This window comes from Pelodiscus sinensis, chromosome 2 (genome assembly GCF_049634645.1).
Source record: "Pelodiscus sinensis isolate JC-2024 chromosome 2, ASM4963464v1, whole genome shotgun sequence".
In the NCBI taxonomy this organism is placed as follows: domain Eukaryota; kingdom Metazoa; phylum Chordata; order Testudines; family Trionychidae; genus Pelodiscus; species Pelodiscus sinensis.
Genome location: NC_134712.1, coordinates 247,973,339 through 248,044,214, shown reverse-complemented (window position 1 = coordinate 248,044,214; position 70,876 = coordinate 247,973,339). Strand labels below are relative to the sequence as shown.

The 70,876-nt window shown below is 50.2% G+C and overlaps 1 protein-coding gene across 1 annotated transcript; it reads left to right on the top strand.

Moving 5' to 3' along the window:
• The first annotated feature begins 11,659 nt into the window (after nt 1-11,659).
• VILL (villin like) lies at nt 11,660-70,075 on the top strand. Its single transcript, XM_006120573.3, has 20 exons — nt 11,660-11,817; nt 27,082-27,163; nt 33,007-33,081; nt 37,606-37,802; nt 40,937-41,045; nt 43,919-44,029; nt 45,835-46,034; nt 46,152-46,230; nt 49,355-49,453; nt 51,028-51,181; nt 54,962-55,062; nt 55,502-55,639; nt 57,116-57,274; nt 58,107-58,286; nt 58,897-59,042; nt 59,751-59,895; nt 62,788-62,976; nt 63,824-63,892; nt 64,947-65,198; nt 68,837-70,075. Exons 2-20 carry the CDS (start codon nt 27,095-27,097, stop codon nt 68,948-68,950), a joined length of 2,586 nt encoding a protein of 861 aa, XP_006120635.2. The 5' UTR covers nt 11,660-11,817; nt 27,082-27,094; the 3' UTR covers nt 68,951-70,075.
• Nucleotides 70,076-70,876: the final 801 nt, after the last annotated feature.

The window sequence follows — 70,876 nt, the reverse complement described above, 5'->3', positions numbered from 1 at the left end:
TCCCAAGCAGGATTTCCATGTGGAAGATGGTGGCGCTCAGTTAGGCAGACCTATGTATTCGCTGCTGCTTGTTTTTTAAGATGTTTTCTCTGTAAGGCTTTTGTTGTGAAGGCGCATTGCTGTGCTGTAGGAAAGCTGGTTAACCCTGTCATTGCGCCCGAGAGAACGGGACCGCGGGTGCTGAATTCACGTCAGTCCTGCAGAGGCAATCGCGGTGAATTTCAGCCCAAATCTAGAGGGAGAGGGTTGCAGGACTTCTCCCCTCCGTGGTGGCTCGAGGCCTGAGCCCTCAGATGAAGGCCTTCAAGAAGGCCACAAAGGGATTCGAGGTGCATTGACTTCAGGAACGGTGACTGGTCTGTCCAGGCCATGTGGCACTCAGTAACAACAGTGAACTTCTTGGGGTATTCTGCTGTTTGCCTAGGCCAGGTTATGTTACATCAGCTACTGAACAATGACTAGTGCTAATCAGGAGTTGGGCCATTGCTGTGAAATGTATTCTCTCTGAGGCAGCTTCCCTTTTCAATGGCAGCATCGGGATGTGCTGGCGCTCTGTGTCCGTGCCATGCTTAGGCTGTGCCAGGGCTGAGCCCCGGCACCCCTGAGTTTGCTGCATCAGTTATGAAAACAAAACAATTCCTTGCGCCCCAGCTTCTAATTGCTTGAGTCCGGCCCCTCTCCCGTTACAAACGAAGCAGTGTCCACAGGCAGTCACTGGGTTTTTAAGGCTGCAATGAGAGATGAGCCCCTCCTGCAGCTTGAGGGTTTGTGAAACTCCTCCGTGGTTTTGGGGGGTTGCAAAAGTAGGACAAGTCCGTGAACATGTTACTGAACCGAACCGCAGACCCATTAACTTCACGGATGAAATATTTCTCTAGCCCGGGAAAGCTGCTGTGTCTGTTGAGGATAAACAATCAGCCCATTCTGGGTGTCCGGGAAAGCTATACATAAAATATAAACCACACCCCTGCCTCCTTCAGAGAGGAAGGCAGGTCTGGTGGTTAAGGCAGTGTCTTGGTGCTTCGGAGATTTGTCTTCAGCTCTTGCTACAGATTTCCCATGTGAATTTGGGCAGGCTGTGCAATCTTAGTGCCATCTATCACACGGGGAAGAGAATACTTCCTTTCCCCACCTTTTTGTCTTACCTGTTAAAATTGTAAACCCTTCAGGGCAGGGACCCTCTGTGCCTCGTTGGGATTTCTCAACCCTGGCATATTATTACTAATAACACCCGCGCTGTGTAGTTTGGCCTTTCTAGAATGCTACGGTACCACCCGAACAAAGCTGCTTGTTTACAAACCTCATCTAGCTGAGTTCCAGTCCGGCAGCCCCATTCTGCCCAGCTCTGCCTTCTCAGACAAGGTGTCCTTCGCATCCTGTTCTGAAATGGCGTGAGTGGTGGCGCTGAGCAGGGTCTAATGCGAGGCTGGGTAGGATGCTGCCTGGGGGCCAGCTTTGATCTGGCTGGCAGACGGCATCCGGTCTCTTTATAGCCTGCTGCCTGAGCCACCAAATTTCCAGGTGGTGGCTCAGGCAGCAGGGTCCTCTTTAAATGGCTCATGGTCGCGGTGTGACCTGGCAGAGGCTGGAGCCGTGAGCCTTTTAAACAGCCGCAGTAACCCCCAGCAGCTGCCAAGCAACATGGTAGCAGCAGGGCCAGAAGTTGTGAGCCCTTTACTGTGTTTTTCATTCAAAGCCTCCAGCCCCCCATACCACATAGCAAAATTCATTACGTGCCCCCCCCCCTGAAAAAATGATTGCCCAACCCTGGTCTAAAGACTTTAGCGGGGGCTGCCTGTCAGTTTCAGCGTGTAATATACAATCAGTTTGAAGCAGAGGGTTTGCATGAAAGACCCCATGTAATAACCAGTCCGTCATCCAGATTAACACATTGGGGCTCCCTGGGATCAGAATGTTCTTCCACCTCCTCATCAAATGCAAATAATCCGTGATGGGCTGTCGTGCATCGTGATGGTGCCAGGCATTCTGGAGTGAAGTTCCTGCATCTGACCCAGTCCTGCAATTCCAGCCAGCTCCAGGGTAGTGCCAGGTCAGGTTAGGGCATGAGCCTTTTGTGTGCTAGGGGAGACTTGGTGAGCACAGCATGCTGAGCTGGTTTTGTCCAGCCTGGCAACCAGAACGCGCCATACGGCTGCAGAATGTAGCAAACACCTGTCAGAAGGACGGACGCTCTGCAAGCCAACGCCAATCCCGCACCCCGTCCAACTAGTGCATCTGGTCCTGCATATGGAATGCTTCTTCCTCATCCCAAAATTCTAGACACTGACGTCTAGTGGTTGCTGCCTCAAGAGTCATGTGGCTGGTCCTACAATCCCATCTCACTCCCGCCAAGCTCTTCATGCCCTAGAGGCCCACGGGCATCGGTACCTCACCGGAGCGCCTCACCAGGGTCCAACCATGATGGAGAATTCTAGCTGTCTTGTAGCAAACACGCACTTTCTACCTGTGCTGACTCATAGGAGGGCTCTCGTCGGTGTTCCTTGTAAGCAGGGTGCGTGGGCAGCCACCCAGGATGGATTCAAATGCTGCCCAGCTGAGTAGCAGAGTGAATACAGTGCCCACTGTCGGGAGGATGTGTTTCTACTGGTGGTGCACATCTGCGCATACCTCCGTGCACAGAGCAAAACTTATTCCACATATGGATGGAAAAAATTTGAGGGAACATTGGCTCTCGTCTGCAGTGAATGGACTGTCCACACCTTGATTTCCGTATTAGGAAAGGATTCCCAGCCCCCATTCACTCCCAATGGAGCAGAGAAGAGACCATGTATCTGATGGTGGCTTTCACGTAAGAAAAACTGGGGTAAAAGTCTCTTTAGTTTTCGTGCCAGCAAGCTTGGGAGCCCACATTGCCAGTGTGTTTTGTTGCATAGAAAACCAGAACTGGATTCTTTACGAATGCTGCATTAGGGCAGGAGAACAATCTGTTTGCTCCCTATCCCTGCTACTATCTGATTGTAGTGCTAGTGAGTAAACAGTGAGCGAGCAGCACAATAGCAGGGATCCACACCCACAGTGCATGTAGCCTGACCCATTTTCCTGAGGCACGCAGCTGATGAGTGTAAGAATAGCACATGCAGCTACGTTAATTAGGGAGAAATTCATAAAGATCACGGCAACCATCATGATTCAGGACAACTGGGGTCAGGAAGAAATTTCCCCTTTGTGGGACAGTGTTGAAAAATTGGCTGTGTTACTGCATGAGGGTTGGGTTTGCTTCTAAAGTGTCTGGCATTGGCCACCATTGGATACATTAGATTCATTAGGATTCATTAGGCTAGATGGATGGTTGGCGAGCTCTGGTATGGCAATTTCTATGACACTGTGTGATTGTAGCCTATCAGATCCTTCATGGCATGTTAGTCACGAAAGAAGTTGCTCTGTTCTACCTACAATGTAACAATGAGCATGAATCTTGCTAAATTTTAGCTGCTGTTTAAGGTGCTTGCATGGCCCCATCAGCATAGGATCTCACCATTTTTAATGTACTTATTCACAGCACCTTTATGAGGCAGGGCAAAGCTATTATCCCCATTTTACTGAGGGGGAACTAAGGTATAGAGAGGCTAAGTGATTTGCCAAAGGTCACACGGGAAACCTGTGGTGGAGCTGGAACATGAACCAGGTCTCCCAAGTCCCAGGCTAATTCCCTAATCACAGAGCCATCCTGCCTCTCCTCTCTCTGAAGGTTTGGGTCTGTGGGGGGGGGGGGGGGGTTGTTTTTTTGTTTTGTTTTTTCTCCCCTCAGTGGTCTTAAAAGGGAAAGTTTCCCAATGAAATGTCTTTATTCCTTTCGGCTGTGTCTACATTGGCACCCCTTTCCGGAAAAGGGATGCTAATGAGACCAGTCGGAATTGCAAATGCCGTGGGGGATTTAAATATCCCCCGCGGCATTTGCATGAACATGGCTGCCGCTTTTTTCCGGCTCGGGATTTTGCCGGAGAAAAGCGCCAGTCTAGACGGGATCTTGCGGAAAATAAGCCCTTTTCCGGAAGATCCCTTAGCCCTTGAAAGTAGGATTAAGGGATCTTCCGGAAAAGGGCTTATTTTCCGCAAGATCCCGTCTAGACTGGCGCTTTTCTCCGGCAAAACCCTGAGCCGGAAAAAAACGGCAGCCATGTTCATGCAAATGCCGCGGGGAATATTTAAATCCCCCGCGGCATTTGCAATTCCGAGTGGTCTCATTAGCATCCCTTTTCCGGAAAGGGGTGCCAATGTAGACACAGCCTTCTAGTTTGGACATTGGCGTGAAACCAGAATTCTTTCCATCTCTCCTTTGTCCCGTTGGCCCTGCAGTTGCTGTCTGTTTACAGTGTGCTATGGCTCCCACGTTCTTCTAGATGAATGTCCCTTATTGTGTATTTGGGAATCATTTTCTGTGGCAAGCTGAAACTCGGAAAGCACAATAGACGTTTGTAGTGGACAAGACCCTCTCAAGCAGAATTTCATCTCCTGCAGCATGAAGACTGATAACTTTGAAGACCTAGCCAGGGATGGAACTGAATGGAGTTAAATCTCAGGCTATGTCTAGACTACGCGGAAGATTCGAAAGCTCTTCTTCCAATATCACTTTGTAAAGAAGAGCTTTCGAAAGTGAAAGTAATCAGGATGCGGCTTTTTGGCAGCCCCCTCCCCTTTTTCGAAAAGCTGCGTAAACCTCATTTTTTGTGGAAGAGAGACCTTTCAAAAAAAGGGTGGGAGGATTGCCGAAAAAGCCGTGTCCCGACGACTTTCACTTTCGAAAGCTCCACTTTAGAAAGTGAGATTGGAAGAAGATATGCAAATTCATGCAATATTTGCATATCCTCTTTCGAATCTTCCATGTAGTCTAGACAAGCCCTCAGAGGAGTAGCCGTGTTAGTCTGTGTCCACTAGATCAACAAGGAGTTCTGTGGCACCTGAAAGGCTAAGCGATTTATTTGGGCACAAGCTTTCGTGGGCAAAAACCCACTTGGTCAGACGCCTCTGATGCTGGTGTCAACATACCTTGACTCCAGTTTCCCCCGCCAACCCCACAGTGAGAGGCCATTGGGAGCAAATGATCCCGTCTGCTTCTCTTATTCCTTGCAGGAACAGAAGTACCGGCTGCTGATGAGGGCATGCTCTGAGTTTGATTCATCAGGTCTTAACTAGGCCAATTAAATCAAACTCTGGAAGATCGATCTTCCCAGGAATATAGACCTGGCCTGTATCTAGAAAAATGAGGAGTCCTGTGGCACCTTAGAGACTAATATATTTATTAGGGCATAAGCTTTCATAGATCTTATGCCCCAATACATCTGTTTATCTCTAAGGTGCCACAGGATTCCTCATTGTCTGAGGGTGATACACGTGAAAAACTGATTTGAAAAAAGGGCCAAGCATCAAGCCTGCACGTTCCTATGCAACAGCTGTTTGCAGTCTTGCTCCTCGCTGATCAGACTCTGCCACCACAATGATGGGGATGCTCTAATGCCTGGCAGTACAGGACAAGCTCGGGAACGGATCCTTCGGCTTTCAGTGGACGCTTTGCATGGGAGCAAAGAACTTGACTCCTTAGCGAAGCCCTGACCATAGCACAGGGCCAGTCTCTGTAGTAAAATGCACTCCTGTCCCTCCCCAGGGCACTGCACTCAACTAGGAGTTTCAGCCTCAGTTATCCATTAGATCGTATCAAATACACCGTTACAAGCTTTGCAAGCCCTCCTGTGCTGTTGCTTCCCCTTCCCACTGACGGGCCTTCAAGGGGAGGGAGTCTGATTTCAATAGCAATTGTGTAGGGTAGCGTCAGCTGTGTTCTTAGTGGGTTTTCTGCACTCAAGCCTGTGCCAGTAAGTTCCAGTAATATTTGAAGGTTCAGATTCAAGCACAGACAGTTCCTCCCCTTTGCAGGACTCTGGAAAATGCAGAGTGGTCTGCTAGGGAGTCAATGAATGAATCGGGCTTAGGCATGTCTGATAGGGACACCCAGCTGGCCTCCTTCGTCTCCTCTCAAGGCTCTGAGGTCAGCTCAGTTTCAGAGGCAACATCTGCACGATGAGTGAGTGCTAGCGACTGCAGCAGGAGACTGAGTCGGGAACCTAGCACTCAACTGCGAACTCCCAAGGCAACTTCAACAGGACTGAATTATTAAAAACTTGACCCTCTCAGTTTTTAGATGCCAAGGAGGCTGATTTTTAGAGCACCTGCTTCTCCCCCACACATTAGCAGATCTGCAGATCAAGCTTGCAGTTTCTCACACTTGGACACCCGACAACTAAGGCACCCAAAATCCAAGTCTGTTCCTAACTACTATTCACCGCTGGGCTTCAGCTCGGGTGGAGCTCTTCCTTCCTTCGCCAGGCATGAGGAAACACAGTTAATATTTGCTAAAGAACTTTGAGTTCCTTGCAAGGAAAGATGCCCCATGAGGCAAAGTATTAATGATTAGCCTGTGCTAGCATCAGCCCTGGTGCACGGTACAACTGCAAACCGCTGTGCAGCGGGCGGGGAGAGAGGCAGCTTTTACACTACAGGATCCTCTGACTGAGTGTTGTGAGCTGCTCAAGCAATGAGATTACGTCTGGGTAGCGAGGAGTCCAGGCAATGGCGCATTCCTCCCCTAGCTGTGTGAGCCTTACTCCTTCCAAGGCAGCTACGTTTTATGTTAACCATTACCAGGAACACAATTGCCCACCAGAGGCAGCTGCATACCAGCCAGTCATCCATTCACACACAAGACCTGAGAACTCCAGGACAGCAGCTGTTTCCAGAGGGGTTCCCACCTGACAAGCTGTATAAACGTGACCAGAGAGCAAAGTAACTTCCACTGTGCCCTGTGGGCCAAGTCCGAACTCCAGCAAATCTCACCTCGCATGGAGATTCACTTCCCTCCAGCTCAGGGTTGAGTTCATCCCGGCTTGAGTTCTGACATGCACAGAAGTCATAGAATCCTAGGGCTGGAAGAGACCTCAGGAGGTCATTGAGTCCAGCCCCCTACCCAAAGCAGGACCAACCCCAACTCCATCATCCCAGCCAGGGCTTTGTCAAACTGGGACTTACAAACCTCTAGGGATGGAGATTCCACCTCCTCCCTAGGGAACCCATCCCAGTGCTTCCCCACCCTCCTAGGGACATAGTTTTTCCTAACATCCCACCTAGACATCCCTCAGTCCATCAGGGACTCATTCCTTACTTGGTTTGCCTGGGGATTGTTCCCCTGGGAGTTTTGACTCAGAACGGACAGAGTTTGAACTAAGACACTCAAGATTTGGCCTTAAACCACTTCTCCCTCAATACAGCTTCACATCAGAAACCATTCTTTAATATAGAACATAGGTCTGGTCAAAATGTGTCCACCAAACTTGTTGTTGGATGGGAAAATGTGGGGGCTTGACCCAGTTAAATGTCACACAAGAAGTGTCTTTTCTATGGAAAAAGTTTGAAGGTTCATTTAAAACAATCCCGAAGCTGAAATATCTTGGCCAAAAATGGACGTGTCTTATTTCGGCTGCCGCACTGCGATGCCTTGAGGGAGCTGTAGTTCAGTTTCCTCCTCCTCTGTGGTCCAGTTGCTCCAGCCAGACTTTATCTCCCATGCTGCACCACAGAGCCCTCCAGGATGCAGCTACACAGAACCTGCTCTCACAATAAGGGGGAGACCACAATGCATCATGGGAGATGAAATCTTCCTCAGGAGCCCAGGCTTTTGAAGAGAAAGGGAGCACGAGGCACCAGGATAGTATTTCAGAATCAAAATGTCAGGTTTAGCTTGTCTGCCAAAAAGTGACATTTTTTCCATGGGCAATAGAGGTGTGTTTAAATTTGCAGTGGGGAAAGCACATTTTCAGATCAGCATTAATGCTAAAGAGCATGCTGGCCCATGCATACGGTTCCCAGCTGAGCTGTGGAGGGCAGAGGCAGGGGTGGCCCTAGACTAGCTGCCAGCAACTGGTGCCCTAGGCGAACCATGCAATCGGCACCCCCCAACCCCAAGGGCAGATATAGGCTGAGGTTTTTGGTAAACTGGGAAACATTTTGCCCCTATTTTCCATTTAGTTTTTTAAGCATATTTATTTATACAGGCATAATTATTCAGTTTGTCCATCCAACCACTGTTTCTGAGATCAGATTAAAATAGATACACGAAATTTTCAGAATAGATTTGTACGTGACAGCGAGACGATATTTCAGTACGATTTCAAATAAAAATGCGTTACAAATGTTAATTGTAATTTTTATTATTACAAATCCAAAATAGTCTATTTTGCTAATCTTCTTTAACTGCCATTACCACCACATCGCTGGGGAGAGGGGAGCTGGGGACAGAGTTCTGCGGCTGGGAAGAGGGGAGAGGGAACAGGGTGGTGCCAGTGGGGGGAGAGAGTCCCCTGCACCCACCCACCTCCTCCCAGGATTCCCACCCCCACCCCTGAGGGAAGCCAGTGTGTGCCTCTTCTGGGGCTGACCCCTCCCTCCCCATGGCGCGGGGAACCTCCTCACGCCGCCTCTCCCGGGGCCGACCCTCTCTTCCCCCCCCACAGCATGGAGAAACCCCCACATGCCGCCTCTCCCTGGGCCGACCCTCCCCCCCCCCAGCATGGGGAAACCCCCTCTCACTGCCTGTCCCAGGGCTGACTCCCCCCCCCTCCCGCGGTGCAGGGGAAGCCGGCACGTGCCTCCCCCGGGGCCAACTCCCCACACTCCTCCACGGCCAACTCACCCCTCCTGCAGCACAGGGAAGCCTCCTTCTGGGGCCAATCCCAGGAGAGGGAAGTGGCAGGGAATTTGGTGCCCCATTTAACTTGGCGCCCTAGGCAGCTGCAGAGTTTGCCTGTAGGCACAGGCCGCCCCTTGGCAGAGGGATAAGTCGCTCTTTTAGTGCTGGACCTGATGAGATTGGGCCTGGTTTTCACATGGGCTGAGCATCTGCAATGACCATTCAGCATCACTCTACCTCAGCCCGTTAGTCTCACCCAGGACGTTACGAAGACTGGGAAGCAGAGAGAAATCCAAACCCCTCCCTACTGAGACAGACCCCCCCCCCCTCCTCCCCCCGTGCTTTATGAAATCAACTCATGGACATAAATTTATGGAACTCAAAGGTGCTTTGAGCAAATTATTTTGTGTAACCCATCTATCTTCATGTCATGATCCGCTGGTTCTATTGATCTTTCTTTGATGCATGCATCACTTGGGTGTGTAAAATTAGACATATGGGGAGTGCGGAATACTTGGTGGGTTTCAAATGTGTGAATGAGAGACATGGAGGATGTTACCTTTTAAAGTCTTGATGAGCAACTGTTAAATTATCTCTCTTGTCCTTCGGTCTGAGCAGTGGTTGGTAGGGAGGGGCCGCAGTTCTTTAACAAAAAGAATAGGAAAGCAGGGGCCTTGGTCTTCTGGCTGGGCTGCACCTGAAGGAAGAAGCCGAATACCCTAGGGTGGGGGAAGACAGCCCTGGCTTGGAGGGGCAGCTGGAAAACAGGTTTGAGGGCGAGTTTGAGTACGTTTTTCCTGAGATGTCAGAGTAGAATTAGCCAAGCGTTTTTGTTTCTGCTGATTTGTAACCTACTTTGCTCTACTTGTTCTCACTTATTACCACTTAAATCCTACTGCTTGTATGTAATAAAATCATTTTTATTTTCTGTCAAACCCAGTGTAAATAATTGTTACCTGGGGGGAGGGAGAGGGGGGCAACCAGTGTACACATTCCCCCTTTCATTGTTAAAGGTGCCTTACCTAATTCTTTTGGGTCTGATCCTATTCGGGGGTGGTATCCCAGGAAGCTGGGCCCTAAATTGCCCTCTCCTTGGACCTGAAGAGGTTCAGTGTCTGTACTGCTTCTCCGTGGGGCAGGGATCTCAGCTCGGGGCCTTGGCTGGGGGAGACCAGTGGAGCTGGCCCAACAAGACTGGGCAGTGAGAAGCCCCAGAGAGCTAGAAGGCGAGTGGCAGCAGCCATGTCAGCACCCCGGGAAGCACCCCTGAGGGGTCATCTATGACTGCCCCCCATCACACCTACCTTCCATGATCCCCTGTGGTGACAGGCCGTGCTCGCCTGCCCGTCATGCTACAGAGCCTGGTCTTGTCCAAAGGGATGGAGCTAAACTGTGTCCTGAAGCCATACAGCAGCCGTGCGTTGGGCTCGCTCCCAGCTAGTTGCCCAAGAATAAACGATGTTCTAACAGGAGTGGGGGCGGAGTCCTCTTCCGCCGTGGCACTGTTCCTAGAAGGGGCAGGTTTCTCTGCACAGACAAGCTTGCCGGGGGGTTGGTTGGTTTGGTTTTTTGCTTCTCACTTGTGCGTGGGCCCCGACTGACTGGTTTTTCTGAAAAAAAAAACCTTAAAAAACAATAAATAGTCTGGTAGCACTTTAAAGACTAACAAAACGTAGATGGGATCATGAGCTTTCGTGGGCACAACCTACTTCTTCGGATGACTGAAGTGTTAGAAGTTCAGAACCAAGAATAAATAAGGAAAGGAAGAGGGGTAGGGAAGGACATTGGGTAGATAAGTTTCAAAGGGATAGCCAAGCCAGTCTGTACAGGAAAAACTTAAAAAACAACAGTCTATTAGCACCTTAAAGACTAAATAGTTACAAGAGGCTGATAAGAACCATTACTTTGCACTAGGAAAGGAAGAGTACTAACACCAGATTCTACACAGACATCAAGAACAACTGGCACCTGCATCGGTTGGTTGGTTGATAATGTGCGAGCCATCGGATATTGTGATTTAGACCATTTGCATAAGAGTTAAACTTGAGAATGAAGTGGAGTTTCAATCCTTCTCTGTGTATTTGGCTTGTGGAATTGCTCTGAAACAAAACAGCAACTTGTAGATCCCTTAATGAGTGTCCAGAGACGCTAAAGCAGGGGTTCTTAACCTTTTTACCTTCACATCTCCCCTGAAAGTGAACTTCATGTTCACACACCCCGGGAGCCATTTTGTGCACAGCCCCGCCCCCTCACCCGACAAGAAGCTAAGGGGCGTGGCTAGGACTATAAGAACTCTGCCAGGGAGGTCAGTCAGGGCCTAGCCTCTGAAGGAGACAGAGACCTGTCCAGAGCTCCTGGCTGACAAGACAGACCTGGCCCGGGCCTCCCACAGCCACCTTCCCTCAGGCCAGCAAAGGCTTCCCTGCGATAAATTTTCTGTGAGGCACCTCACACCTCTCCTGTATGCCCGTCACACCTCCCCTGGGGAAGCACACCTCACTGGTTAAGAACCCCTGGGTTAAAGTGTTCCCCAGCAGGTTTTTGTATGTTCCCTTTTCGGATATCTGAGTTGTGTCCGTTAATTCTTTCCCATAGGGACTGTCCAGTTTGTCCAATATCTATTGCAGTGGGGCATTGCTGGCATTGGATGGCATAGATCACATTACTGGATGGGCAGTTAAATGAGCCTCTGATTTTTCTGAATCAGTGGCCCGCAACCCAAAAAAAGATTCCCCACCCCTAAGCTAGAACAGGGAGGTCTTGGGGGGTGGCATTAATGCCCCTTGAATTTGTCACGTGGTTATTTTACACTAATCTACCACCCTGTGTCCGCAGAGCCCCGAAGGAAGCTCTCGCAGGTGGACACTAAGGTCTCCCTGGGTAGCCCCACTCTCTGTGTCTGACACTTAGCAAGCCTCATTGAAGAGAAAGGGTGTGATCTCTCAGTAGGAGGTTCCATGCAGTTAAATACAGTATTAAATTACTGATTTCTGCAGTTCCCTTGCTGACGGAGGTGGCGGAGCAGCAAACAAAAGTGCTTGAAACTAGTTTGCTGAACAGGAGAGAACCCTGAGTGTGGGGTTAGCTGGCAAGGCGGAGACTTTACACCGTGTAGCAAGGTAAGCGTCTTTTTTAATCCTTTTAATTTCATTTCTAAGTGTTGCATGAGTACGCTTGCTGGGTGCCAGAAGAAAGCTCAGTGAATTGCCTGTCAGCTGCATTGAAATGGGGCTAGATCCTCAGCCCATGTCAACCAGGACAGCTCCAGTTATACAACCAAAGGGTCTGGACTGAGATTTTCATGTGAATGCAAACTTTCGTTCTCCGATTTCTGAGAATGTGGCAGAGCTACTTCTCAGCAACTCTGCACTGAGGAAGAATATGACATTCCATTCTTTGTTGCCACAGAACTGCTTTTCCTTTCATGCAACACCTAATTGACCGGTTTGTTTGTTTAACACTCCTCGTTTGACTTTCTGCGGGATTGCTTTAAAGTTGAATTTTTAGTCCCGCTGATCCACTGGAGGTGGAGGGGAAGTGATCGGGGGTCCTGAATGGAATCAATCAATCGAGAGGCTAAAAGTCTGATTCCAACGCAGTTTGCTGCTTCAAAGCAAGTGAAGCCTCGGTGGTATATAATGTGTTTGCGCTGGTTACTTCCCAAGTTCGCCTTGTTTGTTTGAGAGCCAAATGGCACTCAGGAGAATTGGTTTGTAATGGAGTTTCACTTTAGGCTTATTTGCTGGTATTTTTCTTAGGCACGTCTCCTAGGGACATGAAAAAGAGGAAGTGAAGGAGATACCATACACGTTAGCTTCCGTGGGAGAGTGGCATTCATTAAGGAATATACTGGCAAAAGATGCAAGCAAGTCCTACGGTAGCTGAAGCAAACGTGCCTTTCCATGACTTGCTGCAGGCACTGGGCAAAGCTAGGTGTGGCTCAGGCATTTCAAGGGAAGTGGCAGGAGACGGCTCCTAGGAGCAGCCTCCTTCCTAGTGTTCATTGGGGGGTTTTCAAGGCCTTCTCCTGTGGGAGCCACTGCAGGGTGGATGCTTCTTGTTTTCAAAGACCATGAGCTGCACCAGAGAGCCCAATCCAGCTGGAGAAATCATTGACGGTGTTTCCATGGCCTGGCAGCAGGCAAAAGGCAGGTGCGCTTGTTTTGACTGAACAAACAAGCTGCCTCTCTTCCCCTCCCTGCCCCTTCCTCCCTCCAGCACTGACGTCGGTCTCATGACATTATTTGCTAAGGAGGACTTTGTGGCAACTGTTGCTAAGGCTTCCCAAATGGGAACGGTGGCCTCATGCCATGCTTTGAGGCAAAGCCACTGTGTTTGCTTTGAGACGCACACCTGAGGCGCAAAGAAAGCCGCACACCAGCCAGGGTACCCATGTACGCACCTCTCCCTCACCCTCAGCCACAGAAGAACACATACCTCACACTCCTGCCCCCCCCCCACCCCCCGCTCGCATCCACCTAACGCCTCCCAGGGGGTGGGGTTAATGGCCTTGAGGAAAAACACGCCAGCGATTTTTCACGGCTCAGAGCCACTTCTTGTTTCACTAATGTCATTGCTTCCCTGGCCTGGATGTGACTGTTCACGCCAAGTTCCTTCCAAACAACTTCCCTTCCTGAGATTTGTGCCTTGCATTATCCTAAGGCTGCTCTTGCTCTTGTTCTCCTGGTTCAGCACTTGGCCACACTTCTCTGTTGCTCTCTGCCTACCTCAGAGAGACTTGATCTAGAGCAGTGATCCTCAACACGGTGCCCATGGGTGCCATTTCTGTGCGCCCACTGAGTGATTGGGGCCAGCCCCACCCTGGTGCACGGTGCGGGGCGGCGCCAGCCCTCGGGTGTGTGGCGCGGGGCGGCGCCGGCCCCAGCACATGAGTGGCCGTGCCCCCGGGTGCCCGGCAGCCCCAAAAGGATGGGGACCACTGATCTAGAGGATGCTCAATTGTATCCTTGAGGGCCAGCCATCCTGGGCCTGTGGTGTGGAATTTGCTGTTCAGTGTTTCAGACCCACCCCCAACCAAAAAACCGCTCCTTTGGTTTGTCATGAGCATGAAGTCTAGGCCTCTGGCTAGCTTGTATTTAAAGCAGCTCTTATGAGAACAACTAGACATGATAGAACACATCCTGCCCTAGAAGCTGGATTCTTCTTTCGGGAAGCTTTGTTAGTGTAACTCACACACCACACTTAGGCCTTGTCTTCACACCACAGAAGATCGAAGCTGCTGCAATTGATCTTCTGGAGTTTGATTTAGCGAGTCTAGTTAAGACTCGCTAAATCAAACTCAGAGGTCACCGCCAGTGCTCCTGCTCTTGCCAGGAGTAAGAGAAGCCTACGGGAGCATTTGCTGCCATAGGCCTCCCACTGTGGGAATGGCAGGGAAACTTGAATCGAGGAATGTTGACTCCAGCTATGTATGCTAAGTAGCTGGAGTTGTGTACTGTAAGCCAAGTTTCCGGGTCTTATGTAGACCTGGCCTTAGAGATGAATGGGTCTCTTCTACAGCTCTAGATAAGAGTCACCTGGTTCAGGCTCATGCATTTAGCTTCAGGGGTGGTTCAAGCCTGCCCAAACTGGGGTTTGTGGGTGTTACATTTTGGGGGAGCTCATCTGAGTCAGTGTCCTGCGCAAGCACATCTGGAGTGATTCACTAAGTTGGGAGAACAAATGGGTTGATATTTTGAGGAAATTGCTATTAGTACAACAGGTTTGTTGGACCCAGGCTCAGCAGCCCGTACCTTGGGGTCTGCGACTTCAGCACATGACTGGGCAAAAGCACTACAGCAAGCACTGGAAAAGGTTGTGTTCTCTCATGCTAGGTCAAACTCCAGCAGAAGCTGAAGTTATTCACTGGGGGTCCCATCTCAATACCTGGGGAAAAGGAGTTTGAACCCTGGTTAGAACATACATTAGCTAGACGTTTGAGGGACTATGTGATGTAAAGGTTTCATCAGCATGTAAATAAAATACATACAGGCATATATAGACACGCATGTATCAACATTAAAATTCAGTCTTTGCTATGCAGTGGAATTGGAGATAGAAGAACCCAGGGCTATGTCTACACTGGCACCCTTTTCCAGAAATGCTTAAAACAGAACAGTTTTCCGTTATAAGTATTTCCGGAAAAAGTGCGTCTACATTGGAAGGATGCTTTTCCGGAAAAGCACTTTTTCCGGAAAAGCGTCTGTGGCCAATGTAGACACGCTTTTCCAGAAAAAAGCCCCAATCGTCATTTTCGCAATCGGGGCTTTTTTGAGGAAAAGACTGCTGTGCTGTCTACACTGGCCCTTTTCTGGAACAGTTTTTCTGGAAAAGGACTTTTGCCCGAACGGGAGCAGCATAGTTTTTCTGGAAAAACACTGACAATTTTACAGTAGATTGTCATTGCTTTTCTGGAAAAGCAAGCGGCCAGTGTAGACAGCTGGCAAGTTATTCCAGAAAAGCGGCTGCTTTTCTGGAATAAGTGGCCCAGTGTAGACACAGCCCAGGTGTGTAGTGCTATCTGTTGGTGGAGGCTGACTTTTTTTTTTCCATCTTTTTTCATTTCCTCTCCTGAATTCTTAAAGTGTGCCTCAGTCTTCAGGGGAACAGCTGCCATGTTCAGCCCCAGAGGTGGCTGCATTCCAGTGGCTGGTGAAATACTAGTACCTGTGATGAATTATGTGCTCCTCCTTCAGCCAAAAGGCTCTGTGGAAGGTTTGGCACGTGGCCTTTAGGGTTCTTTGACATCCTTCAGGGTGAGACCCCTCAGACATGTTGTGAATTATTGTTTGTTCCAATCACCTGTAGAGAGTCTTTTCTGGTCTCTGTATTTGTTTGTTCTTGTGCCATTGGGACTGTCAAAGGGCTAAGAATCAGTCCAAGCAGGAGGGAACTGGACGCTACTCTGCATCGCTCATGGGTTCTGGCCCCGCCTATGCACAGACAGAAGCCTTTTGGGTAGAGTCGTTTGTTTGGACACAATACTGGTCTGCTCAGCCCTCAAGCAGAAACATAAGGGCCCGAGCCTGTAAAGCTGTATTGGGTGGGAGGTTGTTTGACACCAGAGCCTTTCTGGGCTAGGCTGGGCAGTGGGCTGAGCCCGGGGCATGAAGCAATGCATAAACTGCCCCCCCAGCCCCAAGGAGAGCAATGTGTCTGGAGTGCCGTGACACGACTGCTTCAGGGAGGACCCGTTCCTTCCCTGCTCCCTTCGCTCTGGGCGGAGCATCACTTTCCCCGCCCCTTTGTGAGGGTTAATTTATCCACCATCCTTCTGCTCACTAGGGATGTTAGTTAACGGTTAAAATGTTAACTGGCTAAACGCTGGGTTTGAACCATTAACCCTGGAGCAGCCACCTCCCCCGCTTGCAGCATGACGGCCTGCAGTTGGGGGAGGGGCTGCTCTGGGCCCAGCCTCACCCCTGACCCGCCACGACCATGGGCTGCGGAAGCTGGTCCAGCCATCGGGTCTGTTCCAGCACAATCCCTGTACCTGGCATGGCCTCAGGGAGTAGGGACTGTCCTGGCCCTGCTGCAGCTATGGGCAGGGTCCAGACAGACAGACCAGTTAACCGTCTAACTGGCAAGCAGGCCAGTAAGCCACCTGCTTACCAGGTAACATCGCATCTTTTGGCCAAAAACAATCTCCAGCCACGATCTGCTCCTGTGATGCCACCAGGAGGACATGACCACTCTCCTTATTAGAGAAGATGCTGGAGATGGATAGGGCCGGTGATGAGAAGGGAGGCAGATGCCATTGTAAAGATAGCACTTCACTGGACGCCTGAAGGGCGACGGAAACGGGGGAGGCCCAAGACAACATGGCGGCGTACTGTTGAGGCAGACATGAAGAGAATGAACTACAACTGGGACACACTGGAGAAAATGGCCAAAGACGGACAAAAATGGAGAACCTTCGTTGCTGCCCTACATGCCGCTGGGCGTAATAGGCGTTAACTAACTTACCGGGTAACTGGTTAACTGGTTTATGTAGTACATCCCTAGTGCCCACCCACCCAACTCCACTGGCTAGGACTGGGCACCCAACTCCACTGGCAGGCCAGGCTCCTGGAAGAGCAGGAGAGCAGGTGTAACAACTCCCCGCCCCTGAGCTAAGGGCATGAGGTTCTGTGCTTTGAGCTAACGGGTGAAGTCCATGCGCTGGGAGCTGTCGCACGCTCATCTCCTCCATGGATACGGGTGCAATGTCCCGCCTGCTTCCGACGGTTGACAGCGCACGCGACGGCCAGCAATAGAACAACACCCACTGGTGAGGGGCGACACGGTTTCCAGCAGCTCTCTGAATGTTCCCTACGGCTTCCCCAGAGACCATAGGACAAGCAGGAGGGGGCTGCTAATATTCTCCCAAGGGGAGATCACCTGGAAGTCTGGCTCTGTTGCAAAGACCCTCCCCCTGCTGCATGCGGACGCCTGCAAGGAGTGGACGTTGGAGTGAGGGGATCAGCAGCTGCTTATCTCTCCTCCTTCGTGCTTCTACTTTCGTTTTGTTTGTGTGTGGCACGGCTGCGCCTCAGGGTGTGCTCGCCAGACCAAGGGCAAGCTAGCCTCCCCCGGCAGCCGCAGCTGAGTCCCAGCCACTTCTGCCCGGAAACAGGCACCTGGGATGAACCTGGTGCCAACGTTGTCCGGATGCCAAAGGCTGCTTCTGGAGGTGGCTCGGTGTATTCACAGGGAGCTGGAAGTGCTTGCTCCTGCTTTCTCTCCCCCCGCATTCCCTCCGCGCCCCACCCTGGGTGGTGGTAACTTTTTCCCATTGGGCACAGCCACAATATATTCAGATCAATCTCCCCCAGGGGCAGCGGGAAACAGCCTTTTCCTCTAGGCTGCGGACCCCAAGGAGCTGCTGGGAACAAGTCTGGCCAGAACGGTGTCCAGGAGGAGGTAGAGTAAAAAGGATTCTGGCGTGTTCCTGTAATGGGCCGGGTAGTTCTGCGTCCCTGTTCAGGCAGGGTGCTTAGGCAGAGCCTGTCCGCTAGAGCAGAGCAGGAAGGAATCTGGAGAAGGATAAATGTGTTCCTGATCAATTGGCGGCGTTACTCATCTCAGTGTTTGCTGCTCCCCCGGGACTGATCTGTATCCTCTTACTAAGTCAATAATCTCTTCATTAGAAGCTTGCACAGGGACCGCTCCCCTGCCTGTAGGAGAGGCTGAGTCAATCTTTCTCTTGCTGTGCTTGTGAAAACAAGGCACCCAGCCAAAGGCCTGGGGAGGCCTCACCCGTCCGGCGCGCATGTTGACCCAGCGTTTGCACTCGGCAGGTTCTTGCCATGGTTTGGCCAGTGGCTCTGCGTGCAGCTCCCCTCAGAGACGGTGCAGAGACTGAGGAGTCAGTGCCAGGCCCATGTGCCTGGCTTAGAGAAAAATGTGTCCCTGTTCGGGATACGGCCCAGCCTCGGTGGCGCAGGGAGGAGGAGGGGGTCAGCTGCTTCCCTGCTGGTTGCTGGTGCTCTCATGCCACCTGGGCCCCAGCCTGTGCCCCATATAGCTGGCTGCAGGACGCACTGATGCTCAGTGACATGGTCTCTCCACACCACATCACTGATTGCTGGGGAGACTTGTTCTTTGACACCGGGGGCCTCTTCGTCTGCTCGTGACTGGTCTAGATCAGGCTGCGAGTCATCTGTTCGTTCTTTGAAACTACTGAACAGGCCCACCAACCGGGGGGAGGGAAAGGGGCAGTTTCTCGGGGCCCGGCAAGTCTAAAGGGCCCTATAAATTGCCGCTGGACCATCACACTGCACGCTCTGGGCAGCTCTGAGAATTGAAGGTGGCTTCGTGGCGGGTGCCATTGATGGACCTAATCTCCATGAATCTATCTAGCTCTTTTTTTGAGCCCTGTTAAAGTTCTAGCCTTCACTGCACCCCCTGGCAAGGAGTTCCACAGGTTGACTGTGCATGGAGTGAAGCTACTAGGCGTGCCCCATTCGCACACCTAGTGTCGGTGAGAACCCTTCCAGCTTTTGCCTTTCAAGCATTCTTATGTGCCAAGATGTCCCTGTGGGAGTGTTTTAGGGAAGCCAGGAGGATAGGGCCTGAGTGCTGTTTTCCGTAGTTTTTCCTTCAGACAAATGCTGTAGTGGCAAATACTGCAGAGCACCTCTTCCCTTCCCTGCCAAAAATTCTGTTTGCCCAGCTTGCCTCATCCCATCATGGTACGGTTTGAGAGCATGATGAAGTTCAATGCGCTGTGGTGTGAGCATTTGCATGGCCTCTAGGAGAGGACATGAGGCTCCCTCCCTTTTGTGCACCTGCTTTCTCTTTGAAGGTGCTAGGTTAAACAAAAAAAAGCTTGTTCAAGGCAGAAGTCTTCATTGACCAAACGCCCAACCAAGCAGACAAACCCATTGCTGGGCCTTTGTGCCGGACGTTTCCAACTGGACTGCAGGCTGCTTTGTCTCCTTCTGGGGCAGGCAAAATGCTAGGCCAGGCATGACGAGAATGGTTGGAGGGGGGTGGTGCCTCTGGGTGGCTTTGTGCTCGCAAGTTAGGTCTGATTGACTGGACATCAGCACAGGTGTGTACCGCAGACTGATTTCAATCGGCGTGCTCAGGTGCATAACGCATTGAGTTTGCAGGATCCGGGGTAAGGGCCTAGACCCAACATAGACAGGGTGTGGGCAGTTGGACAGCCAAAGTTAGACTATCCAGTACCAGTTCAAATATCACCTAACAGAAGATTTACCTGGTGTTGCCTGAGTCCTTAACTCAGTTATTTTATTGTTTTCTTCATGGAAATCATTGCTGTGGGGAGGGACTGGGAATGAGGGATTCAGGCTGCCCCAGGGAGAAAGGACAACCCCAGCCCTCTCTCACTGCAGCAGCTTGGGGCCAGGTGAGAAGCGCCTCTCCACAGCTGCTGCAGCTCCAGCAGGCACAGAGGGAAGGGTGCATGTACCCCAGCTGGGGCAGGTCCTGGTTTGTGTGCCTCCTGCATTCCCCAGCCAGAGTGAGGAAGGCAGCAAACTGTGCACTTTCCCCTCACTCCCTGACCAAGGGGAACAGCCAGCAATGTCCCCATACAAATTGGGGGTGAGGGGCTTCACCCCACCCTTCCTAAAAGGCACCGGGGGTGGGGGGAGGCTCGTGGCTGGGACAGTCCTGTATGGGGAATCACCCCAGCCAGCCCATTTCACCTGCCTTGTTGTTCTGTTGCTTTTTTGTGTGGTTATATGAAAAGCAATCCCATTCCAGGCACAACCAAATCCTTACACGGCTTTAAGTTATGATAAGAGGAAGCTGTATACCATATTAAGTGGCTCTAGAGCTTACCGGTCAGGAGGAGTTCTTGAACACACAGATGGACAAACTGTCTCAAATATATGGTGAATTATCCTAGCTTTCAGATCAGCACAGCCTGTCGGAAAGCACAGCTTTACAGCATGGTAGTCCTGTCCTTTGGGGCTTTTATGGTCAGAGTGCTGTTGAAATGCAGAAAAGCCATCAATTCACACTGTTCTTTGGGCATTTGACATGAAGCCCGGATGCCTTTCTGAATCTTTCATTCCTCCCTCCCCACACCCAAATCCAATGAAGCCAGAGAATCTGCAAAGATCTGAAACGGAACCTCTATTTTTACCAAGTAAATATGCATCCCAAAAGGAAAGTGACTGCTGGCAGGGCTATTGAACTGTTATTTATTAACCATTCCTGGGAGTGACCCTGACACGTTAGTCATCTGCTCCTTCCTTCCTCGAGCAAAATCCTCACCCCCGCACAATGGAGGCGCCACAGTTGGCACGCGGACAAAGCTATGAGTAAGTACCATTGTGGCTCTGGTGGTACATGATGGGAGTGTGCTCCACTGAGATGTGTGTGTTACAGGCCTCCCTCTGGGCTGCACGTCAGAGGGTACACATTATTACAGCCCACCGCTAGGGAGGTCAGCCTGGTTAGCTCAAGCTGTAGCCGTCCAGACGTATCGTTTCGGCGGTCGCCCCTGGAATCCCTGGAGCGTTGGCCAACACGGCAGAGGCCATGGGAGTACTAAGCCGTGGCATTGCCCCCGAAGTGTTCTGCAATTTCCTGTTTAGTTTTCTTATTCTACACAATCTGCAGGAGTGATTGGCACATGGGTGGGGTAGCGAGTGCCATTCACTATGCCAAGTGGCCGTGGAACAATGAGGAGACAGAATGTTTGGCCAAGTGGCTGAAGCCTTTGGAGGGCAGAGCAGGGCAAGGCCTGCTCACATCTGCTTTTTCTGCCTTTCATGGAGGGCCCCTCAGTGCTTGCAGATCCCAGGGCCTCTCCGGAGCGCTGAGGCAGGCCAAGGACAGCTGCTGTTGGCCGATGGATGTCTCAGTGCTACCCTGACAGGGAGAGGTTCGACTTCCCAGCCACTGCCTTGCTTTCTCTCCAAGGGTAACCACCAGGGTCAATCTGACCTTGCCCCTCCTCCGCTGCAGGGGGCTGAAAGGCCCTCGCCCCTCTCCGCAAGGCTTGGTGCCTTTCCTTGGACAGACGGTCCTGTTGGTTTGCTGAATGAAAAGATGAGCCCTGGGTCTCCCCAACTCAGCCTTACCTTCCCCCACCCCTCCCCAAAGCCTTTTCTTCATTTCGTAGGCTCTAGTCCCCAGCAAATCACCCAAAGAGGCATCGCTCTGGAGCTGTGGACAGTCTCAGGAGTCCTTGCCCCCTACTGTGTCTTGTTCCTGCACGAGTTCTAGTCAGCATGCACGTGCATGTGTGCACACAAACACACACACGTGCACAAACACACACGTGTACAGTCGTGTACACACACACACGCACACTCACACGCATGAACACAAATGTCACTGCTTTTGAAGGTGCATTTTTTGTGCCCCCCACAGCTGGAGGAGCTGGTTCTGCCCCCTACCTCTGTGACTGGAGGAAGACCTGGGATCAGGTCCGTCCTTCGGATTTCTAGGGCCCTACATAGTGCTGTTACACTTGTGCCCTTGTGCCAGATGAGAGCCCGGTGGGGGTAAGGATTTTTAGAGATGTGATTCGTATAATCTTCGGCAGCACTCCAATGAAATAGTTTTAAAGCAAATTTTAAACTAAGCCCCTGTCGACTAACACAGTGTTTCTCAACCCTTTTTTTTATGAAGAACCCTTTAAAAGAAAAAAAGTACCCCCAATACCTATAGTTTTCATACACTCAATGTTTTTCTTCTACCATTGTAGAAGAAAAATAACTATTTGTTTAAATAACTTAATGGTAGCCAGGTGGGTGGTGACATTTTTGGGTGTAAAAAGTACAAAAATAATAAAGCGCTGTGAAACTTAAAACAAAAATTCAGTTTTCTCCAAATTTCAGTTGTGTTGACATACCCCTCAGAATTCTCCTGAGTACCCGTAAGGGTACTTGTACCACTGGTTGAGAAACACTGAACTAACTCCGTAAATTTAGCAACTAGCAGCATATGCCTGGGCTTGGCAAATGCTTCTTAAATGGCTCCATTGCCCATTGAATGGCTCTTTCACGGTGTTCAGTGGAGGAATTCTTTGCTTTAAAATTAACTAGATCGTCTCTGAAACAAGCAGATCCACAGACCAGGGAAAGGTAGAGCAGATGGGTGGACATTAGGACCCAGTGGTGCCCCAAATTTTCAGGTGCCCTACACAGCTGCATATTCTACATACGGGTAAGGATGGCCCTGCCTGACGCCCCATTGCAGCCCTGGGGTGGAAGAACTTGCTGTCCCACTGCAGCTGAAGAAGCTGCATATCCCTCTCCTATGCCCCCACTGATCAGGGGCCATGCCCTTCTTTGCCCCCATGCACCCATCATACAGAAAGTATCAATGCATTGAACACAACAACTGGAAAGAGAATCCTCTGAACTGACATTCATTCTTAAATTCGACACTTTACGCCTAAGTTTAAACAAAGACATTAATTATCTTACCCATTATAAAGATAGCTTCCCTAATTATCACTTCTAATATCATTAGCTCACAGACATTTACCTCCCCCCCCCCCCCCCATCTCCCTTCTGTTCTGAAATTTGATTTGTCCTTTTCATATGTGTTCACTTTTTTAAAAATTGTATCTTTTGGTATATACAGTTGTGACAATTTTCTTCCGCTATTTGATCTGAGGAAATGGGTCTGGCCCACGAAAGCTCATCACCTAATAAACCATCTTGTTAGTCTTAAAGTGCTACATAGTCCTGTTTTTTCTTTGAATACAACAGTCTTTAAGACAAGCGACCTGCTCCTTTGAGTGGCTGTGTCCTTTGAACAGGTGAAGAGGCTCAAGGCTTTATGATGGACACTTTTCCCTGGTGGCATTTACTCATGTCTCCTCTCAGTCTGTGTTTCATATAGCACTGGCCAAAGACTGAAAACCCTCATGCCCCTCCTCCCCCAAAAATAGCAGCAAGACTTGCTGAGCAAAAAAAAAAAAAAAAAAAGAAAGAAAGAAACTGATCAGGGCAGCAAAACTTGATTGTGGGGGAGAGGCTGGGTTGCCTTGCGCCCTCCCTTGGAATTTCTTCATGCCCCCTCAGGGGGGCATGCCCCCCCCCCCAGTTTGGGAACCCATGATCTAGAAGGTTATAACCGTTCCCACGCTTTATGCTTCTGTGGCATAGACAAGACATGGGCAACTGGTTTTTGTGTCTGCATGGAGGCTGAGTGAATGAGAACATTCCTGCTACAGATCACGTTCAACCAGTAGTGGCGACCCAGGACTGGATTGTGGAATGTCAGGCACCGGGTCTCAGTGCTGCGGGAGATCAGGTGAGCCAGGGGGAGGGGCACTAAGGCAGCTACCTGCCTGTCTGGCACCGCAGACTGTGCTGCGCCCCAGAAGTGGCAAGCAGCAGGCCCAGCTCCTGGGTGAAGGGTGAAGGGAGAGTCCGCACTGCCCCAGCCCTGAGCACTAGCTCCACACTCCCATTGGCTGGGGACCTGCTGCTGGCTGTTTCTGGGGTGCAGCATGATCTGCGGTGCCAGGAGAGGCAGGAAGCTGCGTTAGCACCACCGGGAGCTGCCTAAGGCAAGCCCCTTCTGCCCCAGACCTGACATCCCCCCCCCCCCCCAGAAAGCCAGAGCCCCCTCCTACACTCCAAAGCTCTCATCCTCAGCCCCGCCCCGGAGCCCACACTCTAGTCAAAATATGTTGGGTCGCGGCATCAACAATTTTCTTCAAGAAAAAAAAGTTTGAAAACCGCCACTGAAGACCAGCCCCGTGACCAAAGGTTGTATTTGTGGTATTTCAAGCCTGGCCTCAGGCAGAAATATACTTGAAATCTCATTAAAACAGCTGATCAGGTGAGGTTTGCACCTCATTATAGTTTCTAGGCCAGAGGTTGTGTCTGCTCTGGTCTCAATATGGGCAGGGAGCAGGGAATAATTAAAGAGGGAAGGGAGGTTCTTGGTGTGGTAAAGGTTAAGAATCACTCTTTTCAACCTGACATTTGGATTATAGTTTTTCATCTGAGTGTTTGGGTGCTATTTCAAGCTGATTATCCCAGCTCGGCTGGTGCGTGGAATCTTTTGCAGTAACCCTTTTACTGAAGAGAAGGGCATATTGTCCAAACACCTGAGTTCTGCTAGGAGCTCCGGGGCCTGTAAGGGAAAACATCTGGTGCCCTGCCAAATTCTGATTCAACAATAATATTCTGTGGAACGGATACATAATACATGCAGTTTAACAAAGGACCAGGAAGCACATGAGGGGCAGGACTGGCTGGCTGCCATCAATGCAGGCCTTTCATTCAACAGGAAGGTAGGCTGAGAATAAAATGCAATCCAGGTATTTTTTAAAACTAGTATAAATAGTTACCTGTCTTGTGAGCAAACCCAATTTGGGAGCCGGAGAATTACACCGTCACTGGGCTTTTGGCATACGGATGAAAAGATCAAGTTAGTGAGTCACATTATACCCTTCATTGCTCCTGTGCTTCTCCAATACTTTAACAGAGGGGAGAATTTCTCCCAAAGATTGTAAATACAGGCAGTCCCCGGGTTACGTACAAGATAGGGACTGTAGGTTTGTTCTTAAGTTGAATTTGTATGTAAGTTGGAACTGGTACATATTGTAGGGGAAACTCTAGCCAAACATTTCTCCAGAGCTCAGTTTTATTCTCCCACACCTCACTTCCCTAAGTCCTTTATTCTCAAGCTCGGGGCAGCGCCGGCTGAACCACCTGTCAGGCAGCGCGTCTCGGCGGTCCCGCCGCCCGCGTCCTCTGCGGCGAGAAAAGCCGCTCCGCGTCTCCCTGGTCTGCTGGGGTGGGGGGGGGGGCGCAGCTAGTGCGGGGTTGCCTCACCCCGTTCGTAACTAGGGATCCGACGTAAGTTGGATTGACGTAACCTGGGGACTGCCTGTACAGTAGAGAGCTGGCTGGTGCATGTGCACTCTATTGCCATCTACTGGAGATTCTGAGAACAGGCCACCTGCATGTCATAGACCTTATACTGATAACACATGGTTTACTTTCATTCAGGTGGCAGCAGCCTGTGTTTATGGAGTAAGAGGGCAGTAATTTTTGCGGGGGGGGGCACTTCAGAAATTTTGATGCGTAATCGCGGGCCAGCTCCAGGCCCCCCAGAAAGGGCAAGGCCTTGAGGAGAAGGGGTGAGACTGGGGGCTACGGAGAAAGACAGAGAGTGTGTGAGCATGAAAGAGAGACACTTTGTGTCTGAGAGACAGACTTTGTGTCACAGATTGAGTGTGTGCAGCACAGAGACTGGGAAAGTGTGTGGGGCAGAGTTTGTGTGACAGTCTGGGAGTGGCACAGAGGCAGTGTGGCACAGACTGGGGATGTGTGACAGCGACACAGAGTGTGTGTGCCGGCTGCTGCTGGGTAAGTTTCCAAGTGAAGCCACGTTCTGTCTCTTTATGGGAAACCTGTCCTGCTCTGTTGTCTCCCCCTCCCCAACCCTGCACTCCTCTGAGTCACTTACCATCTAGGGTTCAGACAGGAGCAGCTCCGATGTGTGTCTCCCTCTTCCCAACCCCTGCTCTGTGGAGATGGAGTGCAAGGGAGCATAGTGACTTCAGTTCTCTTCTCTCCCCTCCATATTACCCTCTTCCCCCCCTCCCCGCCATCTGCACAGCTAGTAGAAGACTCCTCTCTGCTGCAGAACAGAGCAAGGCAGGCAGGCAGCGGAACACAGGCGACCGGCTGGAAGTGTGCACTTTCTGCTAATCATCTGGGTGGGCCGGAGAGAAATGCCTGGCGGGCCGGATCTGGCACCTGGGCTCAATTTTGCCCACACTGGTCTACATCCTCTGCCTCCTGTTACCTAGAAGTTCTGAACAACAATGGTGAGGGCAATAAAGCTCCTAGCTGTCGGGGTTTATTACAGGGCATCAGCTCAGGTATTCCATGGAAATGTGGGAGAGGGAGCGTTAGCCCCCAGTACTCTGCCTAAACTGCATTCAAACTTCCCTCTGCCGTGTCCACTGGCGCTTGTGTCCCTGTTCACCTCCTGGCTGAAGCAGTTGCGTGGTGTTGTGAGTGGGTGATGAACTGTTGGGTTGTACCCCAGAGGTGGCTGCCTGTCACTGATGGATTAAATGAATCATCTGTATGTACATTGGGCTGCCTCTGCAATGAAAGTCGTTTGATAAATGGACATACGCATAAGTCCTTACCCCCCAAAAATAGTGCCCAAGACAACACCCTGCCTCCTCCTCCTCCCCCCTGCCTCTGCTCTGGAGAAACTTCACCCATAGGTCGGTTGAGGCGGCTGCCGTGGGGACTTGGGTGGCTGTCCCAAATTGTCCTACAGATGGATGATGCTGATCATAAGAGTGCAAGATGCTTGAAGCTATTTTTATTTCCCAAAGAGAACCACAGCTCCCAACAAAAATGGCTGTTTATGTTGTTCCCCCCGCTTCCCTTTGGGCCTACAGGCAAAGCAGTGGGCGAGCGCCTCAGCTGATGTAAATTGGAGTCCCGTCTTTGGCTTTGATAGCGCTCCGGGGAGGGACACCCGTTGCAGACAAGGTCCCGTCGCTTTTCCCAGTTATCCTGTCTGCTGGAAACGGCCTCTTTGCTTTTACTCACCCGCAAGAAGGTTGAGCGTGGAGGGGGAGGGGAGATCCCTGCATTTTGCACATAGCGGAAGCTCCCATCTGCCACGCAGCACAGGGCAGGAGGTAGGAAGCCAAAGGGCTCGCAGGCAGGGCCGATGTTCTGCTCCAAACGCCTCGTTGTGGGTACGATGCCTGACTCATGCTGGGCCTGGCAGCTTGTCTGGCCCTGTCCAGTGCATGCGTGGGCCAAATGAGAGCGTGGGGCAGCATGTGATCCTCTTTTGAAATGACACCGCTCGGAGCAAGTCTGTTATTTGGCTCACTCAACCCACCAAACCTCTGCCAAGGCTGCCCTGAGCTTCCTGTTTTGTCGAATTGGATGGTTATGCTGCTCTTTGTCTTGCAGTTCCATCAGCAGAATGACAGACCCTGACATGGGCCTCCCTACTATCGAGAGAAAGCCGGGGCTGCAGATATGGACCATAGAGGTACGGTGAGAGGGGTGCATCCTTCACAGACTGGGGCGGGGGAGGGGAGGGGAGGGTGTGTTTTACAAAAACGAGATGCTGTGAAAATTGCTTAGGTGAATGAGGATAGTCTTGTAGTTAAAGATGATGGATGAGTAGGACTTAGGAGACCCAAATTCTTTCCCCAGCTTTATCCCACTCTCTATGTAACATTCATCCACAGTGCCGTGCCTCAGTTTCCCACACTGTAAACCTGGGATAATACTGGCTTAGGAAACAGGAATGCTCTGGCCCAGGACTGAAATTGCTACTTCATTACAGTAGCACTCAGGCATTTTACTGCATTAGGTGTTGCACATACACTCTGTAAAAGACAGTCCCTGCCTTTGTAACCAGAACCAAGCAGATTTGAACCTAGGACCTCTGAAGTGGAGTATAGGAGCTGCTACCCTCTGAGCTAAAAACTAGCTGGCGCCCACCCATGCTGTAGAGGTCTCTTGATCGTAGCTGTTGCTATGGTCTAGGTGCCACTGCATGGTAACCACCCTAGGTGTGTGGGTTACACTTTGTCCAGCTTTCAGTCAAAATAGATACAGCCAAGGGTGGGAGAAAGGAAGTGTTTCTAGTTCTGCATTACAACTTAGAAACATAGGATTAAGTGACTTGCCCGAGGTTACATAGTGAGTCAGTGGCAGGGTCAAGAACTGAGCTCAGCTCTTCTGGGACCTAAGCTATTGCCTTAGCCACAAGCCTGCATTTCCTCTCCAGAGCAGATCGATTAGTCACAGCAACTATGGTAGCTTAGCACTGGTGCTAATGGCCTGTTGCCAGCTGTGATATGTGCTTGTTTTTCTACTGTAGACCCTCACTTAGTGTGCGGGGCTCTCCTTGCCCTTTGTTCCCTCTTCTTAAATCCCTCCTTGTGACCTGCTCCCAGCGGGAGGCTGCGGATGAACAAAGAGGCCTCTGCATTCAGTTTAGACGTGACCAGTGCCTCTTCCCTGAGAGGTGGTTCCACCGCAGGTCGTCTGCTGCTGGGCGTGCCCCAAACAGGAGCCCGGCCCGAGGCTCAGAGAACGGAGCCCCAGGAGCTGGGCAGAGATTTAGTCATGTGGCTCTCACGGGCAGGGAAACCTGCTTGGTGAAGATGTTGCCATTGGGAATGAGGGAAAGTCATTGCACTTCCCTGTTGGTGCCGCGCCCCTTTCCAGGGGAGCTGTAATTCAAAGCAAATCTGTTCCTCAAGGACGTACTGGTATGAGGAGAAACCAGCTGGGCCACCGGAGAAGTGTGTGGCGTGGATTCTGCAGAACCTGCAGGCTCATGCTGCAGTTTAGCAAAGCAAAACTCTGTGTGTGTGTGTGTGTGTGTGTGTGTGTGTGTGTGTGTGTGTGTGTGTACATACACACTTAGGACAGATTGCGTAACCTGGTGTGTTAACCCTATGTGTACCAAATGAAGTGAATTCAGGAGGCCACAGTCGCGGGGATCACCTGCCTGCCTGAAGTTTTCTATCCTGCCCATCCCCATGGTGTCTGGGCACTGACTGCCTAGCAAAGTGAGCAGCACTGAAATGTCGCAAGGGGTTCTCCAGCATGGAGCGCCACCTCTTGTCAAACCCCCTCTCCCACCACCACACCTGAACATAGGCCAGGGCTGTCCACGGGTTCCAACCTTGCCCGGCGACTGCTGGAAGCTCTCCACCCTCTTGCCGGGATCTCCAGGTGGCTTTGTCACAGAGCTGTGAGCTTCAAGAGGAAGCGCGGAGCAGGAGGTGTGATGACCCCTCTGAAACATAGTAACAGAGATGTAGCCATGTTAGTCTGGTCTTGCTGAAACAAAAGACAGGACTATACAGCACTTTAAAGACTAATAAGATGGTTTATTAGATGATGAGCTTTCTTGGGCCAGACCCACTTCCTCAGATCAGTGATAGAAATGTAGCCGTGTTAGTCTGGGGTAGTTGAAGCAAAATGCAGGACAATGTAGCACTTTAAAGACTAACAAGATGGTTTATTAGATGATGAGCTTTCGTGGGCCAGACCCACTTCCTCAGATCAAATAGTGGAAGAAAGTAGTCACAACCATATATACCAAAGGATACAATTAAAAAAATGAACAAATATGAAAAGGACAAATCACATTGCAGAACAGAAGAGGGATGCGGGGGGGTGGGAAGGGGGAGGAAGGAAGGTAAGTGTCTGTGAATTGCTGATATTAAAGGTAGGGAGAGTGGGATGTTTGTGAGTTAATGGTATTACAGGTGATAATTGGGGAAACTGTCTTGGTAATGGGTGAGAAAGTTCAAAGTCTTGTTAAGTCCTTGTTGGCAAGTGTCGAATTTTACAAAGACCTTTTACATCTGCACTTGAAAGGGAATCCTCTGAACTGTCATTTATGTTAAAATTCGACACTTGCCAACAAGGACTTAACAATACTTTGAACTTTCTCACCCATTACCAAGACAGTTTCCCCAATTATCACCTGTAATACCATTAACTCACAAACATCCCACTCTCCCTACCTTTAATATCAGCAATTCACAGACACTTACCTTCCTTCCTCCCCCTTCCCACCCCCCCGCATCCCCCTTCTGTTCTGCAATGTGATTTGTCCTTTTCATATTTGTTCATTTTTTTAATTGTATCTTTTGGTATATATGGTTGTGACTACTTTCTTCCACTATTTGATCTGAGGAAGTGGGTCTGGCCCACGAAAGCTCATCATCTAATAAACCATCTTGTTAGTCTTTAAAGTGCTACATTGTCCTGCATTTTGCTTCCTCAGATCAAATTGTGGAAGAAAATTGGCATGACCATATATTTCCCTTCCAACCTCCGTGCTCCTCCCTCCAAAGCAGGATTGTCCCCACAGTGCATTTACTACTCAGTCATTCACTGGGCTTTGAAACGCCCAAGCGCTGGGGTCGACTCTCCACCGTTTCCGCATGGAATAAGTAGTGGATCACTTTGTCACAGCCTTTCTCCTGTAGTCACCTCCACCCTTGGTTCCTTTCTGGCCTTATTCCATTGCTTCTCATCAGCCATGCTTCTATTTCCCTGCATACGCCACGCCCACCTTTCAGCTACTCGTTGGTCATTGTTTTGAGCTCTGTGTGGTTCAATCATTCATAGACGAGAAGCAACCAGTATGTTCCATCCACTCTATGGTCTCCAGGCCATAGAGTTTCACCCAGTGACCCCTGCACTGAGCCCAGACACTTGGCTTTGCCTCATTCTTGCAGAAGGGGGATGTGATGTGAGGACCCTTAGAGATGGAGAACAGCTCCTCTTGGTAGTCTGTTCTAAGGGCGAATCCCAGTTTAAAACCGTGTGCCTGCTCTCTAACCTGAATTTGAGACCTCTCTTGATTGCCTAGCTCTGTGTTGATAAAGAGGCCCGATACAGAACACACCATGCCTGGGAAATTACAATGTTATGCCCTTGTGTGTAGTGCACCCTACATACAGTGTACGCAGTCACTGCCTACACACAGGGCACGCAGAAATTAAGCTCACCCAGGTCTGTGCTCTATAAATAGCGAGTGAGTCATAAACCACACATTATGGGTCTGAATTTCATTCCCAGGGAGTTTGCTGGGTTTCATATTCCTGTTTGACGTGAACTGAAAAACTCAATGGAAATCTGAATGGAGCCCAGAAATCCATACCGGTTGTTCTTTGCTAATCTGGGTGGGGGCACGGGGAGCCCTTAATGTAACTGCCCCCAGGTGGATTTGAACCTGCGATCTTTGGAGCTTAGTAGAGGAGCTGCTGCCCTTTGAGCTAAAAGTCAGCTGGCTCTCAGCCCATGCTGTAGAGCTCTCTAGTTTTTATCTGTTGCTGTGGTCGAGGTGCCACTGCATGGGACAGTGAACCACACCAGGGCTATGTCTACACTAGTGGTTTCTTGTGCAAGTAATATGCAAATGAGGCTAAGCATGGAATATCGCCGAGCCTTATTTGCATACCGAATGAGCCAGCATTTTTTTCAGAAGAGGCTCTTGCACAAGAAGGAGCGTCTACACTGCCCCCTCTTGCGCAATGCTGTTCTTCCTGTCAAGGAATAGGTGTTTGAGAGGAGCTAGGAATGCTCCATTCTGGGATGGCGCTGCCCCACGAGGTCAAATGCCCCAGTCAAACCCTCCCGTAATGGCGAGCCTTGATGCTGTGCAGGCTAACAGCGGGGTTTGAACTTCCGCAGTCACAGCATGGGGCTTTCTCGCTTGATTTAAAGCACTAAAGGCCTGAGTCAAAGCCTCACCAGTAGGACTTTACCGCTGCTGCTCATCATAGGGAAGATGAGATGTCTGCTGAGCACTGGGTGGCTTTATTGTTTATTCCTTCCCCCATTGCCTCTCTGAGCTGGGCACTGTCCAAAGAGAGCATGAGACAGTCCTAAAGAACTTACCAATTAACCAGACGGGGGTGTGGGTAGGAAAGAGGGAGCATGAGGGCATGCAGCATACGCAACAGCAACTCGAGGCAAAGTCGGGTGTTCCAAGTAGTAGTCTACAGCTTTTCCCACAAGGCCACACTGCCCTCGAAGGGAAGCCATGTACTTCCACAGAGGCACCAGAGTTGTATAGATCTGTAATTTTTTGAATGGTCCATTAAATCATTACGGGAAAATTCAGCCGGCACTTCCAGGCTTCACCTAAAACCAAGTTAAATTTGCCGTCCATCTTTATCCCGCCTTGAAAATTAGGGATGGATTTTCCTAGCTAGGAGCCTACCATTGGCCCTGACTCACCCCCCACTACAGCAATTTGTTGGACACATCATCAGTGGCTTCCCAATAGCATAGTGACGGGTGCTGTGTCAGAGCCTCGTGCCCTGCAGCTCAGAGCCAAAGTCTTTGGGCTTGCTCTGTCTGTAGGTTACACACATGCTGGGAATAGTCTCCAGTGCCTGTCACCATAGGTGACGAGTTATATGGGCCCATGGTTTGGGCTTATAGCTGTCCCAGCCATAGGGCAGACCAGGGCAACTGCACTTCGGGGGGTCCTGTGTTTCAGGGAGAAGTGGGGGGCCTGGCACCATCAGCAGCGAGCAACCTGTCCCAGCTCAGCCCTGCCTGCCTCTTCCCAGGCCTGCTCCTCCCCCTCCCTACCCACATTCCACCTCTTCTCCCAAACCCGCACCCTGACTCCTTCTGGCTTCCATTCCCCCACCCCAAGTGATGCCAGGAACCAGCAGAGCAGAGCTGGACCCCCCACTAATCCTCCAGGCCACCTGGATCCCACCCCTGCAATTCAGGGCCCCTCAGGGTCTGGAGTACGACAGCTGGGCGGGGAGCATCAAAGGATTGGGTTTGACCAGCGGGAGTGTCTGGGTAGGTGGCTGGAGTTAGAACGTGTGGGACTCTCAGACTTTCTAACAGGTTAGTGGTCTCCTGGCCAGCCTGTTCCTTTCTGTGAAGGTGTAACCCACACACCTAGTATGGGTCACTGTCCCATGCAGTGGTACCTAGACCACAGCAACAGATAAGACCAAGAGATCTCTTCAGCCTGGGCTGAGCTCCAGCTGGCTTTTAGCTCAGTGGATAGAAGCTCCAATACTAAGCTTCAGAGGTCCCAGGTTCAAATCCGTTACAAAGGTGAACCCAGTGACATAGACCGTGCAGCAGAAAGACAAGGCAGCAATGGCTCTTGGAGCAAGACTCTAGGGTGCTTAGTGTGAAATCCTGGCTCCCATTGATTTCAGCAGGGCTGGATTTTGCATCTTTGCTGTTTCCCTCTCTTGAGCGCAGCTTAGGGCCATATCCCAAGGAGAAGGGGATACGCCATTTGTCACCCTGCTAACTCCCTGCAGTATCTTGTCCATGCATGTTGTGCTGATGGTCGCCCTTTCCGATTTCTTGCAGAAAATGAAAATGGTTCCTGTTCCCGAAAAGGCGTATGGGGGCTTTTTTGAAGGAGACTGTTACATCATACTATATGTAAGTAAGTTCCGCAAAGGTCAGTATGTCTGGCTCTACACTGTTTCATTAACCACCCAAGTGACTACCGTGTGCCCGGTTCCAGCAGCACCATGGGAAAACGTAATTTACTCACCATCCCTACTGCAGCCTGAAGCAACTCTGTTGCATATTCCCTCTGAAAGAGGCCAGAGGGGCAGCAAGAGGGAAGGGGGGGGACAGGTGGGGGGATGCATGGAAAAAAAATCAGCTTTGCTATGGCCTCTTGAAATAACTCTCAGGCTCTTGCTTCTGCTGTGTGCTCCTTCCAGGGATCACCAAGGTGAAGATCTGTAATTTGAAAAATGACGGCTGCATTTGGAGTGTGCCAAGGTAGCCTGGTTTTGGCTATACTTTTTAAAAGGACCTCGTTTTCTGGGGTTGAGGGATCCACCCTTTTGTGAGAATCAGGCCCCTCTAAGGTGTCTCAAGTTGAGTTCCTAGAAATTCTGGAAGCCAATATTACTGTTGGGTTTTGCAAATGTCGGCATGAGTGAGTTGCCCAGGGTCTCACACAGAGACAGAGAGACACCATGCAAAGCAGAGCTGGGAATAGATTAGAAGGAAGGTTTCCTGTCTCCCGTCCTGTGCTGCAATCACAGTATTGTTCAGGGGTAAGAAAACCAGAAGAGGAATCAGGAGCCCTCGTGAGTTCACTCAGAATTTGAGCCGAGCTCACTTGAAACTTGACCCGAGCGGTCTGAAGGCTGAGGCCCTTCTGAGAAGCTAGCCTGAGCACCTGACTTGCAACAGCAGAAGTTCCGGGTGATAGTCCAGGACAATGCGCCGGATCAGGGCTTCTTTATCCCTCCCCCAACTCTTCTTCATTTGCACAGATCACTCCAGGTTCCACGGAAACCATGGTGCAGGGCGTGTTGTCGCAGCCCCTGGCTTAAAGGGGTTTCCAATCTCCCCTTCCTCCATAGCCCCGGCAGCGAATTGGGTAGATCCGCGTAGTCTGTGTGGGCCATAGGCAGCCCCATCTCTGCCAAGTCCTGCCCATAGTGCGTTACATATGGAAGCTCAGGCAGAGCTGTGTTACCCCAAATCCTGCCCTACCTTCCTTAGGGAGGGGAAGCAGAATTATTCCGTTGGTTTTCCACAGGGCTCCAGTGGACTCCGATGGGTCTCTCCGTCCCGCTCATCAGGCTGATGCAGCAGCACATGGACTAAGCCAGGGTTTATTTGGTGGAGGGGTGTTTGTCATCCCAGCGTTAGAAGACTCAGCTTCTTCGTGCTGGGACATGCTTAATTTTCCAGGTCAGGCCTTGCCTGACTACTGCCTTGCGGCTCCGTGACTCATAGGGTGGCACCCATGGGATCTCCTTTAACAAAAGGGAAGGCTGTGCCTTGCAGCTAGTCATATTTCTCAAGCTGATGCAGGGTTGGCGGAAACTCCGGCACAGCTGTGTGTGCTCTGCCATGAAAGCACGCAGCTCCCATTGATGTCCATGGAAATCTTGCCTGAGGAATAACGACAGAACTGAGAGATTCCCGACTAGAGAGGAAAGGTGGGGCTGTATTGAGGAGTTTATCTACCCTGCAGCGAGACATGCGGCTGGTCCATGCCAGGCAACTTGGGCTTAAGGGGCTGTTTAATTACAGTCTAGACATTTGGGCTGCAGCCTCAACTCTACGACCCTCCTGCCTCCCAATCCAAATGTCTGCCCTGCACTTAGACAGCCCCTTGTTCAAACCTTGAGTACAGGTGTCAGACTTGTAAATGAAACCAAGGTTTGAACAAAGACCTGACCTGGATGGGCTGCTGCATTCCGCACCCTAATGACATAGAGAAGAGAATGAAGAGATGAGTGAGGGGGGATTTGAGAGCAGCCTTCAACTAACTTCCTGTAGGGGGGTTCCAAAGAGGATGAAGAGGGGCTTTTCTCAGTAGTGGCAGATGGCAGAACAAGGAGCAATGGGCTCAAGTTACAGTGGGGGAGGTCTAGGTTGGACGGGGTGGCCCGTGAGCATAGGCAGACTCGGCGGTCGCCTACGGCGCTGCCGGTCCGGGGTGCCCGATGATGATGTCATGGGGCGCTTGGGCGCCTGATGATGACGTTATGGCCATTGACGACCGTGCAGGCAGGGATGCTGAGTGTGCCTTCTGCCTGGGGTGCCAGCTGCCGCAGCCGGTCTCAGGCTGCTCCTGAGGTTGGATATTAGGAAAAACTATTTTACTAGGAGGGTGGTGAAGCACTGGAATGGGTTACCTAGGGAGGTGGTGGAATCTCCATCCCTAGAGGTTTTTAAGTCTCAGCTTGACAAAGTTCTGGCTGGGATGATTTAGTTGGGGTTGGTCCTGCTTTGGGCAGGGGGCTGGACTCGATGACCTCTTGAGATCTCTTCAAGCCCTAGGATTCTATAAAAAGCTAAACACCTGGTACTTACAGCCCACTCTATTAGCCTCATTTAGCACAGACACTCTCTTTCCCTCCCCATCCCCTCTCTCTCTGCTATTTATTTGTAGCCTGGATCCCTTACTCCATTCATCTGAAGAAGTGGGTTGTGCCCACGAAAGCTTATGATACCATCTATTTTTTTTGTTAGTTTCTAAGGTGCTGCAGAGCTATTTGTTGTTTAAGTTTTTTCAGTTAAAGACTAACATGGCTACCCCTCTGAAAAATTTTCCTGTTCTTCATGGGGACAAAGCTGTGTGGTCCAGGGCAAGTCATGTGATGTCTAGTACAGGTTGAACCTCTCTAGTCCAGCACCCTTGGGATCTGACCAGTGCCGAACCAGAGAATTTGCCAAACCATGGGAGGTCAGTATTATCTAGCAACATTACCAGCACTTCCACTGCTTACTGGACTCTTAGAAGACAGATAGGGGTAAATTAGAGCTAAGTAACAGCCCAGAACACTGAGAGCCAGGACTGGTGGCTGTAAACAAATTTTATGGGACTGCGGGAAACTTGTCCACACCCATGATAAGTGGACATCAGGCTAACGAAAATCATGCCAGCCCACAAGTGCTGCTGGACCAGAGGGTGCCAGACTATAGCAATAAAGCTCTGAGCTGCATATAAGGTTGTACATTAAATGGAGTGATTTCACTGCCGATTGAGCAACTAGATCTAAAAAAATCAAGTTGCTCTCTATTTGGGCTCTTAAACCAGTGTTCACCAATGTTATCTAAGCACTTTTCTCAGAACAAAACAGATACACAGAACTTAGCCTCAACCCATGCTATAAAATGAGTCTCTCTTCATTTTCCTCCGCAGTGGATGTTGGAGTTTATCATTGTGGGTAATGAAAAATGCCCGGCACAATTCACAAAACACCTGCTTCCAGAGGGTTTGGTTTTTCTCTTTAGGCTATTTGGCTTTGTTACACAATAGGAATCATAATGGAAGTTTAAGAATCTCAAACACACATATATTTGCTCCTAGCTGGAGCTTGGCCTGTGTTTGAGAGTCGGTAGGGTTTCACACACCACCGGTAGTCACTCTGTATTTATTGTGGGTGTATCATACGGCTGCAAAATCATCGACTCAGAAAATTAGGAAATGCCAGATTTACCAACATCTCATTCTGCCACCTTGTACTTGATGAGCCAGGGATCCTGTGGGGAAACACAGTGTGTGATCATCTAATTTATGAATGTATCTTAATGCACATGCATAATAGCATTTGAGCCAAGGATCTGAAAGTAGCTAGGAACACGCATTTAATAACCAATAGAACACTCATCTAGCACGAGAGTAAGGGCAGCTTGCAAGCTTCCACACACAGACCCTGACCTAGGCTAGGGAGGGAAAAGAGGGGCCTAGTGGTTACAGGAGCGGCCTGAGGCCAGCCCATGATGTCATCATCGGGCGCCCGGGCCGGCGGCACCCTAGGCAACTGCCTAGTCTCATGGGCCACCCGAGTGGTTAGTGCTAGTGGGGTGCATGGGATTGAGGCCTTGTTCTGCCACAGGCTTCGTGTGTGTGCGTGTGTGTGTGCGTGCGCGCGCGCAGGTCACCTCACCTGTGCCTCCATGAACTGGGGATAACAACATCTCCCTACCTAGCAAGAGTGTTGAGAACAAATGAAGATTGTGAGGTACTTAATCACTACAGTAATGGGGCCATACACACATAACAACTGAACACATGCTAAAGTTTTAAGTATGTGCCTAAGTTTCATGAAATGTTTTCCTGAATCAGGACCTCCCAAAGTCCTTTACAGCTCAAATCCTACTTCTGTTGAAGTCACTGGCAAAATTCCCAAGAGCTTCTGTGTGGTAGGGCTGAGCCCTAGTAGGAAAGCTTGACCTCGGGCAGGTTTTTGCATGGAGAATATTAAGGGTAGATCTTGTTTTCGATGCTCGGGGATCCTCATTGACTGCATGGGTGATTTTGCCTGCACAAAGGCTCCGTGATCTGGTTCTAATTTATATACCAGGTCTCCCTTGTCAGAGATATTAGTCACAAGATGCCAATCACACATAGTTGTCCTCCTTCCTGGATTGCAGATACACATGGTTCCACTGACCTCTCACTACTGCTTTTGTGTTTCCCAGAACAAGAAAACCGCAAATGGCTTCATGACGGACTTGCACTATTGGATAGGGAAGGACTCCTCTCAGGATGAGCAGGGCGCTGCGGCCTTCTACGTCACCCAGATGGATGACATGCTTGGGGGGAGCCCAGTGCAACATCGAGAGGTGGAGGGACATGAGTCCGAGGCCTTCAAAAGCTACTTCAAAAATGGCATTATGTGAGTGATGCCAAATCTGCTGCAAATAAATAGAAACTGCCAGGCTGCTCCAAGCACTCTGGCTAGGCTGTAGGTCTGGTCACAAACGTTAGTTAAAAAAATTGCTATTTTTGGAAAAATTGAAAAAAAAAATCACAATTTTAAAATCTGGACATTTTTGACTAGCCTCATAGTTGATCAAAATCAGGAGAAATTTTCATAAACTCCTCCCTCGATTTTTAATCCCCAATTTTGAAATGTTGAAATGGGGAAACATTTTGCCCATCTCTACTAAATCCTTTCAATGTTTATTTTACATTGCATGGACCAAAATCTCCTCTTCATTAAAGGCTAGTGGGCCTGAATCTCATCTTGGGTAACAAGGCCATGTCGTTAGGACCTTTGTAAAACCATCTCAGCCATGGGCGTCTGGTGGCTTAGGCGGGTGAAGGCTTTGCCTTCCCAAACTTCCAGCCTGGCCCCACCCACGCTCCGCCCCCAGAATGCCTGCGGTAGTTGTTCTGGGGGTGGAGTGTTGCTGTCCCCAGCACCTGCCCTCTCCATGCTCCTGGCCTGGGAGGCAGGAGCGACACGGTCTCCTCCCTCTCTGGTCCACCCTCTCTGTGCTCCTGGCTGGGGAGGCTTGGGCCAGCCTCCTCCATCCCCAGATGCACTGACTCCCCATCTCAGCACTAGGAACAATGGGCTGGAGATATTACACTATTACACAACTCCAAAACTCCATCTTTTCTTCCAAAACAGAGATGCACATTTTCTTCCCCAAACTCCAAAACTGCATCTTTTCATCCCAACACTTGGATCAGGCCTTAGTGGGAGGCCTGATCCACGCATGTGAGGTGTTAGGTTGTGTAAAACACATGATGATCATGATGGGGTGCCACCCATCCCAGGCTTTGCAGATGCATCCCTCAAGCCAGGAAAACAACTCAGGAATTTTCTGGTTTCGTTGTCATTTTGGGATGCGCCTGTGTCTTCATCGTAAAGTTGTGTCAGAAGGAACTAACGGCATTATACCTTGTGACAAAGTTGTGGGGCAAGAGAACCCTAGTGTCGAGAAGCACCTCACTAGCACCTGCCCTTAGCAAGAAGCAGGGATCATGGCTCCGTGTTCACGTCATACCTCCAGGCGGGGGAAGTTAACAATCCAGCCAGCCGTCTAAAGTCGGTGATGAATCTTGGTCATGTGGCAACCAAGGCACGTTGCTCATCCCTCAGAAGCAGCAAGAAACAGTCATCAACAACAACATCAAAACAGCTATATTGAGTCAAGCCAATGGTCCATCTAGCCCAGTTTCCTGTCTTCTGACAGTGGCCAATGCCAGGTGCTTCTGAGGGAATGAACAGAACAGGGCAATTATCAAGTGAATGATCTTCTATTGTCCGGTCCTATCCAGCAGTTGTTGTGAATCAACAACCTGAATCCCCTACTTTCTGGCAACATGAGCACTTCCACCAACCCCTACAGAACAGGTCAGTGATAGGCACCCACTAACTTCTGAGCATCCCTCTGGAGCGCTCAGTCCCTGTTTCAGGGAGCATTCATAGAAGTCTCGGATTTGCTACTCCCAAAGGAATAGTACACCCAGCTTCCTCGATTCAACTCAGCATCGCCCCTTTACTTCACAGACAGCTATCTAGAAAAGTAAAGTCAAGTGGGAGAAGGTCAGACTATTGGAAACAAAAGGTTGCATTAAAAAATCATCACACACTTTCCAGAGTCTAAACTTAACTCACAAGACATCAACTAGGAGATGTCTAGATGTTGGCATTTTTAACTACTTTGGCGGAAGGGCTCTCTCATCCCCAGCTCTGTACGTTCATTGTACTCCTGAATAGCTGGTTTGTTTTTCCTGCAACCTCCATAATCTATTGATTTGAATTTTGCTCAGACAGTAAATAGATGTGCCCGGTATAATATTTAATTGACATGTAAACAGACAGCAAATTATTGCTTGCCTGAAAGAAAACTCATTATTCACTTTCTGATGGATATCCCTTTGTCACAGACAACATAGATCTCAATCTATATACATAACTCTTTATACAACATCTGTATGTACTCCTTGCAATGGCTATGATTTAAATTAATGGCAATTGCCTATCTCCTAGAACTTGAGGACCTTGAAAGTCATTGAGTCTAGTCTTCTGCCTTCACAGGACAAATTTTTGCCTCAAATCCCTAAATGGCCTCTGCAAGGATTGAACTCATAACCCTGGGTTTAGCAGGCTAATGGGCAAACCACCAAGCTATCCCTCTCCCTATGATGACCACTGTGACACAAGGCTTTATTAGGAACCTTACATGACATTCTTCTGAGGCCTCAGGGGATCCTAGTATCCTATATGCCGTTGGCTTTCAGCAGTGCTTACCTCATAGTAGGGCCTACAGTCAAACATTGTGATGCACATGTCCCACAGCACAAGATCAAATAGCTTATGCCATGAACCCAAACAGAAAGTGGTTTTAATTAGGAGTGTCAAATTTTTTCCTTCAAAACTGTTTTTGAATGGGAAATTAGCTTAACACATAATTTCCATTTGCCAAAAGTGTCTGTAGAAAATTTTGCTTTTTCATCAAAAACAGAGCACCTGGAAACTGAAATATTTCAGGTCTGAAATGCTTCTCAGTGCCTCATGGGAAAGAGATTTCAAGTAAAAATAATGAGGAGTCCTGTGGTACCTTAAAGATGCATCTGACAAAGTGGGTTTTTGCCCATGAAAACTGAAGTAAATCCTCATTGTTTTTGCAGGTACAGACTAACACAGTGATCCCTCTGATGTACCTTCAAGTAGTCACAATCCCCTTCTCCACTATGGGCTAGGTTCACCTAATGACTCCACATCCCATGATGCACCCCAGTTACATGACTTCTATGATACAAGAGGAAAGATTGTGGTGCATCATGCGAGATGTAGTCTGACCAGAGAACCTGGCCTGTAGAGGAGAATGTAGTTTGTGCATCTCATGCTCCCTAATTCCCCTTAGGCATTGTGTCAGGATTTCCAAATAAAACTTCTGAATATTTTGGATTTTTTTTTTTTTTGTCAAAAGCTTGACATTTTCCTGGGGGGGGGGGAACCCTAATTTTCGTATCCACTCTAACTTTAACCCTCAATTCCCTGTTACACAACAGCTACAAGAAGGGAGGAGTAGCTTCAGGATTCAGGCATGTGGAGACCAACATGTATAACATCAAACGGCTCCTTCATGTCAAAGGGAAGAAACATGTGTCCGCCACAGAGGTAAGGACAGAAGTGCTTTATTCCTATTGGTGGCTCATGGTGAACGTCCTCTGAGCAGTGCTGACCGTTAATGGACCAGCATGCCATGCAGATTTCCAGTGGGAGAAAAACTAGGTCAGATTCAGATCTTACTACTGTTATATATACCCATATAACTCAACAGGATCAAATCCTCAGCTGGTGTAAATCACCCTGATTCCAATGAAGCCATCAGTGCTGCCTCAGTTTGCAACAAGCGAACTATCTGGCCCACAGATTTCAGTGGACTTGAGCCTTACACCAGTGTGAGATCCGAATCCAGCCCTCTGAGCAATGGTTGCTAACACAGAGCCTGGTTCTCATCTTGTTTACACCATTGTAAATCAGGAGTAATTCAATGCTGAAGACAATGGAGTTACCTTGGTATAAGTGGGAACAGAACCAGACTCAATTCTTCCAGCTAAGGGGTGGGCATAAGCAGTCCATGGTCCAGACACAGTTCACCAGGGGCTGCTGGACTCTCTATTTACCTGCGCATCCACAGATAGGGCCACTTGCAACTCCTATTGGCCATGGATCGCTGTTCCCAGCCAATGGGAGCAGTGTCCCTGTCTGCGCTGCTTCCCACTTCTCCTATTGGCTCGGAATGGTGACACGCAGCCAATGGGAGCTGCAAGCAGCCGTTCCTGCGGACACCACATGCAAGTAAATAAAATGTCTGTCAGCCTGCCAGGAGCTAACTCTGGTGAACCATGTCTGGCCCATGGGCCACTTATTGCCCACCCCTGTTCTAGCTGAAGTCCTGGATTTCTTCCACCATTAAAGCGGCACCAACTACGAACTCCATTTTGTAGCTGTCTTGTGATCTGAAGCTGGAGGAGAAAATGGTTCCGTGTTTTATGGGCAGTTCCCTGAGGCCTGCTGCAGGCTGTTGTGATCATCAGCATCACACGCAAATATCTCACGTATCATTCTGTAACGATGAACATACTATTCAAGAACGTTCCTGTGTTTTAAGACCACGTTGGATTGTCAAGACAGGCGCATGTCTCAGCTGAGACACTGCCGTGTTGCTGTAACCCGGGCCCTCCCTTCGCTCCCCCAGGCAGGCTAATGTTAGGCCCCGATCCTGCAGAGACTTGCACGTGTGTACTTACCCTCACGCTGCGCTAGGAGTCTCCTTGGCTCAGTCAGTGCCAACTCGCACAGCGCATACCCGGCTCCTGGCCCTGCTTTTATGCAGGGTCGAGACCTTGGCTTCTACATGTGGTAGTGGGCACTGCACCCTTAGATGGTTGAGCCTCCCAGACAGGGAGTCTGAGGGAGGGATGCTACAGGAACCCATGCTCTGTGATGCAGAGGCAGCTGGGACTGCAGCACTAATATAAAGCAGGGGAGCCAACAGCCAGCCTGGGCCCCGAGCAAGGTGGGGGGCTGCTGTGCCCCTGGAAGGGGTGGGGCCTCATGCAAAAAGGGCAGGGTTGGGGACAGCCAGCTCTCAGCACCGACCCAGAGCATACACCCCCACCAGCCCTTAGAGCTGCCTTCCAATGGCGATTTAAAGGGCCCAGGATTCTAGGCACCACCTCTGCTGCCCTTTAGAATCACTGGACCCCAAAGCAACTGTTCCCTTTGCCCTCCCCCAACCTTCGTCAGCAGGCCTGTATAAAGGCTCTGTTTCAGGCACCAGCATTGTTACTTATCACCACGGGGAGCTCCCTGGGGTAGGGACTTTTCTTTCTGTTTGGCCTGAAACCAGCGGCAGATATAGGGCAGGACGAGCGGGGCGGCTGCCCCGGACCCCGTGCTGAGCCACCATGCGGGGCCCAAACAGCTGCTTGCACCACTTGCTCCTGCGTGGCGGCCTGGCTGAGCGGTGCAGAACTCAGCAGAGCACCACGGTGGAAGGCAAAGGCCGTGACAGAGGCTCCAGGTCCCGCCCCCTGGCCGTGTGCATCACTGCCCCGCCTCCTTCGCCTCCTGCCGTGGTGCTAGGCTGAGTTCTGCGCCGCTCAGCTGGACAGCTGCGCAGGAGCAAGCGGTGCAAACGGCCGTTTGGGCTCCATGAGTGAGAGGCAGGAGGGGGAAGACGAAGGAGAAGAGAAAGAGAGAGTGAGGCAGGAGGGAGAGGAGAAGAGAGAGAGGCAGAAGGGGGAGGAGACTTAAATACAAATGAAAATTTTTAATTAATGCAGAGTTTTGTTTAAGAATGACTTACAATATAATTAAAATAAAAATTATCCAACTAAATTAAGTTTCTATCAAATTTATCCAATTCGCATTTAATATGAAAATAGCCTTCAATTTGCGCATTTGAAGCCTTTTTTCTATTTTTTCTTCAAAGGGGGGGCCCCACAAAATCGTGCTGCCCTGGGCCCCGCAAAACTCTCATCCGCCCCTGCCTGAAACTTTGCCATGGGTGTGGGAGGGGGGAGGTAACCATTTTCTGATCAGCTCTACACAACTGACCTTTCATCCAAGTTTGTGAATCCCCGCCTTCCAGACTAAACAGTGGTCCGTACATTGCTGTAGCCTTCAGTATCCTGCAGAGAGAGGGAAGACTTTAGCCCGTACGCCTGGCTCTTTGTTTGTTCCCATGCAGTGACCTGCACAGAGGTGATTGCTGGTACCAGAAAACCAGCAGAACAAGGCAAACCGCACACAAGTGTGCACATGGGCCTGCTCACACACTTGTCTCCAAATCTGAAAAAATGCCCAGAGTTCCTCGCAGTTCAGGAAAATAAATGGCAAATCCTCAGTTGTGTTCCAGATAGCTACAGAATTTCCAGAGAAAAACAAGCCCGTTGTTAATATCCGAACGTCATTCCCACCCTTCCGGCTGGTGATGCTCCTCGTTCCCCAGTAACCCACTCTGTCCCGTTATCTCATGACAGGTGGAGCTTTCGTGGGACAGCTTCAATAAGGGGGACGCATTCCTGCTGGACCTGGGGAAAGTGCTGATCCAGTGGAACGGTCCCGACTGCAACGTGGCAGAGAAATCCAGGGTCAGTGTGGGGAAACGCCGTTGGATTTCTGGGGGGCATTTTTAAAGCCTGCACAATGAAGAGAAATAGGAGCAATGAATGATGAGTGCAAAATAGAATCCCCCTGCACAATACTAATGACACACTGGTGAGGAGCTCAAACCCTAGCAAAGGCCTGTTTTCCCATTAATGGCTACTACAGAAGAGGAAGAATGTGTGTTGCAGTTTTGGCATGAGACAGTAGTTCAGGAGATGTGGGTTCAATTCCTGGCTCTGCCATGGATTCTCTGGATGGCCTTGGGCAAATCTCTTAGCCTCTGTACATCACTTAGGTCTATGTGACATGGTGCTTACAAGTCAAGAGCTTTATCTGCACTAGATATCTCAGAGGGTGGGGAAATTTGTTTTTAAAGAAAGATCGCATGGATAGTCCAAAGTGACTGGTAACAGTAATAGAAATAAGAATACCAAGCTCTGAAGTAGCAGCTTTCCTTCACAGTTCTCAAAGGCTACATCTAGACTGGCATGATTTTCCGCAAATGCTTTTAACGGAAAAGTTTTCCGTTAAAAGCATTTGCGGAAAAGAGCGTCTAGATTGGCATGGATGCTTTTCTGCAAAAGCACATTTTGCGGAAAAGCATCCATGGCCAATCTAGACGCGCTTTTCTGCAAAAAAGCCCCGATCGTCATTTTCGCGATCGCGGCTTTTTTGCGCAAAACAAATCTGAGCTGTCTACACTGGCCCTTTTGCGCAAAAGGACTTTTGCCCGAACGGGAGCAGCATAGCATTTCCGCAAGAAGCACTGATTTCAGACAGTAGGAAATCAGTGTTCTTGCGGAAATTCAAGCGGCCAATGTAGACAGCTGGCAAGTTTTTCCACAAAAGCAGCTGCTTTTGCGGAAAAAACTTGCCAGTCTAGACACAGCCAAACTATTTAACTAAGGAACCATTATCCCCATTTTACAGATGGGGAAATCTGAGGCACAGTGCAGTGAAGTGTCTTGGACTCCAGGAGCACGGCAGCGTTAGGAATAGAACCCTAGTCCCCCGTGAGTTCTCTCCAGTGTTCTGTCCCACTGTATCATGCACTGCTTCTGTGTGGTTGTCAGAGGCAATGCCATGGAAAACCATCAAATACCAGAAAAGCGATTATGAGCCAGGTTCTGGGGCATAGGGGAGTGTCTCAGGTGGTAGGTGAATTCCTGGTACTCCTTTCAAGGGATGAAAAGGCAGGCGGAATCCTTCTGCATAGGGTGGCACCTGGAGAGGTGGGCCTTGGGGACTCCATGGAGAAAGTAGTAGCATGGTCAGGGTAAGGCGAGCATCTGACGCTTTCAGCAGAGGTGGAGAGGGGGTAGGTTCTCCCAGGAGCAATGGGGCAGAGCAGCTGCAGGTCAGATTTCCAGGCATGGGAAAGGTGGCAGCCAGAGGAGGATTTGCAGTGAGAGGTGATGTCCATCTCTCCTTCGACAATGGCGTTCCAAGGCTGCTTGAAATCTTTCCGTCTAAACTGATTTTCCATGGGAAATTGGGTTTTCAGCTGAACAGCTGTTTTCACAAATAAGGCTTTTTATGGAGAATGTAAAGATTTGGTTAAAAACTGAAAAACTTCAATTTGGCAGTGCTGCCCTGGTGCATCATGAGAGTTGTAGTTGAGTTGCCTCCTGGCCCCATTTCCCTCTCTAGGCCAGGTTGCCCAGCTGAACTACATCAACCAAGACAATGCATTGGAATGAAATGTGATGCTCGAGCACAGAAAGTCAGGCCTGACCCAGAGGGCAATGGGAGTCTTTTCATTGGCTAAATCAGTGCCCATCTCTTGCAGGGACTGGCTCTGGCGCGTAGCATCAGGGATGGCGAGAGAGGCGGCCGTGCCCAGATCGGCATCATTGACAATGAGAAGGACTCGCCGGATCTCATGCAGATCATGAAAACGGTGCTCGGGGAGAGGCGCGGGGAGCTCCGGGCCGCCACGCCCGATGAGAAAGCCGATGAGCTGCAGAAAGCAAACGTACGGCTCTACCAGTAAGTCTGGGCTAGGCCTCCCAACCCAAGGCCTGGGAATATGTGTCCGCCCGAAGAAGAGAGTGCCTCTCTCCTAGCCCTCTGTGAATCTCTCTCTCTGCCTCTTGCCTCCTCTAGTGTCTATGAAAAGGATGACGACTTGGTGGTGCAAGAGATTGCCACCCGGCCCCTCACACAAGATCTCCTCCAGCATGAGGTAAGGTGCAGGGAACTAGGGTGCGATGGTAAGTTAGAGTATTGTGTCCAGTTCTGGGCACCACATTTCAAGAAAGATGTGGAGAAATCGGAGAGGGTCCAGAGAAGAGCAACAAGAATGATTAAAGGTCTAGAGAACATGACCTATGAAGGAAGACTGAAAGAATTGGGTTTGTTGAGTTTAGAAAAGAGAAGATTGAGGGGGGACATGATAGCCGTTTTCAGTTATCTAAAAGGGTGTCATAAGGAGGAGGGAGAAAACTTGTTCATCTTGGCCTCTGAGGATAGAACAAGAAGCAATGGGCTTAAACTGCAGCAAGGGAGGTTTAGGTTGGACATTAGGAAAAAGTTCCTAACTGTCAGAGTGGTTAAACACTGGAATAAATTGCCCAGGGAGGTTGTGGAATCTCCATCTGTGGAGATATTGAAGAGTAGGTTAGATAAATCTCTATCAGGGATGGTCTAGACAGTATTTGGTCCTGCTATGGGGGCAGGGGACTGCACTCGATGACCTCTCGAGGTCCCTTCCAGTGCTAGTATTCTATGATTCTATAAGGCTGTGAGCTCTTATAGAGCACAGCACCTGCATAGTGACATCGGTTTTTGAGGGTCTGAGCCTCAAGCTTCTTTCCGAAGTTACTTAAGGCAGCTAACCTCTATTGAAACACTTGGGAGTTAGGTACCTAAATACTGTTGAGGGTCTGGACCTAGGAGAACTTCTGTATCTCAAACCATGAGGTGCCTTTTAAAAGGCATCCCCTGGTAGTCTGAGTTCTCTGCTTGGTGGTGGATGGGAAAGGCGGATTAAAGCCTCTGTGAGAGAAGATGACCTACCCAGTCTCGGAGCCCAAGGAGACGTGACCCTGGCAGTCACTCTAAATCAGGACTACTCAACTTTGGAAGCCCAGGAGGCCACAACGATACTCACAGGGCATGCCAGGGGCCGCAACTTAAGTGTGGTTGCAGATACATGCAAATATATGCAAATATATACATGCAAATATATGCAAATAGCTTCTTTCACACTGAGGGGCATGAATACAAAGATTAAGGCAAGACTACACAACACACAGCCCCCATTTAAGTCAGTTCTGCTGATATTAATGAAATGCAATATTTATCTGATTTCCACCCATCTGACAGCACTTTTAATGAGCAATGACACTCCAGGAATTTAACTACTAATACACATATCAACAGAAGACCATTATATTGACTCCTTTTTTGTGGAGACTCCCACCTGCGGGCTGTGTGTTGAGTAGCCCTGCTGTAAAGGAACAGTCAGGTGTCTCAAGGCACAGAGAGGGGTTAATAGCTCGTGTTCATGTTCGGAAGGGAGGACTTGGCTAAAATATGTCCCCACTCATTTCTTCAAGCAGAAACCAGTTCATAAGATGGAGGGTTACCAAGAGGGAAATGAATATCTGTCAGCTGCCACCAACCCCTCTGATGAACCAGGGTTCTCCTCTCCCTCTGTCCATTTCTAGCAGTAAATGAGTAAAATGTTATTGAGGGTGGATCTGTGTATGTCACCTCTGATTAGAAATAAGTGGTGCTTCACTGGCAAGAGTAGAGGGGCCAGGACTCAACCAATTAGATGCTCGGGCTCAATCATTTGTTTTTTGTTTTTTATTTTCACAACTAATGCAGCAGCCGGCTCAGGGGAGGCGGAGGCGGAGGCAGAGCTACGGGATCGCAGGGCTGAGGCTCAGCCCTTGGCAATCCCTCACGCAATCCCCTCACACAAATTAAACAGCAAGGAAAACATTCTGCTGGCTTGTTTCGCTGGCCTTTTAAACCCCAAGCTCAGGTCTCCATCACCTGGTAGGGTGCCAGGATATACCTATCTATCTCAGGGTATGTCTACACTAGCCCCCTAGTTCGAACTGGGATGGCTAATGTAGGCATTCGAAGTTGCAAATGAAGCCCAGGATTTAAATATCCTGGGCTTCATTTGCATCTTGCCAGGCGCCGCCATTTTTAAATCCCCCTTAGTGCAGACTCTGTGCCCGCGGCTACATGCGGCACAGAGTAGGTAGTTTGAATTAGGCTCTCTAATTTGAACTACCATTACTCCTCATGGAACTAGGGTGGCAGGGGAGACATACCCTCATAGAGCTGGAAGGGACCTTGAAAGGTCATTGAGTCCAGTCCCCTGCCCTCAGCCCTCAGGGCAGGAATAAATACCATCACCATCCCTGACAGATTTGCCCCAGATCCCTAAATGACCCCCTCAAGCATTGAACTCACAACTCTGGGTTGAGCAAGCCAATGCTCAAAACACTGAGCTACCTGGATGTAATTAGACTGTTAGGGAGCTATGGCAGAGTCACATGACCTATTTCTGATCTGGCACTGCCTGGTTCTGCTGTTGCCCTGCTTTCACACCAGTGCATTTCTCGGGCTTCAGTGAAGTCTCTCCAGACCTGCACTGGAACACGTCAGACCTGGCTTTGTACTTCCCTAGCCCCCAGCCGGCACATTACAGCTCCGTGCCACTGGGCAGATGGCTGAATGTTCAGGCCTGCATTTCTAGTCTCTCACCCCATGCTTTCGGGAGCTGATGAACTGGTTGCTGCTGTGTGCAAAGCTCACTGCTGGGTGTGGAACAAGTGACAGGCATTCTTCAGTGCAGGCAGGGTTGAGAGCAAAAAGTATTGTGTCTGTTTTCCAGTAAAAGTGCAGCTGCCTGCACTAGCTTACTCCGCTGCTAGCCGCTGGGCACTGGCATTTTCTAGTCTAGGCATGAGTGCAGGTGACATTTTGGATAAGGGGAGAAACATGGGTGGCGGGTGACGGCCCAGCTGGGGAAGGCAAGAGGAAGTCCTGCCCCTTCCTCCCATAGCCACACCCCTTTCCCCAGACCTTCAAGAACCTCTCTCCCCCTCCCCACCAAGCACCCCACAACCCAACTGAGGGCCAGGGATGGTGCATGGGATGGCCCCAGCCTTCCTCCGCCTCTGGGGAGCTACGCAGGACGGCCCCAGCTCCTCCCGAGTGGCTGGGCAGTGCAGACGGTTTTGGAAAGGCAATGCCTTCCCTTGCCTACATTACCCACCGCCCATGACGAGAATCCTGGCTTGAGCAGGATTTTTGATCTGTCTCTTTCCTCTGCTTCACTTCAGGACTGTCACATTTTAGACCAAGGGGGTTTTAAGATCTACGTGTGGAGAGGAAAAGACTCCAGCATCAATGAAAAGAAAGCAGCATTCAGTCGAGCAGTGGTGAGCCTGTATTTAAAGCAATCTGCCGGGGGAGTAGCTTAGAACTACTAAGGGTGGCTGATAATTATAATGGAGCTTTGATTGACGGGAGCTGCCCTTCTTTCTTGCATATTAACTGAAAACAATACAGTAATGATGGACCTAAACCAGCATTGTCACGCTTGGATGACATAAATAGGGGCTGTGGGGGTACGAGGCCGCTATTTATGTGCCTGAGAGCCCAGTCCAAAGCCCACTGCAGTCACGAAGAGTTTTTTCCCATTGACTTCAGTGGGTTTTGAAATGGGCCCTAAATGTCTAGTTGACATTTTCAAAGTAGCCTGGGGGATTTAGGGCTTTGTTTTCGCTGGGAGCAGAACGTGTGTTCATGAGTTTACTAACTTGAAATAAAATCCTGCCGAAAATAAGGCAGCATGTAGATTTCACACAAGTTAGTGCAAGTGGAACTGTGGCACAGAGGCTAAGTGACTCACCCAGGGTCACCCAGGAAATCAGTAGCCAAGCAAAGAATTGACTTTGAGCTACCAAGCCCCAGGCTGGCACCCATACCACTGGATCATTCTTCCTCTCAGCTCTTGGTGCCTCACCAGGAGCTCTGTATGTCTACCAATAGGACCTTAGCAAATTCATGGCCGTGAAAAACGCCTCGCGGACCATAACATCTGTTTTTTGGTGTGCTTTTACTCTGTAATATACAGATTTCATGGGGGATACCAATGTTTCCCAGATTGGGAGTTCTGAATCCAAAAAAGGAATTGGGAAAGTGGGAGGGGTGCGGGTCACAAGGTTATATTAGGGAGGGGGTGCGGTTTTGCCACCCTCATTCTTCACTGCCTTCAAAGCTGTGCTCCTGGTCAGCAGCCACCACTCTCCGGCTTCCCAGCTCTGAAGGCAGCACCGCTACCAGCAGCAGTGCATAAATAAGGGTGACAGCACCACAACCCTCCCTATAATCACTTTGATTTGCCCTGCCCCTCCTTCCTCCCTCCCCTCCACACACAACTCTTCTTTGGGTTTGAGCCATTGTTCCCTGTAAGCTGTGAGCTTGTGCTGGGTGTTTTGTTTCAACTGGTGGTATACATTTGCACATGCCTTGGTGCACATCAAATTTATTCCGCACATGGATGGACAAAATTAGAGGGAACCTTGGCAAGAACCCCTACAATTACAACACCCTGAAATGTCAGGGTTAAATTGGTGAAATCGTGATATTTATGATTTTTAAAATGCTATGACTGTGAAATTGAGCAAAATGGACTCAACTTGGTAGGGCCCTATGAAGCAGGGAAGGAAGGGGAACAGAAATGGGCTTCTGTTACCCTGGTCAGCCCTGGATATTGGCCATCTCAGAGTTTGTGGGTGTCTAGATCTGGATTTTTGGCGCAGCCATGTATGATATGGGCCAGTTACAACATTCAAATGCAACTCAGGGATCCACATTCCAAACCTCTTAAGGGTTTGGGGGTATTTGGATCAGCAGGCTTGGTGTAGGCATAGGTAATATTCAGTCCAGTTGTACTTTTGTACAGAGATGGGTATGAGCTAAGTACAGTCCTTCTGGAATCCCCCTTTAGGGTTTCATCCAAGCCAAAGGGTATCCTGCTACCACCAATGTAGAAGTGGTGAACGATGGCGCGGAATCAGCGATGTTTAAACAGCTCTTCAAGAGGTGGACAGAAAAGGAGGAAGCTCAAGGCCTTGGCAAAGTCTACACGACCAGCAAGATCGGTGAGATCATCCAGAAGGATGCTGATAAATTGGAGAGGGTTCAGAGAAGAATCACAAGAATAATTAAAGGATTAGACAACATGCCTTATAGCTATAGAACTCTTGGCGCTCAATCTATTTATCTTAACAAAGAGAAGGTTAAGGGCTGACTTGATTACAGGTTATAAGTACCTCCATGGGGAACAAATATCTGAATGGGTTTGTCAACCTCGCAGAGAAAGGTCTAACACCATCCAATGACTAGAAGTTGGCGCAGTCAGGAAACGAGGCATACATTTTTAACAGTGAGGTAGAATTAAGCATAGGAATAATTTAGGGAGGGTCATGGTGGCTTCTCCATCACTGACCATTTTTAAATCAAGATTGGATGGCTGTGAAGGAGATGCTCTGGACATTATTTTCTCTGGACTTCGTTACAGAGGAAGCCAGACCAGATGATTGCAATGGTCCGTTCTCGCCTTGGAGCCTCCAAGCCAGCAGTGGCTGTTCCTTAGCTTGCTTTATTGTCATTGATTTGGAGTTCGGTCTCCTTTCCTTATGAAAAATGATACCTGAGTATCACAGGGCCGACCCACCGCCACGGCACCACCAGCCGGCTGTCTTGGGAAGTAGCTCTTCGGGCCTTGCTGGATGCCTCTGCCTAGGGGGTGTCGCCCCCTGTTGCTCCTTCTGTCCCAGCGTCTTCTTCCAGACACTGCCCTCCGGCAGTGCCCACACCAGTGTCCTTCTGGGGGTCATTGTTGTTTGCTCTGCTCACACCCCAGGGTCCTCTCTTTCCCAAAGCGCACTGTTCTCCTCCTTAGGCACTGCAGCCTGGGAGTCTTCTTGGCCAGAGCTCCCTTAGCCCTGCCTTGTCTCCCCAGCACTGCTCTAGCTCCAGGGAGTCTCCTGCTTCCCTAGCAGCCAGGCCCTCACTGCTCTCCTTCCAGGGCAGCTGTTAGCTCCCCATTATATAGCTCCAACTGGGCCCTCACCAGCTAGCACTGCCTCCCAGATGGGGTTTTGCCCTTAAAGGGCCAGTGCAGGGCAAGCACCTTGTCACACTGAGGAGTATCTTGTACACCAGTGGTCACCAACCAGTAGATCTGGATCTACCGGTAGATCTTTGAACCCCGAAAGGTGATCCTGACTGGTTTGGCCAAGAGGCTATCGAGGGCTGGCACGTCAGCTTCCCCTCCACACACTGCTGTGCATCTCCTGCCCTTTGCCTTGGAGCTGTCCCCTCAGGAGCCTCCTGCTTTCTGGGCAGGGGAAGGAGAAAAGGGGTGCTCACGTCAAGGTGCCCCTCTCCCACTCTGTATCCTATCGCCACACAGCAGAGAGGGGGCACAACAGGACTTGGGATGGTGTTTCCTGGCTGCTTTTGGGAGTGGTGCAGGGTCAGGACAGGGGTGAGCCTGCCTTAGCCCCACTGCACCCCCACCCAGTAGCCCCCTGAGGTAAGCAGTGCCCAGCTGGAGCCCACATCCCAAAATCCTACCCAAGGTATGAACCCCCTCCTGTACCCTAAGCTCCTGCCCTAGCCCTGACCACCCTGTATCCAAACGCTCTCCCAGCACCTGCACCTAGAACCCCCTCTGGTACCCCAACTGCCTGCCCCAGGCTCAGCTCAGAGTCCCTTTCACACTCCAAATCCCTTACTCCAAGACCAGAGCCAGCACCCCACCCTCTGCCCCAGCCTGGTGAAAGGAAGGATAAATGGGGGAGGGAAGAAGGTCAGAGTGAGCAGGGGCGGGGCCTTGGAGAAGGGGTACAAAGGAGGTGGGCAAGGGTATCTGGGTTTGAGGTAGATCTTGGATTTCATTTAAATTCAAAAAGTGATCTCATGCTTAAAAAGGTTGGAGATCCCGTTCTACACGGATAGGTATAAAAGGAGGTTTACAGGATCAGCCGACAAAGGCTTTCTTTGTCGCCCGATCCCCGTCTTGACAGACGCTTTTTGCCGACAAATTGCTGACTCTGCAAAATGCGGCGGCCATTTTGAAGCGCAGGAGATTTAAATCCCCGCTTCATTTGCAATGTCGGTATGTCTGATTTACATCCCTCTGGCGACAAAGGGTGAAGTCTAGAGAGACCCATAGTTTCCAACCTTCAGTAGCTTTAAAGCAGGGGAAGAAAACTTTAGGCCCAGGGGCCAGATGTGGCCCCCAGCTTGCTTTGATCTAGCCCCCAAGGCTCAGGCCTTGGTGCTCCGTTCTCTCCCCCCCCCCCCCCCCGCACACACACACACACACACACACCAGCCCAATGCAGAGCTAAAGCACACAAAATCTACTAGGCTGGGCCCCCTAGGCTCTGGTGTGCAAGAGGAATGTGGGAAGTAGGTATGTACAATTTTGATTCAAGGGCTAATTGAATAGTCGATGCAATTTGCCCCAGGTTTCATGCAGCACTGCCACTTTGAAGTACCGTCTCCACTACCCCCCCCCCCCCCCGCCATCTTTGCTGCCTCCTTCCGATAGAGGCAGCAACAGGGGGAAGCGACTAATCAACTAGCATGTCGACTGTCTGATAAGCATTTGCTTATCGGATAGTCGATTAGTCGTTCACATCCCTAGTGGGCCTCACTTGCGGGCCACCCCAACTGATTTTTCTGTGGGTCAGCAGGCCTCACCTAAAAAAGGTTCCCCACCCCTTCTTTAAAGCCTTATTCTGCTGTAACCGTGTATCTTCCATTTTCTTTGATAAAATACTAACAATTCAGCAATAATAAAAATTGCTGATATTTTATACTTACATAATAAAACAGCAAAACTGTCCACGATGTCAAAGGTAAATTGCGGCAATCAGGAAACGAATCCCAAAAAGGTACAGAGAAATTGTCTTCAGAAATCGGTAACCATGAAACTAGCAAGTCAATTTTGGATGAAAATCGACTTTCATTTATACTGGCATGAATCTAGGACTCCACTGAAGTTAATGGGCTTATTCTGGATTTACATTGGCATAAGTGAGAGCAGAATTTGGCTCACTGGCTTTTACTTAGGTGAACAATGCAGTGTATTGTTCCAAAAGGGAAAATGTTACCCTGAGGGACCATCGATGTGGGGGTTGACAGAGCCGTGAAGTGAATATGTGGTATTGAATGTCTTCCTTGCCCTCTCTCTCTCTCTCTCTGCCATCACCTTCAGAAACACAACCATTTTTCCTTTTCAAAAGAACATTTGAAAGGAGGCACAGTTACAGGTGCAGAAAATAGTCATGAATCATTTGTCTGTGAGGCGAGTCATACTTTGAATAGAACTCACTGGAGCCAATCACGGTGTACTTTTTGAATATACAATGTGACCAAGTAATATTGGCCCATAATTCTGTTCTCATTGGCCTTCTGGGAGGTCAACAATATGTAGAGCCAACAGATGTGGGTCGTCAGCAGGAGGGACTGAACTTGCGACCTTAGGGGCTAAAGCCATGTGCCTCTATAGCTTGAGCTAAAAGCCAGCTGGCTCGCTGTTAAGGCTGTAGAGCAGACATCACTCTCCCTTTCTTAGTGCCTCTGGGTTACAAATCGAACCCCTAACCTCTGTCAACAATAGACATTTTACTTCGAATCATAGAGCCACAGGCTTAGAAGGGATCGCAAGGGTCATCCGGTCTAACCTCTGCCAACATACGGGATTTATTGCATCTACTTACCCATGATATGATGGTTTTCAGATTGCTACAAGTCAGAATTCTTGTCACGTATGCGATAACTGTGTAGCGATGGGCGAGTGTACAGCGCTTACCCTGTACATTTATACGTGCTGGTTAACACCTGTGTTCTGCTTCTACGGACAGCCAAGGTCGAGCAAGTGAAATTTGATGTCTCTCAGTTGCATGCCAGACCAGAGCTAGCTGCCGAGCAGAGAATGGCAGATGATGCCTCCGGGAAGGTTGAGGTGAGCTTTCCAAATCATTTTTCTCTTGCGCGAGTTATAGTCCTTGGCGTACTTCTCCATCTCTGCCATTTAACGTGCAGCTGCGCAGAGCTGGTGGGGTCCCACCCCGAGGGAGTATGGCTGCAGTCAGAATGACCTCCCGGACAGCTGTGACTATTCAGAAGAGCTGTTATAAACCCCTCTCCCCCAAATATTCTTTTGTGGGAGGAGGAAATATTTTGTTGCCCTATGGTCTTTGATAAATGAGACAAAGGAGCCAGCAGGTTTATACCATAGCTCAGGTAAGGTGCTGCACATTGCTAGCCACTGAGAATACACTGCTAGGATAGGCTGAGGAAAAGCACGGACGCACATAGCCCCTGAAGAAGTGGCTAGGGGAGCCTATTTTACACATGCTCGTGCCAAATCCCACCTGGTTGACAAGGGGGTTTCTGCGCAGGTGTGGAGGATTGAGGATCTGCACATGCAACCAGTGGATCCCAAGACATACGGGCAGTTCTACGGAGGAGACTGTTACCTCGTCCTCTATACGTACCTGAAATCGGGCAGACCTCATTACATTATCTATATGTGGCAAGTAAGTGAAAACCAAGCAGGAAGGGGCTGGGTTTAATAGAATCGTAGAATACTAGGACTGGAAGGGCCCTCAAGAGGTCATCAAGTCCAGTCATGGAAGGACCAAGCAAGATCTAGATCATCCCTGACACACGTCTGTCTAACCTGCTCTTATTTATTTCCTATTTATTTCGAGTTTCCTTATCCTCTACTCATAACTCCGGTGAGCTGAAGAAGTGGTCTGTGCCCACGAAAGCTCATGATCCCATCTACATGTTTTGTTAGTCTATAAAGTGCTACCAGACTATTTGCTTGCTGGTTTTTTTCTGAAACAGACGAACTCGGCTACCCCCTGAAGCTCCTGCTCTTAAATGACGTCCCACAACCTCCCTAGGCAATTTATTCCAGTGCTTAACTAGAATGGAGGAAAATACAAAAATAGCCCAACCCCACTCCTCTTTGAAGGGCCAAGGATCTTTGGTTCTGTCCTGTTCTTTAAAAAAAAAACCCACACCCTAGACCCCAGTTGAGTCAGTGATGCGAGGTGCTTCACCCTTCCATGTGGTGGTCTAAGGTATGACACTGAAGGGTGTGGTCTAATCAAGCTGCAAGTGGCAGTGCTGGTTTTTCTGCTGTTCCTCAGAGTGCTAGACTAGAGGAGGCAAATGTCAGTCTGGAAGGAAGCCAGGAGCTCATTGCTGCCCTGAGGCGATGAGCGGCTGCTGAAGAGCATGGCAGGGCTTGGAAAGGACCCCGTGGAAGCATAGCAGCTCATTCCACACCGTGCTGCTTGTCAGGGAATGTTCTTTCAGTCCCAGGCCATGAGGACTACAGATGGTTTCCTCTGGCAGGTGGGGCAGGGGATTTCACTTGTGTGGCCTGCATTTTGTCAAAGCAGCAACCAAGTTTGGCATGTGCGCACGCGCGCACACACACACACACACACACAAAAGAAAAAGACCGTACCCTCATCCTCCACCCTCCCCCACTTTTCATAAATCTAGCAGAACTAGGGGACTTGATTCTCTAGTGCCTTGCACCTTATGTCACCCTCTGTTTGTGCATCAAGTATAGCGTGTGTGCCAGGCTGCTTTGCTCCACCCCAGAAGTGGCTACAGACAGCCTCGCTTTGCAGAGGGGTGCATGACAATACAAAGAAATGGGGAATCAGGCCCAGGATATTCCCTCTCCCCCCCACCACCTTTGGTAACCACGAGAACATAAGAACGGCCGTCCTGGGTCAGACCAAAGGTCCATCTAGCCCAGTAGCCTGTCTGCCAACAGTGGCCGGCACCAGGTTCCCCAGAGAGGGTGGACCGAAGACAATGATCAGGCAATTTGTCTCTTGCCATCCCTCTCCAGCCTCTGACAAACAGAGGCCAAGGACACCATTTTATCCCCTGGCTAATAGCCTTTTAAAGAGATGTTCCCTGCGCTTAGCATCTCCTGAAGGGCCCCTCCTGAACCGCATTACCAAGCGCCTCTCGTTCGACCCTAGGGCCGCCACGCCTCCGTGGATGAAATCACTGCTTGCGCCTTCAATGCTGTAGAGCTGGACAAAAAGTACGGGAACGAGCCGGTGCAGGTCCGAGTGACGATGGGCAAGGAGCCTCAGCACTTCCTGGCCATCTTTAAGGGCAACCTGATTATTTATGAGGTACCTAGCGGGGGTGGAGGGAGCACCTCCCAACGCATTCAAAAGTTGGTACCTGTGGAGCTAACCCTGCCATGGGGTGCCTGGACCCTGCGTTACAAGTGATCCACAGATGAAATGGAGCCCAGCAATAGGCCTGACACTTGGCTGAGCTGGGAGCAGAGTTAGGCCAGAGTTGCCTGCTTAGCAGCCCACCCAGGTGGCTTGCCCCTGGTTCCACAGCAAGCCTGAGGTATAGCTGAAGCTAGAGCACTCAGGATCCTTACAGTCACCCTGGAATCAGAGAGCCTCGGCTCCCATCTGATGCCCAAACTGAGCCGTTAGCCACTAGCTGCAGCGCCCTGTCCCAACCAGTGCTGAGCAGCCTTCGTGGAGAGAATTAAAGAGTCCCGTCACAGGGCGGGTGGCACAGGCAGGGGCGGATATAGGGCAGGGCAAGCGGGGAGGCCGCCCCGGGCCCTGCACTTCAAGAAGCCCCGCGCATGAGCCGTGCGAAATTGTGCTGCCCTGGGCCCCGCAAAATCCTCATCCGCCCCTGGGCACAGGGTCAGGGGAAGCAAGAGGGAGGGGGCTAGGAGAAGATGAGCAGATTCACTTGGGAGACTCCCTCCTCAGCAGGCCCCTGTGTCACCGGCAAATGCTCATCGCAGGCGTGTAGCGGCCTGACAGGTTTCCTGGTGGGAGATCTGGGTGCTGGGCCTAAGACCACTGACGTGAGGGAAGACGCTCCAGTCAGACCCTTGTTTCTGGTCCTTTGAAGGGCTAGATGCCCAAGCCTGCTCTTCTCACCAGAGGCCTTCTGGGCTTTCGCACGCTTCACACCTCACTTTTGTAGGGAGGCACGAGTCGTGCTCAGTCTAATGAGCCCGAGCCCGAGGTCCGTCTCTTCCAAGTGAGGGGCACCGACGAGCTCAACACCAAAACCATCGAGGTGCCAGCCCGGGCCTCCTCCCTCAACTCCAACGACGTCTTCCTGCTCAAGACCAGCCAGGTCTGCTACCTGTGGTGTGGGAAGGTAAGTGAGCGGATGACAGGGCAGTGCAACCTTGACACCATGCCCACGTGCACCCCCCTCGCTCCTGTTGACTGGTGCCCTGTTACAAAAGTAGACTCACCAGTTTTAATGGGCCCACTGGGAGAATGAGTCCCACAGGCCAGATCCTCAAGGCTAAAATATCTAAATTAATAGAGATTGCCTATCTCCTAGAGCTGGAATGTCATCCAATCCAGTCCCCTGCCTTCACAGCAGGACCAAGTACCATCCCTGATAAATTTTTGCCCCAAATGGCCTCTGCAAGGATTGAACTCACAACCCTGGGTTTAGCAGGCCAATGCTCAAACCACTGAGCTCTCCTTTCTGCTGAGAGCAATGGGAGTTAGGTGCCTAAATGCCTTTGAGGCTCAGGGCCTAGATGACTGCAAACAACAGTCCTAACAATGACTGACACCTCTACCATCTCTCCCTGCAGAATTAATTGGCCCAGCCACTGAAAGGGGGAGGGAGGGGAATCATCCCAATGCTAGCTCTTTCCACCAGGGGGCAGTGATGCATCAACCATCAGCTTGCAGACCAATTTTGCCAGGCCCCACCTGAATCCCTTTGATCTTGTGCCCTGTGAATGCAGGGCTGCAGCGGAGATGAGAGAGAGGTCGCGAAGATGGTGGCCAACATCATCTCCAAACGGGACAAGCAGACCGTTCTGGAGGGCCAAGAGCCAGCGGAGTTCTGGGTAGTGTTGGGAGGAAAGGCCCCCTATGCCAGTGACAAGAGGTACGTCTGTAAGGGACGCCGTGGGCCGGCATGGCTGTAACTAAGCAGAGAGTCGGGAGACTGGGGAAGGATTTCCAAGGTTGGGGCCTCTCACTAGAATGGGCCAACACAGAATCCCACATTGGAGCATCCTGAAGCCCTAGACATGATCGGTGCCCATTGGAGTCCATGCAAAGACTTCCATGGACCCCAGTGGGCACTGGGTTGGGGCTATCTTTGGGAAGGGGGCTGAGAAGAACTCATCTTAGGACAGGGTTCTGCTGTCGGCACTAAGAACAAGGGCTGGGTGAACGCTCCTGTTGGCTTCGTTGTGGGCCTGGGACTCAGGATGACTCAGGAAGCTCAACCCGTCTTGAGCACACTTGACCCTGCCATTGCACCTAGACTGAGTCTGGGCAAGGTAACAGGTTCTCAGCGGGAGTCATCTGGAACCTGGTGGGTTACCGGGGCTTCGGCTGGAGAGCAGGCACATCTTGGTGATTTGGGTGGAATTTTGCTTTAATTGAGTGTGTATGTGTGTGGGGGGGGGAGGGTTCAAGATGGGTTCTGAACTTTTAGGATCAGTTCCCAAAAAGATTCTAATCAACCCCACAGCCCTGCCATTTTTCATCACAGTTAATGGGTGTTGCCATGTGAAAGGCTGACCCCTAGTGGCCGTGACTAGTGTCTACAATGCAGCTCACTTCTGGTTCTTCTCGCCCTGCCAAGATTCCAAGAGCCATCTGTCCGATACCAGCCCCGCCTATTCGAGTGCTCCAACCAGACAGGACGGTTTATCATGACAGAGGTGGTGGGCTTCTGCCAGGAGGACTTGGACGAAGATGATGTCATGTTACTGGACACCTGGGAAGAGGTCAGTGAAATTCCCTCCTCCGTAATGGGAGCTGTGCATTTTTGATGGCTTTAATAGAGCAGTCAGCATGAAACTGAGAGCAGTATCTACCTCTCAGGATCCCACTGGGCCTCACAACATGCCAGTAAGGTAGGCCAGTGTCATTAATACCTAGTTCACTTACAACACTTTTCAGTCAAAGGTCTCAAAGCACCTTACCAAGGAGGTCAGTCTTGTGAGATCAGATGGGGAAACTGAGGCACAGGGCAGCAAATGACTTGCACAAAGTTAACCAGCAAGCTAGTGTCAAAGCTGGGAATAGAACTTAGGTTTCCTGAGTCCCAGAACTGTGCTTTAGCCATTAGGTCACACTGCTCTGAAGAGATGTTAGAGTGTTAGACCCATTTGGCAGATAAGAAACAGGCGCTGTGCCTGGGATTTTCAAAGGGGCCTGAGGGAGCTCAGCTGCCAAATCCCTTGAGATCAGTGGCAGAGCTAAAACTACAATCAGTATATTTTTAAGGCCAAATGAGTCCATTAGAGATCATCTAGTGCAGTTGTGGGCAATAATTTGTAATGGGGGGGCATGCCAAGATTTTGGAGTAGTCAAGGGCTGCATTTCTGTGGAGGGGACGCAGGGTCTGGGACAGCAGGTGGGGTGTGGAAGGGAGTGTGGGGTAGAGGACTGGGGTGCAGGAGGGAGTGTGGGGTCTGAGAGGGAGTTTGGGTGAAGAAGAGGGTTATCTGGGGCAGGGCTTGGGATGCAGGGTTCAGGAGGGGGTGTGGGTGTAAGAGAGGATTCTGACCTGTGGGAGGGGTGCAGGTTCTGGGAGGGAGCTGTGACCTGGAGGAGGTGGAGAGAGGGGATACAGAGGGTTTGGGTGATGGCCTGGGGCAGATAATTGGGGGGAAAGAGAGGATGGGATGCCAGAGGCAGGCTGGGAGGTGCTTACCTGGGCTGCTCCACGTGGTTCTGCTCCAGCACATGGGGGGAGGGAGAGAGGGAGGAGGCTTCATTCTGTGCCCCTGCCTTCAGCAACATTTCTCAGCTCCTATTGGCTGGAAACTGGCCAATGGGAGCTGAGGGATTTTGCTAGGAGTCAGGGACGGCACACACAATTTTCTCCAGCCTGCCCAGATGGCATAGCAATTAGTAGCCTGCTGTTTGAAGCGCCTGCAGCTGCTCTGTAGTAAGAGTACTGGTGAGGCGGCTGCGGGCCAGATCCGGCCCACTAGCCACCTCTTGCCCAACCTGATCTAAAGCCAGTGATCAAAGCTCGGCCTAAATTTTAGAGGACAGAAGATTGTTACAAGGAGGAGGAAGAAAAATTGTTTTCCTTGGCCTCTGAGGATAGGACAAGAAGCAATGGGCTTAAATTGCAGCAAGGCAGGTTTAGGTTGGACATTAGGAAAAACTTCCTACCTGTCAGGGTGGTTAAACACTGGAATAAGTTTCCTAGGGGTGGTTGTGGAATCTCCATCCCTGGAGATATTTAAGAGCAGGTTAGACAGACACCTGTCAGGGATGAGCTAGATCAGGGGTGGGCAAAAGGGCCTCTGCACAAGCGAGTTCATCCGGCCCGTGTAGGCCCTGCCACTCCCCCTGCCCCTACGCCAATCAGGGTCTGGGGGCAGGAGGAAAGTGCATGAAGTCTCCTTCCCCCCCCCCCCCAAGGAATGTGGGGTGCTTAGAATCAGAGCTTGGGGGCAGGGGGAGCGCGTGAAGTCTCCTCCCGCCCTGCAAGGGGCTCAGCACTTAGTCAACTGCCAGGGGCTACTCAGCTGGTGGGTGACTCTAAGCGCGGCGCTCCCTTACAGGGTGGGGCAGGGGTGAGACACCTCACGTGCTCCCCCTCCCCAGGCCCTGACTGACCTGGGGAAGCAGAGGGGAGCGCACAAAGTCTCCTCCCACTGCCAGGCGCATGGGTAACTAGAGGGAACCGCCAGCCGTTCAGAACAGCTGGTGATTCTGTCTGGGGAGGGGGAGCAGCAAAGACTTTGCATATTCCCCCAGCCCAATAAGGGTCTGAAGGTGGGGAAGCAAGGAAGTGGCCCGGCCCCACCCCTTCTGCCTGAGGCCCTGCCCCTTCCAGGGCTGCCCAGGACCACTTCAACAATTTTTGAAGTGGCTCCTGGTCAAAAAATTTTGCCCACCCCGATCTAAACCGTGCCTGGTCCTGCCATGAGGGCAGAGGCCTGGTCTTGATGGCCTCTCAAGATTCCATCCAGTTCTAGGATTTTATGATTCTATCTGTAGGCACTACGTCGTATCCCTTTAAATAGTTTGGGAGCCCTTTAGTGCCACCTGCCTGTCTTCTACATGTGTGGACAACAGAGCCCTGCCAGAGCCGCAGCATGCAGCGGTGGCTCGGTCTTGTATGTCTATACACCGCCTGGTTTCCCCATAGTCTTGCTGCTGTGTAGAGAGCAAAGACTCACCATGGGGAAACAGGCCCCTGCTGATTTCGGAGTCAGTCAGTCCAGAACCAAGGACCGTTTCAGAACCAGCAATTCCAGTTGGAATCCCAACATCCCAAGGAGGCCGATTTCATGGTTCTGCTGTAGACTCATCTTTAGTGTGACTAACGGCATTTTCTGTGACTGACTAATGAGCCCTGAACAGCGCCATCTTGGAACCCACTTTGCTGCTGACACAGCACGGTATGGCACCCATTACGGAGCTACACATGCTTCTTAGGACACCCACCAGCCCATCATTTTAATATATAATTTGCTTCCAGGAAATAATTTGACCAGGGCAGGGAACTACCAACAAACTGGGTTTTGCCCCAGACGTGCGCCTTGCTTGCTCTGATGTCCCATAATCACTATTATGAATAAAAAGGGAGACTATCCATCCATGTCTCCGGTGGTTCTTACCATTCGCTCGTCTTCTCCCTTCTCCCTTTGTAGGTTTTCCTTTGGATTGGCAAAGCCTCCAATACATATGAAAAAAATGAGGCTATTTCCTCAGCCAAAGAGTATCTGAAGACCCATCCCGCTGGAAGAGACTTAGCAACACCAATAATAATGGTGAAGCAAGGCTACGAACCCCTCACCTTCACAGGCTGGTTCAGTGCTTGGGATCCGTATAAGTGGAGCGTAAGTGACTATGAACTCCGTGTGTCTGTCTGAAAATATATATATTAAGTAGCAGTGGTTGGAGCTGTACCTGTTCTCTCCTGTATGAGAGTAAAAACTTGTGAGAATGTCATTTGGGATGTATCCTAACTAGGTGAAATATTTGTTCAAACGTTTTTCCAACACATTTTCAATGACATGCATATTTTTTTGGGGGGAAAACTAATAGTTGAAAATCTGAATATTTTAATCAAAACCCTGATTCTAAGCTTGCCTAGCTCTAGTTAAAGACAAGCAGTTTAGGTCCAGCATCTCATTCTGTGTTCAGAGCCAGCTACACTAGTTATTCCTGTTCAGGAATAGGGAATGTCCCTATTCTGCACTGCGGGGGATTACTACAAATTCTTTCTGGGGTGAGGATGGAATTTGCTCACCCTTGTAGAAGGGGCAGGTGATTAGGATCCCCAAAATTAGCAGATCCTAGGGGAACCCCAGAGACCGTGCAGAGGAGCCATGCTATTGTGTTTGATCCCAGATCCTACCCATCCCCTGACGAACAGGCAGGAGATAAATGGAGGCCATAGCAAAGGATGTAAAGTGCATCCTGCCCCGGAGCCATGCCGTTCCGTACGTACTAACGCATCCAACGATGCAGCCTGAATTCTTAATTCACTCGGAGACTGATGCAAATCTCAAAGCTGCTCCTGGTTTTTGTCTTGCCGCAGCAATTCCTGGGATTCTGCCACCCATGTGGTATTGACCTAGCTGCTGGCTTGAGGAGCAGTACAGTGGGATCTGTAGCTTGAACTTGAAATAAAAGTGGCCCTTTCGCTGTACCTGATTCTCATCCCTCTCTTTGCCTTTTTAGGATGGCAAGTCGTACGAGGAGATGAAGAGCAGCTTAGGAGATGTGTCGGGTATATCAGAGATCACGGTGGTGAGTGGATGCAGAATTTGTCACTGGATTAACAGCTGGATTTGACCTGTGCTATCCTGGCTAAAAGCTTGATTCTGCAACCCGAGTAAAAAGAACCAGTTGCAGTTGGTAAATAGAAGATGCTTAGATTCCCAGGCCAGACAGGACCACTGTGATCATCTAATCTGACCGATATGACACAGACCAGAGAGCTGCCCCACAGTCATTCCTAAAACAGAGCTGTTAGGAAAACATCCCATCTTGGTTTAAAAACGGTCAGTGCTGGAGAATCCATGTTTCCCCTCGGTAAATTATTTCAGTGGTTAATTATTCTCACCGTGAACATTTCTGCTTTGTTTCCCATCTGAATTTGTCTCGCTACCACTTCCAGCCACTGGATGGTGTTCGACCTTTCTCTATTAGACTGAAGAGCCCATTGTGAAGTATTTGCTCCCCAAGTAGGTGCTTATAGACTGTGAAAAAGTCAGCCCTTAAACTTCTCTTTAAGCTAAATAGACTGAGCTCTTGGGGTCAGTCTCAATAAGAGATGTTTTCTATGCTTTAACCATTCTGTCGACCCTTTCCTGAATTCTCTCCAATTTATCAACATCCTTCTTGAATTGTGGGCACCAGAACCAGCCATAATATCCCAGTAGTGGTTACACCTGGGCCAAATAGAGAGGTAAAGTAATTTCTCAACTCCCACTCAAGGTGCCCCAATTTATACATCCCAGGACTACATTCACTTTCTTTTTTTTTTTTGGCCACAGAGTCACACGGGGAGCTCATGTTCACTGTGACCCCTGAACCTAAGGCCATGATGTAATGTCTGATGATTGGTGGGAAACTGCTCTACTGAGTAACATTATGGGCTACACATTCTCGCCACAGATTGAGGGTCCTTAAGCAATGGGCCAGTGGTTCCTGGCCCCCACTTTGTTATTTTTAACCCAACGTCTCACATCCTAAGAAAAGTCCCACCTGCCTGAGGCAGAAATGAACATCCCAGGAAACCACAAAGTCTGTAGCCCCGGCCCAGCCTTGCTGTACTGACAAGATTCCCTGTACCCCGCAGGATCTTAACAACACCAACCTGAACAAGAAGAATGCAAACAATAAAACTTCCAGCCCTGCTAGTTCCGAAGGGCCGAGAACTTTACCTGCCTATAAACCACACCCCAACAACAGCGTCAATAGCACCAGCAACCATCACAACAACAATGCCCCTTCGGTGGTGACCAATGGGAATGGAGCCTACCCCAGAGAGGTGCTGCTCCACAAGACAATGGAGGAACTTCCAGAAGGCGTGGACCCCACTAAAAAGGAGGTGAGGGAATTGTCCAAACGTTGGGTTGATTCCGTTCCAGTTGCTGATTGAACTTGGTGGAAATGATTGGCTAAGTGAGACCTCTTGCTCTCTGGGCTTATTAAGCTTTGCTTTGAGCTAAGGGAGTGCACTAGATAGCTGAGGAGGGGGGTAAACAATAGAATTAGGAGCTTGTCATATTAAACACCAAGGAGATGGTTTCATGATGCTGATCAAAAATTAAGACTGTCTGTCCCGTGGGAAACTCTAGTACAGGTTGTGCCTCCAAAATCCGGGACTCTCCGGTCTGGCAACATCCGTTGTCCGGCAGGACCATAGCGCTCCTGCAGCAGACAGCCCGGGAGCTTAAGGGCAGGAGGGCCAGCCAGGTTGTACATCAGAGTCAGCAGCCTGGCTGGGCGCAGGGCAGGGCTGGAGCCTTCCAGCAGCCCCCAGGAGCCGTGTTCCCTGTAAGCTGCAGGGCAGCACTGTTTCACAGGTGATTAATCAGCCCCGCCCAGTCAGTCAGCTCCGTGCACAGACCCCTGAGCCTCTGGCTGGGTGAGGCTGATTTATCACCCGTGAAGCTGTGCTCCAGCGCAGTTTAGAAGGAACATGGCCCGGGAGTGCGGGGCCAGAGCCTCACGTCTTCCCCGGCTGCACAGGGACGGGGCCCTGCAGCTTCCCTCAGCTGTGTGGGGCTGGGGCTGTGTGGGGCCGGGGACACCAGCCACACAACCCCCTCCTTCCCAGCCTGGGAAAGGGCCAGGGACAACCCCTCTCCACCTCAGGCCCCATCTCTCCCTGCCCCAGCTCTGCTCCCTTCCCATCCTTGTTGCAACCCCACCCCACCTCTTCCCCACCTTTGCTCTGCCCCCATCTATCCCCTGCGGGCCAGGGGAATAGCAGGGCCGGTGGGCTGGTGCCCACAGCAGGGGTCTGCCCTCCCACACACATGCAGCAGTGGGGGAGGCAGAGCAACTCAGCCCCAGCTTGCTCTGCTCCCCCATGTGCATCGCTCCACTTCGCGCCAGTGAGTGCAGGGGTGGTCCCGCCCCTCCCCCAAGCAATGCACTGGAACAGCACGGTGAACCGGGGCCGTGTTGCTCCACATCCGTGCTGCTGCCGGTGAGTGCGGGAGGGCACCAGGCCCTGCTGCTAGTCCCCTTCAGATGCCCAGGAACTCTGGTCCTGCTGCTTGGTATCTTGCCCTTCCCACCCATAGCATGGGGGATGTGCCCCCTGGTGACCCTTCTAAATCACCCTGCTTCCCTTAGAAACAGACAGTAATGAAACCCCATTCTCAGGTAGGCTGAGATTGGATTCAAAAATTTTTCTTCTGGCCCTAATGTTTTGCCAGATGCCAACGCCCAAGGCAGATAACTGTGCACCATTCTGGCAGCTAGGGCTTGATCATGTGTGATAGCAATTGACAGTGTCGGAGTGGGGCATCCAGCATCCACGGATCTTCTAGCCCCACACCGTTGATCACTGCCAGCGGGTGGTGATCAACGGCTCGATGTCAGGATGGCGGTCGGTTTCTAGCGGAGTGCCCCAAGGTTCGGTTCTGGGACTGGTTTTGTTCAACATCTTTATTAATGACCTGGATGAGAGGATGGATTGCACCCTCAGCAAGTTTGCGGATGACACTAAGCTAGGGGGAGAGGTAGATACGCTGGAGAGCAGAGATAGGGTCCAGAGTGACTTAGACAAATTGGAGGATTGGGCTCCAATCTGATGAGGTCCAACAAGGACAAGTGTAGAGTCCTGCACTTGGGACAGAAGAATCGCAAGCATAGTTACAGGCCGGAGACCAACTGGCTAAGTAGCAGCTCTGCAGAAAAGGACCTGGGGGTTACAGTGGATGAGACGCTAGATATGAGTCAATAGCGTGCCCTTGTAGCCAAGAAGGCTAATGGCATATTACGGTGCATTAAGAGGAACATTGCCAGTAGATCCAGAGGTGTGATTATTCCTCTTTATTCGGCTCTGGTGAGGCCACATCTGGAGTATTGTGTCCAGTTCTGCCCCCCCCCCCCCCCCCCATAGAAATGATGTGGACGCATTGGAAAGGGTCCAGTGGAGGGCAACCAAAATGATTAGGGGGCTGGAGCACATGACCTATGAGAAGAGGCTGAAGGAATTGGGTCTATTTAGTCTGCAGAAGGGAAGAGTGAGGGGGGATTTGATAGCAGCCTTCAGCTTCCTTAAGGGAGGTTCCAAACAGGCTGGAGAAAGACTGTTCACAGTAGCGATGGAGGGCAGAACAAGGAACAATGGTCTCAGGTTGCGGTGGGAGAGGCCCAGGTTGGATATTAGGAAAAACTATTTCACTAGGCAAGAGTATGAGAAGAATGGTGGACGTGTTGTGATCGGCGCAATCTTAACAATAGCTGAAGACCGATCAATCCAGGTGATCCAGGTGATTTCACTAGGAGGGTGGTAAAGCCCTGGATTGGGTTACCTAGGGAAGTAGTGGAGTCTCCATCCCTAGAGGTGTTTAAATGTCGGCTTGACAAAGCCCTGGCTGGGTTGATTTAGTTGGGATTGGTCCTTCCTAGGGCAGGGGGCTGGACTTGATGACCTCCTGAGGTCTCTTCCAGCTCTATGGTTCTATGAGTCTAACTGCACCTGCTGTGCTAATGCTTACACTGCAGCTGTTCAGGAAATGGGTGTGTTCTCCTCCTCCAGAAAACTTCAATGCAAACACACGTTTGTTCCTTACTTTTCGGATTTCCATTGGAAACCTGAAAACCAAACGTATTTTACACCTTTTTTTTGTTTGTTTTCAGTGACTGGAAAATTCAGAGAGGAAACCATGTTACTCGGTAGCTTTAAAAACAACAAGTAGTCCAGCGTATCTGAGGAAGTGGGTTTTGCCCACAAAAGCTCATGATACTATATGTATTTTTGTTAGTCTCTGAGCTGCCATGGGACAACTCATTGTTGGAAAATTTCAGCTTGCTGAGCACAAATTTATGCTTTTACTAAACACTTTCACCTGAACACTTCCCCAGAATCATTGTCTTGAAATTTCCGTTTTGACACAACAGCCGTTTTCATTTAAAAAAGCAAACTTTAATGGACACATTTCAGCCATAGGGAGGGAGAAAAGGGGAATTCATCTGTGTGCAGAGGGCCAGCATGAGCTATTTGAGCTACCAGTCAGGACCTAGGTGGTGTGTAGGCATTGTATGAACTTCGGCATAGGGATGAATGTTGCCCATTATGTTGTGCGTAATGAAGCTGGAGTGTGTGGACCAGCAATGAAAATATCTTAAGATTTCTTACAGACACTGTCCTATTACAACCAGGTCCCCGCCAGCTCTTTCAATAGCTTCCTGCTGGCTTTTGCCTCAGTTCTGGTGCACCTCTTGACATTCGCCTCTGATGTGGACACTGCAAAGTGCCATCTCCACATTATTCTACTCTGTTCAGCACACCTATGAGGCGGTAAACTCAGTGGGGCATGGTGGTGTGTGTGCTTGCTACACTTCACTCCTCACGCGGCACTGTCCACACTAGTAGCGCTGTAACGGGCACCACAAGAACTCTGCCCCACTTCAGTTTTAGGGTTCTGCAGAGGGGTGTAAACTTCATCCTACCCAAATGACACTAGCTGAGGCTGACTGTTTCTCTGCTGCCATTTTCCTCTGCAGTACTATCTCTCCGATGCCGACTTCCAGGATATCTTTGGGAAATCCAAGGATGAGTTCTACCAGATGCCCCGATGGAAGCAGCAGAATGAGAAGAAACAGCATGGACTGTTTTAAAACAGAGACTGTCCTGCCCCCTGCTGGCTGTGGAACCACATCCCGATCTCAGTAGCCACAGGAGGGGAATGCAGATACTTGTCAAAGAAACCAGTGCAAAAACCAAAACCCACCCGCCCAAACCAAGCCAAGTGCAGCTACAGCCTCTAGGGTCAGACAGGGTTCATGGAACTGCTCTTCCTTCCCCCCCTGCAATTAGTGGGATGTAGGGAGCCATCACCCGAAGATTTGACTCAAGGCTTTGATATTTTCTCCTCAGTTTTGTACCATTTTAACCTGCAAAGAGGTGTCAAGGTAGCATTAGTGGTAGCACCATATGGTAGTGGCCAAATTTTCCACATCAATGGAAGATAAATACTGCATGGGAGGCCACTCTGTGGCCATGGGGGTGAGATGAGGCAGGACAAATACAAAGATGTGGTGGGAACTGGCGCGACCGAAGTCTAGTAAATCCTTGCAGATAATTGCTCCGATAATTGTCTCTCCCCCAGTGAGGAATAAGGATGTTAAATGGTCATAACCTGAGATGGTAAAAATCCATCAGAACTTGGCTCCAAAATAACATTTGTAATTTATTAAATGAATTATTTGAAAGGAAAGCAGAGACATAGGGCTGGGGGGGGAGACGGGCTCTCAATCTCCAGAGCTGAAGTGGGCTGTGATGTTTACAGTCAAAGCTGTGTGCTGAGTCCCTGTTCTGTACAGAGCCCCAGTGAGGAGATGCATGGACAGAAGGGTCTGCCCATGTGCCTCTGATTGCAGGCTCGTTAGGGTAGCTATTAGCTTTGCACTGGTGTGACCAGGAGCAGAAAGTGGGCCTTAGATGCTTTGATCTCCACCTGGCTTCTCTGTCATGCTGCCACCACATGCTGCACTGGATATGAAGAGCACACTCCATATCACGTTTTGAATTTTGATTTATGGGCACATGGTGATTTTGATTTCATGGATCCAGCTGTAAAAAAAAAAAAAAAAAAAATCAGTGCAAAAATTACTACAATTTCAGCTTTGTTCCAGTCAAACCCAAGCAGTGATTTCACATAAACAACCAACAGGCATGCGTAAAAGATGCTCTTAATAAAAATGCAAACGACGGGCTCCTTTCAGTAGCGTAAACTCCACCGATCTGAGAGAGTTTCTGTTGTAAGACTGGTTGGAATATCAGCCCTGGCACTGGAAAACTTCTATCTGTCCCCGGAGCAGGTATAGCAGAGGCTATAAAAGTACAAGCTCCCTCCAATGCTCTGTCAATATACTTTAAGGCTGATATAAAGGGCCATCTCTAGAAGCAAGAGGAGGTATTTCCTTTCATTTCATGCCCATTCAGTAATGCCTGATGTGCGACAGGCAGTGTTCCCAGAAAACATTTTGTTATGTGTCGCGAGGCAGGTGCGGATGTGCACCACCAGTAGTAACATGCTGCCGGCTGAGAGAGTCCTGCGAATCAGCTGGGCAGCATTTGAATCAGCTGGGCGGCATTCAAATGAATCTCTTCTGGGTGGCTGCACGAGGGCTCAGTTTCCAGGGGACACTGGTACCAGGGTTCCTGGAATGCAAGTGAACTGTGGGAACATTTCGCGTTCTGTCCCCCACCACTAGCCTGGGCGCCTACCTCTCACACTGAGATGCCATAACAAGCCACCAACCTCTGGCAGACGTCCACAGGCAAGGATACACCCTACTGAGTTACATGAATGCGTCTCCCTGTCACTCATGAACTAAGGATAGGCAGGCTTCCGCCAATTTTCCCAGCCTTGCATCCCAGAGCTGTACGTCCTTGCCCAGTCGGTCCCCCTCCCTCAATGTGGAGAAGGGTCCACCCTAGCCTTTGGAAACTGAGCTGAGCACTTCAACAAAAAACACACTGTTTTAGAGAAAATATAAAATACATTTAGTCACTATAGGGAGAGAGATTTTTTAAGGGAT

Excerpts from the sequence above, each read along its gene's own strand:
- VILL (XM_006120573.3), top strand. The coding sequence starts at position 27,095 with ATGACAGACCCTGACATGGGCCTCCCTACTATCGAGAGAAAGCCGGGG. Across the intron at positions 57,275-58,106 it reads GCAACCTGATTATTTATGAG|GGAGGCACGAGTCGTGCTCA; the intron begins GTACCTAGCGGG and ends TCACTTTTGTAG. Across the intron at positions 65,199-68,836 it reads TGGACCCCACTAAAAAGGAG|TACTATCTCTCCGATGCCGA; the intron begins GTGAGGGAATTG and ends TTTCCTCTGCAG.